General features: G+C 48.3%; 2 protein-coding genes across 2 annotated transcripts; both read left to right on the top strand.

Annotated features, from left to right (window-relative positions):
• Positions 1-4,361: 4,361 nt before the first annotated feature.
• Positions 4,362-13,370, top strand: MSRB2 (methionine sulfoxide reductase B2). The gene is made up of 5 exons (XM_030237124.2): positions 4,362-4,470; positions 5,472-5,578; positions 6,560-6,636; positions 10,575-10,722; positions 13,263-13,370. The coding sequence occupies exons 1-5, from the start codon at positions 4,362-4,364 to the stop codon at positions 13,368-13,370; spliced, it is 549 nt and encodes a 182-aa protein (XP_030092984.2).
• A 22,915-nt stretch (positions 13,371-36,285) lies between these two features.
• Positions 36,286-37,227, top strand: PTF1A (pancreas associated transcription factor 1a). The gene is made up of 2 exons (XM_030236371.1): positions 36,286-36,910; positions 37,025-37,227. Exons 1-2 carry the CDS (start codon positions 36,286-36,288, stop codon positions 37,225-37,227), a joined length of 828 nt encoding a protein of 275 aa, XP_030092231.1.
• The last annotated feature ends 23,721 nt before the right edge of the window (positions 37,228-60,948 follow it).

Raw genomic sequence — 60,948 nt, 5'->3', positions numbered from 1 at the left:
CTGGGAAAAAGGCAAACTCTCTTATCAGGGAAGTCACTCTAGGAGAAGAGGCATTTTCCTAATCAGAGTGTGAAGCATGCCATACTCTTAAATCATTTATATTTTACTTTTTATGATGCAATCATGAATTAGCTTTTTCTGTGTTTGTAATGAGAGACTAGAACAGATGGTCAGGGCTTAGTTCAGGGTGATAAATCCATTAAGATAACCTACAGAAAGTTGCTGCTGTGACAGTTGCTGCCAAATAAGTGTTCATTCAATTTTCTGTTCAGGCTTTGGGTACTGTGTGGAAGGACCATCTCAGTTCTTCACTACCTTGGGATAAAAGCAATAAGAAATCACACACAAATTTGTGGAATTGTATTATTACTGTCCACAATTATTATTGTATTATTACTGTCCACATGGCTCAAGGAACTGGATGGTATGATATTGGGGATGCACAGGGTAAGGCAGGGAAATAGCCTGGATTTGTTGCTTCCCAATAGCTTTCTCTGAAAATACACATATTCCATACCAGACCGCCTGTCTACTTTTAGCTGAACCAATAGTTCAATTGCAGAGTTGAGTTTTCTATCAAGGAGTGATTGCAAATTCCCATTTAACTTTGAATTCATGCCTTCACTTGTTATGCAAGGAGTTTCTCAAAGCATTTAGAATCCTAGTATAATTTATGTTGAACACGACCTGTGGAGGGCATTTGGTCTAATCCAACTCAAAGCATTTGTCACAGTGGACCAAACCCCTAGATCTCTTCCAACTGGAACTATTCTATTCTATTCTGTTCTCTTCAAATTCCACCCTTAGACTTCAACAGAAGGCTCCCACTTAAGCTAGCCCACAAATATGACCTCTTACTTTCCAAAAACAAAGGTTACAACAATCAGGTGTCCTACAGCTTATGATTAGCAAAAAGAGACATTAAATCATAAAGCAAACAAAGTGAGAAGTTGTGTGTTCATTATTACTGATGATGTCTTTGACCTGAATCACATCAGGCTGCTCCATAAATGAATCAGAAGAATCCATAGATTCTTCTGATTCTTCCATTAAGCAAAATCCATAGATCAGCTTCAGGGATCTGCATTTAGTCCAGAGGAAACCAGCAGTATCTTTCTCCAAGTTACTTTGACACTTCTGCTTCTAATAAAATTTGCCAAATTCCCTTTCCATGACTGGAATTCAGCACCAGAGCACTACCACATATCTTTAGATAGTGCTTCCATGTGGAAACAGTATCTCCATATACAAGGAGCTCATATTTTCATCATACCAAGTGGCTAGAGGCTGGCTGTGGAGTTGTATCTAGTCTATTAGAGGAGAGAGAAGACTGCTGAGGAAGGATGGGGAATTCCTGCAGTATCCCCTACAAAAGCATTGAGGGTTTCTGTGGAGGAAACAGAGCCCCCACTGATACAACCCACCACTGAAGACCCCTCATTCACTCCCCAGGCACCTGGGCACACAGCACCCTACATATGACAGGTCCAAGATAAATTGTTGCATGGTGAGCTCCCACATGTTTCAGTGGAACCATCCCGCAGGAGGGGACACACATTAGGTCTGACAAAGTGAGCAGAGGAAAACCAATTGCATACAAAATGAAACCACCACAATTTCTTTCAAATGTTTTCTTCCATACGTGATAATGTCAAGGGGCTTTATTAACAAAAGCTGCTTAAGCAGAGGTTTGAATTTGAACAGGGTTTTTTTGTTTTTCACTTCTGCACCTCGTTGTTGCCTGGCTGAGTGCTCAGTATCTGCCAGCACAGACATTACTTGTGGTGCTCTGCTTGTCCCCACAGCCACCAGTCCAGGCAGAGCCTGAGCTGGGAAATGGCTGGAGCCCGAATAAATATTAGCAGGATAGTCTGGGCTGTGACTGCTTCCCTCTTCCCTTCTGCTCTCGCCAACACATGTGATGCTGCTGCTGCCTCGGCACAGAGCCACACTACAGGAGGAGCTGAGGAGCTTCTCCCCATCCACACATGTCTAATGGGACACTGTTCTTTGCATGAGTGACCCTTCCCTGGATGCAGCTTGTGTACATGCTGGAGACAGGTGACATTTTAACAACAAAGCTGCTGAATTACATTTCATGGAGAATTTACTTGAAAATTTACATAATGTAGCTAGGGGAGATTTTTAAATGCTTCCTCTTGTGCATAAGGGAGAAAAAAAATAGGAGGAAAATTAAGTAACAGTTTAATTGGCTTTCAGAACACTCTATGGGGAGAAAGGCAGGCCGGATGTCTGCCTAGCTACACGGCTTGGTGTGTGCTGTAACCATGGGAGGCAACATTACAGGCATGACAGGACAATGATTTGGTTTTTCAGCACTGAAGATCTGAAAAATGAATTACCTCCAGCTGGGGGGTTGTTTTCCACTTGAGGAAGACCTGTCATGCTGGTTTGGATGACTGCAGGTCAAGCTTCTGTTGAAGGGGAAAATGGAGGATTTTCTCCTGCTCTGCCATGCACCACCTCAAATATGGATCACAGCTATAGGATCTGCCTCTTCCACCACCCCACTCATTTTAATCAAGGAGTGGCTTGCAATGAACTGGGTAACTGAGAGGGTGATGAGGCTTGGGCTGATGAGCCTGATGCCTTGCACTTCTTCTGCTCCCACTACCCCCCAGACCCCTACTTCCCTCCTCCAGAATCTGAGGAAAATGCTACACCAGCAGACCTGGTTGGTTCAGTTCCCACTGCTTCAAAACTGCTGCATTTTGGGATGGTACCAGTAACAGAGACCTGCAAGAAAGATACTGACAGTTCGTTTTTTATTTAATTTTGTCTTTAAAAAAAGCACCAGTTAAATCGATGTCAATTACATGAAAACATGCAAGTTTCAGGACTAACCACTTTCTCTCAGCTTCCTTCATTTCTCAGATAATTCAGGGAGAACTCTATTGATTATCTGTCGTCCTCAGGAGCAAACACAATCTGAGTGAGATTAAGACCAGGAATGTGAGGGAAATGCCTCTTTTCTACAGCTGAGCTAGAGACAGAGGCAGGGAGTGACACCATCACCTGCTACCACTTTCTTCTAGCCTTAAGACTTGCCAGAACTGGGGAAGTGTCAAATTGGGTCTCTCCTCACCAAAGGCTCCCTAACCTGTTCCACTTCCCTCCTAAACCATGGCTAAATGACTGATATAAGATGCCATAGGGGCAAGCTAGAAAGTGCATGGAAAGATCACAGGATCATCACTTGCCAAAATGGCTGAACATGGAAAAAAATTGTCCCTCTGCCTATAGCATGGATGCTGCCTTCTGCCAGCACCAAAGTGGGGTGGCAAAGCCCTCTCCTCCCTGCCAGCAGCACTACTTTCCTAACACCCTAAATCACAGTCCTGAAGACTCACAGGCATCACATCTCCATGGTTTTTGTCCAGGTACTCGGGCTTCACTCCACCATATCTTATAACAGAGGAGAAATCCATAAATCAGCTGTGTGCCCTGCTCCCCCCTGCCACTGCCGACAGTGAATGCACACGGAGGAGCCTCGCTGATCCCCGTGCTTTGCTGCAGTACTCTGTGGATCCGAGCAGAGGCAGTGATTGCAGCCGTGGTACTGATCAGATGCTGTGTTGGATGTACTCAGCTGCCATGTAACCCACTGTCTTGGGCATAAGGATGGTTCAATACAAACATGTATATACAGAACTGATCACAAATGACTATTTTTTAGCTTTGATTTTTGGGCTAGAATAATTAGACTAAAATAAATTTATTATTAGCTTTGTTTATTATTAGCATCATTATTAGCTTTGTTGTCCAATGTAAGCAAAACACTTCCCTCCCCATCCTTCTGAAGTGATGAACTAATTCCAAATCAGAAATGAAACTATGGGAAGAAAAGCAGACAGAAGCATTCAGGCTTAACCTAGAAAATTAGCTTGTGTTTAGTCTACCTTTTAAGGACGGGCACACAAACTAACACACGGGTACTATTACAGGTATATTTATAGGCCAAGCCAAGGCAGCTGTGACTGCAAATCACCACAGGAAACCCTCAGATGGCACAGCTCCTTTGCCATTCCTCGAGAGCAATGCCTGTAACACGCATCCAGGACAGCAAGAGCGCTTTTGAATGCAAGTACCAGACCTGTTCTCCTTAAAAACAACCTAGAATAGCTGCAAGCAAATATCTCAACAGGATTTTGTTACGTTTACGGCAGAGAGTGTTCATTTTTAAGCTGCTCTCGGTAAGAAGTGATTGAAATGTTTACCTGCAAATGCTGCATCGGCATTTAAGCGGGTGCTTTACTCATTGCTTTTATGAGGTCTGATTCTTTAGGTGGAACGCAGGGACTACACACAGCCGGAATCATTCCCGGTGCCGCCCCGCCGCTATGGCGGCTCGTCCGCTCGGGAGGATGCTCGGGAGCCGCCGCCTGCTCCTCCTGCTGCGCTCCCCGCTGCCGAGCGCCGGCCGCGCCCGCGCTGCGCACAGAGGCACAGGTACCCGCATGGGCAGGGGGAAAGGACCCCCTGCTCGCCGGCTTCTGGCCGGTTAGGAAGGGCTGCGTTAGCATGCTGTAGGTTTTTGTCTTGAACTGGCAGGCTAAGCTCTAGGTTTTTTGGTTAAACTATCATTTTCAAATGAATTTCCCCCTGCCCTCTCCCCCTCCCCCAGTCTCACCTCTACCTACGCCACTCAGTTTCTTCTCTCTACCTTACAAGAGATGAATTCAGGCAAGTGTTCACTCCTCAGGAGCTGATTGTTTATCAAGGATCCCGTGCTGATGGGACACAGGCTGGGAGGCAGTTCCCCACCTCAGACTTTTTGATTCGGAGAGTATTGAACTATTTTACTTCCTGTTTTTCAGCCAGTCTATTAATTCTTTGCCAAACCTGTACTACCACAAGTGTTCTTGGTGTGTACAGACTCACAGGACATGTTGCTGGAGGTTTGCACCATGATAGGCAATTTCTGCTCTGCTGTTGTGTGTCCCTCACTTAACTGTGGCCTCATTTCTCTTGGGCTGTAGGTGCTGCTTTCTTTCTTTCCAGTCCTCCTTCTTAGCACCACTTTTCACTGGGGCCTGTGGAAGTTGCCCATGTTCCACAGCCCAGAGAAGAACGTTAGTTCTGGTTTCAAAGGGTTTCCAAGAGGTTTGCCAAACCTTTTAGTGCTATCCAGGGATGAAGGAGGAGCACTGGCAGACCAGCAGTTATCCTGGACAGAGGGGTTTGCTGGGAGAGTGGATGGTACCTGGGGTCAGAGGTGCCCATTTCCTTTACAAGCCTTGCCAAGTGGTTTGCTGGAGCTGCTCTCTGGATGTAGAACACCAAACGGAAAGCAGATGCAAAGACCTGCACGTGTCCCTGCTCATGCCTCTGAGCTGCCCTCTGTGCTTTGTCTGTACCCATAGAAACTTTTGGAGAACTGAGATGATGATGGAAAGCATCAATGGAATGTAAGCTATCTAACTAAATTATCTCTCTATATCTAATTGAAGACACAGACCCCCTCACTAAACAAGCTGAAGCAGCTGCTGCTACAGACTGGGAAAAAAAATTGACTCCGGAGCAATTCTATGTTACACGAGAAAAAGGAACAGAACCGGTGAGCAAAAGTGCTGATGCTGCCCAAGGGTGAGCCATCTCCTCCACCGGCTGGGCACAGAAAAACCTGCCCTGGGGAGCTCTCACCACTCAGTTTCTTCACAGGATTTCCCCTGCCTTCCTGTGGATGAAAGTTAGACTCAACATACGGAACAGGGTGGATTTTGTTCTGACCCAGGCTGTTTTGCAGATGAAAAACATTCTGCATTCTTTTCATATTTTATGAGGGTTTTTTTCTGGGATACTTTCCTGCCAGATCAACTGTTTGTGTGGTGGGAGTAGAGGCCCGTCCAGAGGACAGGGAGATCCTCAGATATTTTTATCCTGTATGACCATTTTTCTCCTTTTTATGACCATATGTAGATTAGCCATGGAAATCTTAAACATAGTGCTCTCTTCAGGGGATGGGTTCTCCCTCAGGTGCCAGATCACCCACCCACATGTCTCCACGTTTCCTCCTTCTGGGAAGGAAGCCATGTAGCATTGTGGGTGGAGTGCTGGTTGTCCCTAGCCCAGAGAAAAGACTTTTGCACACATGGAGCATGTACCATGTGATCTGTGCCCAAATCCATATCTGTAAAATAAGGATCCCTGTACCAGACCATGCAGGAAGGAGGAGAGTCTCTTTGTAAAGCCCCTTTAATGTTGTGGCAGTCCAGAGCAGAGCCCTGGCCTTTGGGTTCCTGCACATTTCACCAGTTTCCTGGAGGTCATGACTCCATCCTTGGTACCTGGATGATTTATGCATCTGACTGGTCTCAAAGTTTGTGGAGGTAGGGGGTAGTCTTCACTACTAGCCCAAAGGCATCCTCCCCTTCATTTTTTCAGGCTGCTAATGTTTGTTCTTCAAAGCCCCCCTGCAAAGCCTTCTTTTTATGGTTTTTCTCCTGTTTTGAATCTGATTCCTACATGCTTCTTCCAGATGGTGAGCTTTTAAAGACCTACATTATTAAATTCTCTTTTTTCCTTTCTATTTGAAAAGCCATTCAGTGGGATCTACCTGAATAACACAGAATCAGGAATATACTGCTGTGTGTGCTGCAATGCCCCCCTCTTCAGGTAACATCCTCTGGATTTCACAGCATCTTTAACATGTACTGATTGTGGTAGGAAGGGCAATGTCTTTTCATGAATGGCATGGAAAGTGTTGGTCAGAATAACAATCCCTTGGTGCCCAAGTGTTGTGTGTAAGTCTTCCTGGATGCCTGTGGTGACACAGATCCATGGTATGCCTTTTCCTTGGGCTGATGAGGATTTACCCATGGCCAGCACACAGCTGTCAGGCTGTAGTCTGCCTGTTTCTCCTGACACACTTCCTTTTAGTTGATAATAATTCTCGGTTAAAAGGTCCTTAAGCCACAAGCTGCTGCAAAATACATGTATTTATGCATGAGTATCACTGTGTGTTTGCTCTGTTCTTGTACTCCTCCAAACTCATATTCTGCCACTCGTGCTGCTGGGCTGAAGAGGCCTTGGTCTACCTTTGTCTACTGTTGTGGTGTTCTCATTGCTGGGTCCCACACACTGCAGCTGAGACATTCTCTTCACCCCCCACTCCCTCCTTGTTCCCTAAATTAAATTCCACTATTCTTGCCTTTTTGGTTAGATCTACTTTTTAAAGCCTGGCTGCAACTGATTGCACAGTTAACCTCTGTGCTCTTTACAATACTATATGTTTTGCAACTTCATTAATGTCTAAGTAAAAGGAAATAGAGTGCCTTGGAGTAGGATGTGCAGAGTGTTCTGTTCTCTGTAAGTGAACCAGGAAAGACAGTTTCTCATATTTTTGGTCTAGAAAATAGCCCTTATTTACTCCCAACTGAGAAATGAATGAAATGTGGCTGACTTAAAGGATGAATCATGGATAAGAACTTCAAATGGGATGCTAAGGATCGAGAGATCTGAATAGAAAGAAAGGACGGGAAAATGTAATGGATGTATTGAAAATAAACTTAAACCAAGCAATTAAATTATAATTGTGTACAATTAGTTTTCCTTTGGCCAAGTGCAGAAAACTATTGTTATGCAAACATGCATTTGCTTTAATGTATTATCTTCCATAGAGGTTTGCTAATGAATACGTCTAAATGAATTAATTTCTGATGTTAGCTCGGCATTACAAAATGCACTGAAGAGAAATATAAAACCTAAAAACACTTCTGGAAAATTCAGATAAATTAGGGAAATTGTAAAGTACTAAGCTGTGGAAGAGTTCCTTCCATTCCTTCAGATTTTCCTTCAATTTTGGCCCCTTTTATATTAGACAATCGATATTGACAGGCCAACATGAAGAGAGACAAACACTGGAGGGAATTGCTTCTGTTGTTCAACTAGTAACAAAACAGCAATATAACCAAACAGTCAGGCTGCCCTCTGCACTATCCAGCTCTCAGAGAATATAAGCACTTTTCTTTGCAACACAAGATAATGCTAAGCCTCACAGACAAAAAAGGCCAAACTTTCAGGAAAAAAAAAAATCTTGTAGGAAAAAAGGAAACTACTAAATGTGAAAAATCACCTGAAAATATATTTTCCATGGAGATATTATGCTGTGGAGAACACAAGCAATGAAGGAGAGAAGTGGTATTGGATAAGAGTTTCATTCATCATATTTATTTTTTTCTAGTCCATTAAAAATGTTCTTGTGAATTTTTGTTTTTTTTAAATGCATTAGATCATTAGCTGCAGGTAAACATGAAGTATTTCTTTCTTTCTTTGAAACATGCATGTATACATTTAAATCAGAATTTAGTACCTTCTGCTACCAAATATACATTTGAAAGAGTTGGAAATACGTGGAACAAACCCCTAACCTTTATAGATAGCAAATTGTGGTGCTTTAATGAAATCTCAAACCTTCATCAAACCATAAACCTACAGCTGAGATTCATACAGCAAAAAGCACTTTTTAGAATTATCTGGATTCCATCCAGGACGACTGAAACAGGGATCAAAGTAAATGACATGTGCTGGAGGAATGGTGTGTCGAGGTCTAATCTAATGCATATGTTTAGGGAAAGTCCATTTATCCATAAATTAAGTGGTGAAATACTTCAAAGGACAAATATGATCTTGAACAGCAATATTTTTGGGTACTAAAATGTTTCTATTAGGGAATCTAAGTGACATTACTCTTAATAAAACCACACAGAGACCGTTTCTGTTGAGAGCTAGTTTAACAGCTCAAAAGATTGTTCCTTTAGCAGTGGAAAACATCTACAATAAACTTAAGTATTGTGAGTGGCATGTAAGGGACAGAGTCAGGGTCAGATGCAAAACCCACACAGTGTTAAAGACCTTCCTTGACTCTGTGGGTTTTCAAAGAGGATCTTTGTATCTGTGTGTGAATAAACTTAAGGATTCCTGTGTCAAAAAATAGATAATTTTGATAAAAAAGAAACAGAACTGATGTTTGTCAGGGAATCTCAGAAGTCATGTATGGCTATGTGTCCTCCAGGCCATTCTCAGGGACTCTGTGGCTGGTAGGGACAGTGTTCATGTGGTTTTGTGGCAGGGAAAGCAGGGAACCTTCTTGAGCCAGAAAGAAACAGGCCTGGAGCCCTGAGGACCTTGATGTACAAACACAGAATCTGCAAACTGCATTTGCTTCAGAGCAGGCTGCTCCTGTGCTGTGTCCTATTTCTCTCCAGTTTTGTGGAGAGGAGGGGAAGGAGAACATTTCTCATGGCTGTGTGTTGATGTAAATGACTAAGCAACAGCCCACACAAAAACTAGCCTTTGGTCATTCTGTGCTAGCAAATCCTCTTTTATTTCCACAGCTGCATTACTCAACGAGAGCCCTGTACAGATGATTATAAAAATGCTGACTCATGCACTGTTCTTTGGGTTGGATTTTTTAAGCTTTTTGTCCAGTTTGTTTGCCTTATCTTTCTAAAAGGCACTGAAATTAAGATTTTCAGATTTTTCTTCGCCGTGTGAACGACCCACCAAAATACACATGATGTATATTACATACTTGGTTTTAAATTCTGTCGTAATTAACCTTTCAATCCCCTCGATCAAGAGCTGCTAGTGGTGCTGATGTCTCCATCCACCACTAGATGCCAGTAAGCGCATTGGGTTTGCGAAACTGGGAAAAAAACCATGAGGAATCGTGAGGAAATGGTTGTGGCGAGTCTCCAGACCACTAATCTGAGAAGTACGTGAACCTATCTTAATTTGTTGTTCTAACTCACGCTAGGTCCCTCTTTGATAAGAGAAGGTTCATATTGTTGTTAAAGCTTGCACAATTTTAAACAAAAGGCATTATCTCATTCCTGTACCAAATCCCTAAAATGTCTTTTGATCATATTTGCCAACACACTCTGGGTTTTAATAGGCAACTAAACAGGGTTGGTCACCCTGGATGTTAACAGGAGGCACCCACAAGCTGACAATCTGTTGTAGTGTTTCTTATGGCTGCCATTATCTCTTGGGAAAAGCAGATCTTTGTGCTGTGAGGATTTGTCATTGGTTGATTGATGGTTTGAGCAAGGCTCTGTTTGATTTTCCAAACCAGCTTGATGGCTGACTGCAAGACAAAGCCTCTATCATCATCAGGCACGAGCCTGGTCTGGTGGGCCAGCCCAGCCTTTGTCTGCTCTTCATTTCTTCTTGCAAACTCTCTTCTCTGAGATTGCTGGATTGAGCCAGGGTTCAAACTGCAGCTCTGTAGGTATAATGGCTAAACATCATAGCACAATGTTAGTATAGCATAGCTGTCAGAAAAAAACCCTTTTCTAAGCTTTACAAAATACCAACCTGACACGGAAATAGAAACAGTGAGACAAAATCTCCTGTTGTGAGCTGATCGAGAATTCCCTTTGGAAAAGAGTTTCCAGCACAATTTGATGGCAATGAGAAAACTTCTACTGTGCCAAAAATTAATATTGGGACAACACAGGAATGAGGGAAGAAGCCAATGTTCTTTAATAGAAGCAGACTCTTTTGTAACATCTCTGTTACTAACTAACAAGAAGATCTGCTTTCCACTACAGCTCAGAGAAGAAGTACAATTCTGGAACTGGATGGCCATCTTTTTCTGAGGCTTATGGTACTTGTGGCAGAGATGAAACTAACACCAATATTGTGAGACGACCAGATAACTCACTGGGGTCAAGAAGAACTGAAGTTGTCTGCAAACAGGTATGTTTATTTTGGAGATGATACAAAAAGACACAAAACTTAGCAGATAAGTTTTCTTTGTACCCGTGAATGAATCTACCTAAATACAACAGTGAGAATTACAGTATCACTGGAGCCATTATTTCCAAGTCTGAGCTGAAGAAAAGTATGTGACTGGGGAAAGCAATTGTGTATGTATAGCCAAAGGCTGGAGCTTAGACAGAAAATGTACTCAAGGTGTGCTGCAAGGTGTGACAAGAGATGGTAGAAGAGACTCTGAGATAGGGTCCATGCATTTGGCCTATCACAGGGACAGTTCTTCCTCATTCAGCCTTGTTAAATATTTGCTGTAGATGTTCTTAAAATATTCAGAGATTGAGACACCAGCCCTTGAAGCCATTTGCAGCCATTACTATTTGCCCTGCAAGGTGGTAGCTGTGCCCTGCATCTCCACAGCTGTTTCTGGGGATTCTCTTGTTTCACAGGAGCTACCTTTCTATTTTTTCTAGCTATTTTGACTCTCTCAGTAATCTCTTTTCTAGACTAGAAAGTTCCAATTCCTTCAACTGTTCCTTTTTATGCAGTGCTTTTTAGTGTGCTCACCATCCTGTTGCTCTGTTTTGCATCCTTCCCAACTGACCCTTTTCCTTCTTGTAGTAGAGTGCAAGGTTGGACACAGCACTGCAGCTGGGCCCAGCCTGAACCAGGGGTTAGAGACTGTTCAGATGTGTTAGAAATGGTGTTCCTGTCCTTACACTTTTAACCTTTCCACAGACCATATTACACAGACACATATTTACTTTGGAACCTGCTGTAATACCCAGGTTCTTTTTCTAAGCAACTGCCCCCCTTAACCATTTCTTCAATATCCTGAATCTGTTTTTTACTTCTGTTAAGGTATATGCAATTGAATTTAATGAATTGCATCTTGGATTTGGGGGGTTTTTTTATGTCTCTGTGTGTCTGTTTTTGTAAACTGTTAAGACTGTTGATGCTGTACTTCAGTGTGCTTGCAGCAGGCTTAGGTACATCTGCAAATGTACCAAGAATTTGCTGCAGTCCATTATCTCAGAAGAGTTCACATTTGCAGCCACATGCAGCAAGCACCTTCAAGAACCCCAGCTGAAGACCTTTTAATTTTATAAAGTCACTGATAGCTATACTGTGTCTAATATTTTCATGTCAGTAATTTGAGTCTAATATTTTCATGTCAGTAATTTGAGAGGGGAATCCTCAGTGGATCTGTAAGAATGACCTACAGTGACTTATTAACTTGAAATTCTCATGACATATTGAGATGTTTAGATCCTCTCATTTATTTCCTATATTTTTTGGCATTCATACCTTTTGAATTTCTCTCCTGGGATCTGCTTGTCTGGGGGCAGATACTTGCCCACTGACAAGATGTGACTTGTCACTCCCCAGGACTCTCCCACTCACACAACTCAACAATGATTTAATCATGGAAGTTTCTTAGTCCAGGATAGCACAGTAATAATAGTGTTGGTCCATAATTCCAATGATAATAATGCAGTGACAATGGTTTCCTGTCACCGGCAGTGCTCCCCAGGGCTCAGTGCTGGCACCAGCCCTGTTTAATATCTCTATCAATGATCCACACCAGGGGATCCAGGGCACCCTCAGGCAGCCTGCAGAAACACCCAGCTGGCTGGGAGTGCTGAGCTGCTGGAGGGCAGGAAGGCTCTGCAGGGGGATCTGGACAGGCTGCATTGATGGGCAGAGCCCAGAGCTCTGAGCTCCAACAAGGCCGAGTGCCTGGGCCTGCTCCTGCCCTTGGCTCACAACAACCCCTGCAGCTGCAGGCTGGGGCAGAGTGGCTGGAAAGATGCCTGGAGGGAAAGGTGCTGGGGGTGCTGCTCAACAGCAGCTGAACATGAGCCAGAGAGTGCCCAGGTAGCCAAGAAGGCCAATGGCATCCTGGCCTGGATCAGCACCTGTATGGCCAGCAGGACCGGGGCACTGACCATAACCCTGTACTCGGCACTGGTGAGGCCACACCTTGAGTTCTGGGTCCAGTTCTGGGTCCCTCAATTCAGGAAGGGCATTGAGGTGCTGGAGTGTGTCCAGAGAAGGGCAATGGAGCTGGGGAAGGGCCTGGAGCACAAGTCTGATGAGGAGAATCTGAGGGAGCTGGGAATGTTTAGCCTGGAGAAGAGGAGGCTCAGGAGTGACCTTATCCCTCTCTGCAACTGTCTGAAAGGAGGGTGCAGCCAGTGGGGGTTGGGCTCTTCTCCCAGGCAGCTGGAGACAGGACAAGAGAACACGGCCTCAGGCTGTACCAGGGAGGTTCAGGCTGTACATCAGTGGGAATTTCTTCATGAAAAGGGTTGTTAAGCATTGGAATGGACTGCTGAGGGAGGTGGTGGAGACACCATGCCTGGTGACTTTCTTTGTTCAAGAAACCACTGGACCACTGGACATAGCAATTAGTGCCATGGTGGTGAGCAGTCAGAGATGGGCTCTATGAATCTTTCCCAACCTAATTGATTCTGCCATCTTGCAGCAAGACAATAATAAAATGGTACTTATTTCTGTTGTAGTGTGACGCCCATCTAGGCCACGTGTTTGATGATGGACCCACACCTTCTGGGCAGAGGTTCTGTATCAACAGCATTTCATTAAACTTCAAACCAGGCTCTGGTCAGTGAGGAGTGACTCTCTCTGGCTTGTAGAACATTCTTTCTCTGCTTGTACAGCATGCTTGTGGAAAACTCATGCTTGTAATATATAACTCAAATTTTAGTATTTATGCTGTAGTAGCTTTGTTTTCCAGCTGTTATCATTGTTGATAAAATACATATTTTTGTTTTAACTCTTTGTCAGTCTGTCTTTTCATGGTTAGTGTGGTGTGTTGTTCTCCTTATTGTATTTTTTAATTAAAAAAAAAAAATCTGTGCAAGAGTTCACATTTGCAGCTATCAACATTAGTTGTATTGAGGCTGCTGAAATGAGGTGCTCTCCTGAACCTGACTGCCTGTTCTGAGCAGAAGTTGTGGCACTCAGGAACACATGTACATGGCTGATCATGATAGACTTGTACTTCTATAAAATCATCATAGCCTTCTAAAGGGAAGCAAAAAATAAAATGAATCTTCAAATAAGGTCTGAGAGGGTTTTTTCCCCCTGATGTGAGAGACCCTTAGCTGAGCCAAGTGACTTTTCTGTGAACCCATGAAAGCACAAAGTCCTGAAGGAGGACCCAATTAAAACTATTTCAGGCAATGTAACCAGTGGAGACATGAAGTCCTTCTTCTTTTTAATCAGTTATTTTGATTCTGTATCCAATAGCAGAGTTGAAATAGGGTTTGCTCCAGAAACATCTCTTACAGCAATTATATGATAATAATGTAATGATATGTGTAATATTTGCAGACTACTGTTATCACTTATGTATTTCAGAATCCGAAAATAAAAATCAGTATGGAATTTACTGTATTTGTGGGAAATAAATTGGCATGAAAAAACCAGGCTTGGTAAAGAGTGGCTTTTGATGCCTTGTCTGTTCTTCCTTGCACAAGTTTGTAAATACTTCTGCATTCTCCCAAGCATTGTTATTACAGTTTGTCCTAAATGCAAAAGAAATCCTATGTCTGTTCAATTGAGCTTTCCTTCCTTCAGAATTTTTTCCAGGGAAAATAATCTCTGACTCAGAACATCAGCTTCACTAAACTGGCTGGGTTTAAATGCTTCCCTGCTGAGCGTTACTAGGCAACATCTCATTTGGCTTTACCTATAACAGCCTGTTTCCACTCTCCCCACTTTGGTTGCCTCAGTGATAAAAAGGGTGTGTTCATTTACTAGTGTAGTCTTAAAGCTGTTTGATGTCTTCAGAAAATGGACCTCTACTGCACTGAATTTATTTCTGCTCCTTCCATCTTGGGGCTCTGTGGTTTTTCGTTCTCCTCTGCTTTCTACAGGGGAACTCAACAATTCCCTGAAGCCGTAACTCTACAAATCCAAAAACATCATAGAAGCAATCATCACTACAGCCATCCTAAACCAGAATGGCACAAAGCCCACCAGAGGTGTGAGGCAGCATGAGTGAAGCCAACACTTGGTGCTACTGATTTTATGTAGTGTCTCAGCTGGTGACAGTCCCATTGCCATCAGAGGTGTCTGTTAACAGCACCAACATGCTGCTTGCTGTGCCTGAGCTGCCTCATGCTCTGCCTCTCGGGGTTGCCCTTGCATCACCCACTGTATTTTCTGTCTGCTCTGGCTAGGCTGTGCATGCCCAGCCTGCTCAGGTCTCTGCTCTCAAGGGTCTTCACAGGTTGTACAGAAATCACAGTCTTTGCACTATTTGAATTCACGTGCCTCCTTATCCTGATATAATTTCGTATGTTTCTTTGTCTTAAAATCCATTGCACAGCAACTGAAAAGGTTATTTGACCCATAAAGGCATTCTTTAGTCAGGCAGCCTTCTCTCCTCTCCTCGTGTTTCCTGACAGGAGAGGGTTCTCTCAGAAAAGGGGAAGGTTTTCCATGGTGTCCCTGTGTTCAGCCAAGTGCTAATGGAAGAAGCCAGCACCTGCCTTAGAGAAGTGACATTTGGCTGGGATACCAATGGAAATACCCCTCACTTCTGCAAGTGGCCTAAAGTAGAACTGGCAAAATACCTGTTTTTTCCTGCCCCTAGAGACTTCAGGTCTCACTGACACATTTTACAAATTAAAGTGCCATGCAAACGAAACAGACCATGAAGCTGACAAAACAAGTATCCACACAGACCTATGTGCAAACTGCACTCAGTTTAGTACCTTGGATGGATGGACATGGTTGGTGGAGATCAGCTCTTTGTAAACTGGCAAGTTAGTACCTTCTACTCACAGAGGGAGCTTGCCAGAGCAGAGAGCACATTTATTTCACACCTACAAAGATTATTGTATGCAACTGGATGTTTGGAGTTAGCAGCAGCTGGTGCCTCCTCACTCATGGAGCAGGATGACCTGAGGAAAGAGTCCTGGAAGGCCTCAGTTCAACTTGTGCAGTGTTACTGATACATAATGACATGAGCAGATCCATAGCTCCAAGAGCAGCACCTGACCTGCACTACACTGGTATGTCAGTGAGCAAACACAGCGAGGCCCCCACTGAGAGGGGAGTCAGACACTGAGATAAGCAGCCTTGTTCTGCTTCATGAGAAACAGGGGAAAAGGGGAAAATTTGAGCATGTGTGTAAAATTAGAGTAATGGTACATGGCCTTCCAGTGCAATGTAAACTGTTGGGCACTAGGGATTTCTGACCAAAAGCTCTTTGGGGCAGTGCACTTCATCATCTTCTGTGTCTATGGTGCCAGCCACACCAGAACAGATCCCAGCTAAAGGCCCAAAGTGTTTTAAGATCATGAAAAATAAAGACCAATAATAATGGGAGGCATTATCAAGGAGTATCATAGGCTACAAGAATTTCCTCATCTGTCTGCAATTACTTTGTTCCACCATAGTGAACAAAGAGCAGTTGCGTTTCCGAGTGGAATATGCTCTGCCAGGCAACTGCAAATTTATGTTCCATTCTTCATACCTGAGAAGTTTTTACCATGGTTATTTCATTAATTAGTTTCAATGGTGATACTTTTTGTCCCATTGTGGTTTCAAATAGCCTGTTTATAAATCCTAATTGAGGTTTCAATGTAATTCTTAAGAGATTTTTTACATATTAAATAAACTATTTAATTACTTTCTCAGTCTTTACAGCATCTCTACAAGGCAAGTAACTATTCCCTCTTTTGCTGAGGGAAAACTTGATGAGAAAAATTCATTAGCTTGCTCAAGACTTCAAATTAAATTGGCAGCCAAGCCAGAATTAGACTCTGCATGGCTCATGACAGCATCCGTATCTTCAGACCCTACTTTTTCGAAACTTGTCTTGGTAGTTGATTGTTTAGGGGGGAGAGCATGTCTATTGCCAAAAGAGAGGAAGTAAACTTCCTCTATTTTCCAGCTATGGTATTAAAACCAAATCTAAGCCAACACAGGCAACTTGGCTCATAAAGTGAAACTTGACCTCTTTCTCAGAGCAAATGTGATAAGGGCTTGGTTGGAAATTATAGAATAAAAAAGAGAGAAAATAGGACAGAAGGAGCAGGTTACTCTTATATTACTAGAAACTTCACTCAGAAGGAAATCAGAATGGGCAGAAATCATACTGCCCATTATTTTAGCCGTGTATCCACAGAACTGTAGTGATGCTCTTTTCTACTGCACCATACTGCAAATCATTTGGACTCTTTTTTATGCTTGTGGACAGCCTTGTCTGATTTTGGTCAGAAGAGGAAAAGAAGGGAGACTATTGTCAGTGCAAATATAGGATTTTTGCCACCCCTAAACACCCCCAGCATAAGGTGGCTCAGGAGATAGCCTGCACGAGAAGGAACTGGAAAAGTCTCAGCTAGAGAATTTCTTTTTTTCTGAGTATTTGGCTGGTACTCCTAAGCATGTTCATATTTTCTGGTCTTAAACCTTGGCCCTACTGCGTAAAAGAAATCAGTCCTGTGACATGACTCCACTGCCTCCTCTTTCATTCACTTTATGGAGTTTTGCACTGGGCAGTGAAGTGTTTTAAGCCTAACTCCAGGGCCTGCCCCACCTCCTCCATACCCAAGTGATGAGCTGATGGTAACACTGCGCTCACAGCATGTCATGTGCTGCTCAGCACCCGGCACCCTCATGCATTTCTTCCACAGCTCTTCACACACAAACGATGCCTCGCCCCAGCCCTTTGAGGTAGTGGTGAACCACACGTCATAGAATTGGAGGCTGAGGGACAGCTGTGAGAAGTGACTCGCCCACAGTCCCCTGGGGCAGGGCAGGGAAATCTGATTACAGAAAGGGTTCTCAAAAGCTCTCCAAGTGTGAGCCGCTGCCAAAATTCACAAAGGCAAAGCAGTTTAAAAGCAAAGCGCTTTATTGAAGAAGTGCCCAGATTTTTTCAAGACTAAAAGAATTTGTCTCAAGGCAGGTGTGTCCATGGGGACTGGTTTTAGTAGCACTGAGGAATTTGTGTGGAAGAGATTGGCAGCTTGCCATGGGGCAGAAGAAAGAGAAATGCATGCCCATTATTGCGCTCCCTTTTACTGTCTTCTCTTTTGTTGCGATGTTATTTTTTTCTCTTGTTCTGTGGTATCCTTCCTTGCTCCTCCTCCCTGGGCTCTGGCTTTCTTGACCCCACGCACCCTCACCTTGTGCCTGATCCCTCCTCGCTCCACATCACTTCTCTCCCCTTGGTGCCCGAAAAATGAGCGAGCACACGGTGCTGCAGCCCCGTCCGAGTCAGCAGCTCCCTGCCCCTGCCGGGGGTGACTGCGGGGATCCGGCTGGCAGCCCCCGGGGCTCCTATCCCCGCAGCCCCCGGGGATGGATCCCCTGCAGGCTCCGGGGCTCGGATCCCAGGCAGGCTCCGGGGCTCGGATCCCATGCCAGAGCAAACCTCGGCTGCGCTCATTCTGCTCGCCTGCTTTGCACACAGGGTTTGACAACATTTACAAGGTGACTTCCAGAAAAACTCATCAAGGGCTGAGGAGCTGCCACAGAAGTCAGGAGAAAGATGGTAAAAAAGTCACAAGGAATTCTTGCACAGCCTGCTTCATTCAGGAAACAAGGGCTGTGCTGCACTGTTGTACTACCGATGCATGAGATGTAGAAATGTGGACCACAACCGGGTCATCTTTGCTCAGGTGTCATTTGTGGAAGATCAAAAGATGGATCCAGACATCTTGTAATAGCAGGAAAAGGAACAGGAAAGAACAGCAACTGTTGCCCAACTTCTATGGGAGTGGCAAAGGCAGCACAGAGGAAAGTGCTGAAGTCAGGGACAACAAGAATTTGTGTTTTCCTTTTCAGAGGAGTCAGCACTGAAAGATGATGACACAGCTGGTGGATGTCAGCTGAAGAGCTGTCTGTGAGCTCTCAGAAATGGGAGAGCTGAGATCAATCCTCCCTGGTGTGAAAGTCTCTTGGGGATAGTTGTGACAGAGACATGGGATGCCTATGCATTTCCTGGGATTACTGAAGGAGAAAGCCTTGTGAAGGGCTAGGATATGAGCAGTGCTAGAAGCAGGTGTTCATGCTTGGGAAATTCAGGAGATTGAGCCCACTGTTAATCAGAATACCAGGTGCAAAATGAACCCGCATACGTTCACTGCCCTGGGAATGACCCTATCCCAATCCAGAAAATGTTCCCTCCCTATTTCAGGCTTTACATTTTACCTCTTAGTCCTGGGCCTCTCGGGAATGCACTTGGGTTCACGCTTGGATCCATTATGAACAAAGATTGTTAAAACTAGTCATGTACAATATATCTAGCTGGAGTTTCCTTAGGCCCCAGAGAAGGAAAAAAGGGGCCTCCATGACACTTCTCCTTGGCAATAGCTAAAATAGCCTCTGCCTCTGGGCTTAGTCTGTAAGAAGGGCATTTTCCAAAACTGGAAAATGTAACTTTCTATGACCTTGTAGCCTTCACTTAAGTTTTATGAATGAATCTCTATTAAAAGCGGGGGGTAAATGTTTTTCCTTTGTCCCTCTTTCAGTTTACAAATTTGTCTTCTCCTATAGCCAGCTGTTAAAAGATTGGTTCTGCCCCTGCTTTCACCTTTCCTGTTTTATCAGCTGAGACGTCAAACTGAGGGCCTGACCACTTGGTGTTAAAGATCCATGGCTTTTTTTGTAAGGCAATGGCCTGGCCAACTCTCTAAATGCTGCCTTGCCTTACAGTTTGAGTTAGCCTCTCATACCCTAAAACACGAGGCATCCTTGCCTTGAGCAATGAACAGCTTCTCTCTTCTAATTCAGGGATGACAGGAGTTAAGCAATAGGTGAAAGAAACTGCATTTCTGGTGTATGAGCTCTGCTGAGAGGCTTGATTCTTTTAGCTCTTGAAAATTGTTTGACTTCCACAGATGAAAAGGGCTGTAGAAATACTTATGATGGCTTATTATTTTGATCTTGTTGCTATTTTTATTTTTATTACCTCTGTGCCAATTTATCTTTTCTGCAAAATTTCACCTTTTTGCTCTACACCTGCCTCATGAATAGCCAGAAATTGCCAATTGATAAATGTTGGAGGAAGCAGATGAACTTCTCCAAAGAGGCAATAAAACTCCTCCGCTCCACCCATACCACAGTATTTAACAAAGTCCCCTAAGCACCTCTCCACAGATAACTACAGCTGATCAGAGGTGTACAGCTCTGCTTGGGGTGACTTCCCAGCCTGTGACAACCACTGCAAGGACCTATCCCTCTCTGCCATCAGAACCACTGCTCTGGATGGAGGAAGGCAAATAAAGCTATTTGATGGAACTATGGCAGGGTGAGGGGGGCAGCCTTTGCATGCTGGGGTGGTGTGATGCAGGCAGGATGATGAGACTGGGCTGCTCCACAGCAGAAGGACCTCACAGGGTGAGATGTGGTAGAGAGAGTAGATGGAAATATGAGGTGGAGGGTGTGGCATGAAGGAGGTGACATTCTGCCTGAGAAAGGTAACAGAGTAGAGTTTTGGGATCCTGCTCTATGGAGGTATGGCATATGGTTGGGTGGTTTTGGAGAGAGATGGACAATTACTACTGAAAATCACCTCAAATAAATCTAATATTCCAAAGGGTTTTGACAATTTTCCCTCAAAACACATTGTGACTCAAATGACTGCTCTGCAGTGACCTCTAGGGCACGTTTGCTTTCAAACCTGCTGCAACATTCAATCACCTCGGAAAAACAGCTTCCCCCAAAGATATTATATGGATCTACTTTCTCTTCTAAGAGGCTTGTGCCAGGCTGGAAGTCCTTCTTCACATAATGCCCTGCACAGGGCATGTAGAGAGGAGAGGCTTGTTATCTGCAGTTTGCTGGTGCATCAAAGGAAGTTGCAGATGGTCTGCATGAATCTGATCCAACACTCTTTGAAGTCAATGAAACCCCTTCCCTCGACCCCTCTTTCAGTTCTCTCAGCTCCTTATGCAAATCATAGTCTATTTTGTGTGTCTCTCCAACAAAACCAACGTGTTCCTCCCAAGCATATCCCTTTGTGGAACCTGATAGCAAACCTTTCAAAATTCTTGGTGTTCTCTTTTTCTCGTGAAGCGTGACTTGAAAGTAGATTGATGCTGTCCAAAGCAGGGGGGAAGAAGTAAGCCCCAACCCTACAAATCTGTTTAAGTACTAATTACAGACAGCTATTATCACTGACTGCAGCAGGACTGCTCACCTGGGTAACAGCCAGGAGGAATAGGCTTCAGAGAGGAACCTGATGAAAATCAGGCGCAGCACCAATGAATGCAGGCCACTTGATGCAGGAGGTTGTCAGGAAGCCAAACTGGAAAGTGCTGTCCAAGCCTAAAGTGAAATTTACTGCATACAAACAAACAAACAAACAGATGGATGGATGGATGAATGGAAGGACAGAGTGCAGAAGTCCTAGAAAACTCAGGAGGAAAATGTTGAAAAACTAGAACAAAATTCAAAGAGGAGGCTAAACCAAAAAATGGGCAGCCTTAATTGTGATGCCTGGGATACAATCCTAATGCTTTGTGCCTTGCAAGATAGTCCTCATGTATTCATTTGCCAACTGCACCCCCCCCGCCCCCCCCACCCCTTAACAATTAAAAATCTGGGATACGGATTAAAGCGATAGCAGGTGGCAATCTAATTACTATCAATCTTACATCTGAATCTCTCATTTGTCGTATAAGCCCAGCAACAGCTGGCTCTCAACCCCAGTTATCCTCGTGGCTGTTCCAGCAGGTTCAAAGAAGGTGTGGAGGGATGGTCCCTCATCTGCACGCTGCCAAGGAGCGAGGGGAGCAGGGGGTGTCCAGGTGCTGTGACGAGGCGGAGGGAGCCCCAGTTAAACCTTTTTCTCTTTCTCTTCCTTGGGGTCCCTCGCGGCGGGGCTCGGAGGCCGCTCCGAGTGCCAGCCCCGAACCAGGGCCGGCTGAAGGGCATCGCCCAGCCCGGGCTGCGGCCGCAGACGTGCAGCTCACGGGGCAGCAGCACAGCAAATGAAAGGCCATTCTCAGTGAGAGCTAGGGAGAAAGCAAATATCTCGTTTTCGGGGCTGTTTCAGTCGTATCGCGGTGCTTCAGGCGGCGGAGCCGTCCCAGCGCCGCTCCCGGCCCGCTCCGAGCGGCGTCACGAGGTGGCGGCAGAGCCCCGAGGCTCCCGCTCCTGGCCCGCTCTTCCCCCGGGGAATCTGGAGAGCTGGCCTGGAAAAAGGTGGAGTAAACTATCGTGTGGTGAGTTTTGAGAATGTCTGTGTTCACACTTAACTGAAACTTGGTCGATTTTTGCAGTCAGGTACATCATAGTTTCCTTCTGAACAGGTCACACTTCCACCCCGGAGTGTAATCCAGGCACAAATTTATATTCTTGAGAGCTCTGTGTGGTGTTTGTCTCTGGAATTAAAAGGTGGACGCTGGCAGCACCATCAGCATCTTTTCTGCCAGCATTTGGTGAGAGACAGTCACCTCTGAAATGAAGAGGGACAGATCTTGGGTAGGGAAGGAGAAGAGGGAGCAAAAGTCAGTGACTCCAGGTACAGGGCAGGGGAGAAAGGGAATGAGGTACCCACTGAAGTGAGTCAGAATAGAGAGGGGTTTCAGCAGGTAACTGGAGTGAGTGAAGGAAGAGACTGAGGTCCCCCTGTAGAGTCATAGAATGGTATGGGTTGGAAGGGATCCAATCCTCCTGTCATGGGCAGAAACACCTCTCTCCACACCGGGTCACTCTGCGCCCCAGTCAACCTTGTACACCTCAAGAGATGGCGCAACCACAACTTGTTTGGGCAACCTGTTGCAGTGCCTTAGTACCGTTACAGTAAATAATTTCTTCATAAAGTCTAGTTTAAACCTACGCTCAACTTAAAGCCATTCTCTCTTGTCCTAGCACTACATGCCATTTTAAATAGTCTCTCTCCATCTTTCATGTAGGCTCCCTTTAGGTACTGGAAGGTCACAATTAAATCAGTCTCTTTTCCAGTCTGAACAATCCCGATTTTCCTAGCCTTTCCTCACAGGTGCTCAATTCCTCCAATAAACTTCATGGCCTCCTCTGGACTTGCTCCAACAGGTCCATGTCCTTCCTCTGCTGGGGACCCCAGAGCTGGATGCAGCACTGCAAGTGGGGTCTCACCAAAGCAGAGCAGAGGGCAGAATCCCCTCCCTTTACCAGCTGCCCAGGCTGGTTTGATGCAGCCCAGTGTAGGTTTGGCTCTCTGGGCTGTGAGTGCACGTGGCTGGGTCATGTCCAGCCTCTCACCCATTAGCACCCCCAAGTCCCTCTGGGCAGGGCTGCTCTCACTCTGTCCATTCCCCAGCCTGTGTTGACACCATGGATAACAGCATCTCTGAGAACTCCTTAGTGTGTGTAACCTGGATGTGTCTTGTGGCTCAGCTATCATTGCTAACACGACCCTTAAAAGACATGGGGATATGTTTACCAGGTAAACTCCATTTGCATCTGATAACAGTTAAAAATCTGGCAATATTATAACCAAAAATACACCTTAAAATGTGTTATTGTTTCTTGGCTGCTATTCCTAAACAATTGCAGTCCCCAGGGATCCAAAATAAAGGGAGGCAGCATCTCTGCCCTCGAAAGAGAGGACAATCTGGTGTGTGAAACACCAGGCAGAAGCCCTGGGAATGCAGCTGAGCCGTGAAGCCCTATGGAGGATTTGCAATGAAGGCTGGCATGGCAGAAAGAGGGCACTGAATTCACACGCATTGCCCCAAGCCTTTGTGTGCCAGTGTGCAGGGCCAGCTCTCGCTGCCCAGTCCCACAGCCATAATTAAAGGATTCCCACTCACCATGAACAGGTGCAGCCCCACCCAAACAACAAGGCTGCAGACAAAAGATTACAAATAAGGCCTAAATCCCTCTACTGTACATTGCAGTGGTGAGGGGGGACAGGTGGCCTAGGGTAATTCAGGTTCAGTCCCCATGCTGTGGTGGGAAATTGCAGCAGCTCGTTTGGATTTGATAACTCCTTGCTGGCTCTGTTGATTGGGAAGCCGATGGAGGCATGGATTAAATCAAACAGCCTGTAAGATACTGGCAGTGGAACTTTTCCTGCAGGTTTCTGACAGCTTGCAAATAAAGGCACAGATGATGGAGAAGCTGTTTTCTCAAGCTATCCTTTTCTCACACATATTCTATGTAATTTATTCATTCATTCATTCATTAAGCTATAATTGATTATAATAACCTTGTACATCAGAGGAGCTGACTGTATGCATGCAGGGCATTTGCAGTGCTCACACACCTTTGGGACTTGCTGTGTCCAGAGGAGGTCTTGAGAGTTTTGGTAACAAAGTTGTTCAAAATATTAAATTAATATCAAATTAATATCTTATGTGATATTTACTGTTTTCCAAATTTATTGCATATGTCTGTTGCATATTGTTGAGTTAGGCATCTCCTGCCACCGGTGTCCTGTCTGTAGATTTGGAGGGAGGTGTTACCCAGCTCATGAAAATTACCAGTTTCACAGTCTGTACTACTTCATGCATCTGCCTTGGGTGCATGTGGCTCTGTTGCCACAAATCAGAGTGCCCTGCAAGCCTTCCTCTGGTTATCCTCACCTGAGAGTGAGTGAAAGGCTGTTCTCTGCATTTAGTAGGTAGGGCTGAGTTATGAAACCCTGGATTCCTCTGAATCCACAAAAATTCACCAGCTAAAACATAAGCAGTGCAAGTTCTCTTCATAGTTGTTAGTGACCTACGAGCATGGGAAGATGATCTAGAAATAATTTGAAGTAATTACCTTCCTGCATGGCATATCTCCAGTAGTGCTGAAAAATCAGCCAGACTAAGTATGGGCCAGACTGAGTGCAAGGTGCTTGAGTTCTTCAAAACTCTTGTTAGGCTTTTGAATCATCTGAATGGCAGAATGCCTTGAGAAACATGTAGCTGCCTAAATATTAGTCCTTTAACCTGCAGGTAAATTGTCTCAGTTCCTTCTGTTGCCAGTGAACCAAGAGTGGCATCTTCAATGGCCACCAGACTCCACCTTAAAAAATTTGCCTCCTGAGGGTGGTTTGTTGTACCCATCTTTTCCCCTTGACTATTAATGAACCCCTTATACTTAGGAGGGCAGTTACATTAACATAAATGTAGATGCCCAATCCTGTTCTAAATGTTCTCAGGTATCCCACAAGGATAGCCTGCATGGAAGTTCCAACTGAGCTCACAGAAAGGTGCAGGTCTCCTTTTGCTCCTGTGTCATATCTGCAAGCCCCAAGTTTTGGATACTATGTAGTACTTAACATAGTACTAGACCATGTATGTCACTGCTCTGTGTGTGGGACCGAATCCCTCTCCTAATTAGTGTCCAGCTCTTGACTGGATGAAGTTAATGAGGACTCACACCCTAAGTGACTTGCTTGAGGACGTTGATGCCAGAGGCATTTGTTTACAAGCCTAAAAAAGAGCAAAGAAGAGAGTCCTGGGAAGTATAAATCCATCAGTGTTACCATGATAATGAGAGTCAACTATTAATCAATTTGTAAGCATGAAAGTGATAAGAAGGCAGTAAACACATCAGCATGGATTAATCAAGAACATACCACTTCCAATTAATTCAGTGTTCTTATTTGAAGGACTTACTAGCCAACTGTGTAAAGGCATATATGTAATATATGTCAACTTTGTTAGTGTCCAAAGCCTTTACTCTTCTTATAAACAAAGCCATTTAATGAGATCTAAATAAAATAGAGATTGAAATGAGCTTCTAATGTTTGAATCATGTGAAAGTGTTCATCCACAGTTCACTGTCAAAGCTGGACGTGCCAAGTGGAGTCCTGCAGGTGTCTGTAGCACCTCCAATGTTTTCAACAATAAAGAGGCTACAGGGAAAGAGAGTGCTTAATTCAACTCCTGAGAGCACTGGCTGGGAGTGGTTGATTTGGAGAACAGGACTGGGACTCACATTGATCTTCACAGATTGGAGAGCTTGCCTGAAATCAATACACTGCACTGTAATAAGACAAATACAAAATGCAATCTTGGGAGAAAAGGCAGATCAAATGCATGATTTGTGAAATGAATAACTGATAAGGCAGCAGTAGTGCAGGAATGGATCAGCTGGCTGTTGTGAACTATGCACTATGCAAAATGGGAGATGCAAAAAAACAAATGTCATTTGAGGGTACACTAACAACAGTGCTTTGGTTAAAACATTGAGGTAATTATTCTGCTCTACTTGGCACTGGGGAGGCTTAGCATAAGTACAGCTTTGGACACTACACTTGAAGAAATGGTACAGGGAAATTAGCAACAAACACCATAGAAATGGTAATATGTTTTAGAAGTGCACACTTGAAGGGGTATGGATTTTCTTGGTCTCAGGAAAAGGTCATTCAGAAGAGACATGAAAACAATCTCTGTTGTGAGGAAGTTTTTCATAGAGTGAGATGAACAATGTTCTCCCACGCCTTCCGGAAGGCGAGCACTGGAGAAGAGCTAGCAGGCTGAGTAAAACAGTACTTTCAGTGTGTGGACAACTTCCAAAGGAAATGCAGCATCTCCTTGTGTACATGTTTTTTGTGTCCCTGACTTGGTTAATAATTTGCCACAAAGATAAAAGCCTCAGGGCTAAATGGATGCAGAGATGTGGTTTTGCAATGCCTAAATTGTAGGTGCTGGGCACACAGCCCCAAGGCTCCTGGTATATTGAGAGGCAGGTGATCAACAAAGAATGTGGGAGAGACCCAGTGGGCTCAGTAGGGAGCCAAAAAATGTCTAACTCTGGGCTGGACAAAAACATAACTGCATTGAGAAGTGGGGGTGGAGGGATCTGCAACAGAAATCCTTTCCTGGAACTGAACAACCATGACAGGTCAGCCATTCTTGTCAGAAGTCATCACAATAGTTTTAACATGATAATTCACCCAAGACTACTCAAAAAAACATCAGCAATGTAGAGTATTTCCTATGTAGTAGCTGATGGGAGATTCCTGAGCAATGTGGACTCTTAAGGTGCTTTTAAGTCTTTGGTTTTTCCTGCATCTCTAAGCCTTATCTCTTTCCAAGACAGGAATTGTAATTTCAAAACTCAGCTCTACTAAATAGTACCTAATACTTTTAATAAAATTATTTTAGTTTTAAAAGCCATTAGACAAGTTCATGGAAGGGAGAGAGAGGGAAATGTACAAGAACTCTTCGACACATGGATCTATGCCATGGACCAGGGTAGTAATCCCATTGCTCTTATGGACAAAACATAATTTTTTCAGGAAGAATTGTAGAACAAAAGAAGGATTATATACAATATTTGTCAGTCATAGAGCAAGAAAGGCATCCCAGTGGAAGGGGCTTGAATAATCATCAGAAGAAGCCTAGGACTGTGAGAATCAAAGTGTCAAAGAAGGAAAGAAATCCAGTGTTAAGAGGTCGCACTTCAGGCACGTGTGTGAAGAACATGTGCTATGGCTGTCTCTTGATAGTCCTTGCCAGGAAGAGGAGGAAAAAGGCCTTGGGTCACTAGCTAATGACGAAGTGGTCATGAGCCACGGAAGGAACATGGCCATGAAAAAGGTAAATGTAACCTTTGCTGTACAAAGTGAGGGATTTTGGCAGAAAGGCAAATGCTGACATCATTCTCCAAGGAGCTGTGAGAACTCTCCTGAACAGCTGTGTACCATTATGGTTCTGGCTATCCCAGAAGATCAACTTATATGGAGAAAAGTGCAGGGAAAAGTGATAAAGAAAGGAGGAGTCCAATCCTGAGCTTTCTTTGCTTGCCCTGCCAAAGTGAGAGCTGGGAAGGAACGTGTGTATATAAACCTAAGGGAAAATCCCACGGAGATTGAGATCTTTCATGGGAACCAACACCCACACCAGAACAGATGGGCATAAACCAGGGAGAAAGAATTCAAGGCAGGAGGATAGAAAAATTAATGAAGTCTATAACCAACAAAAAGAGTCAATGACTGGAAAGCTTCATTTCTATTTAATCTAGAGCTGGTTTTATTTATGGAAGAGATGATGTAACACAGGTGCTTAACAGAATGAAGAAGTGCTCTGTTACCCATTGGGATAAGACTCTTAGTTGTTGGAAATTGTCAGAAGTAAAAAATTGATGCCAAATCACAGCGCCTCCTGCCAGCTGGTGCGGGGGAGCCTTACTGCCCTTGCTATACCGTAAAGCAAGTCTCTAGCGCTCCACCAGCTGTCCTGCTCTGCTGCGTTTCAGCGAACCCTTTAGCACTTGTGGGGACAGACTTGTGTAGTGTTTCAAATGAGCAGTGCCTCAGAGCTGGGCTGTCGGGACCCGGTCTCAAGGAACCATTTCCCCTTCTCTTGAGTGGTTTTGTGTCTTGGAAGATAAGAGACTCCTTACCAAAGGAGTCTCCTTTTTACGTACTGCTTCCCTCCAGCGGCCCCGTTTATGCATTCCCCACGGGGGAATGGGAGGGACACCACACAGCCTGTACGGCATGGCATGAGCGGGAGGCACCGGGGAGAGTTTTACCGGGGGCTCTGGGCAGCCCGGGGAGGCAGCCCCTGCTCCTAGCCTGCCCACGCCTTCTGGGGCGGTCACGGCCCCTTAGAGGAGCCCGTTCCCTGCGGGGACCAGTTGGGTTTGTTGCAGTCTCATTCCGCTGCGCTGTACTAAAGGAGAGACTGCGCCGTCCCCGTCCTGCAAAACCGGCACCCGTCCGACATCCCCTACCCTGCACCGTGGCTGTATTTTCCTCCGGCTTCCCCGTGCCCCGGGCCGGGCAGGGCAGCCCCGGCTGGCCCCGCAGGCTGGGCACGGCCGCCCCGCCCGCACCTGAACAGCTCCCGCAGGAAGAACAGGGCAGCAGCCGCGACATCGCCGCCTCCGCAGCCGGCGGAGCCTCGAGCCCGGCCACCTCCGCTGACGTAAATGATATTAACTTTAAGCCCTTCTATTGACGGGTCAATTTAGAAGCTGATGAAACAGTAAATTGTTGGTGGAAACGTGGGCAGTTTTGTGCTTTGCCAAGCAGGTGCCTGGCGGTTTTCGTCTAGGATTGGTAAATTTACAAGACCGCAGTGAGCGTGCCCTTCCCGGGCTATTGTGAAATTCAGGGGCGAACAAAGGACACCTAAATATTCACACAGCCGCCTTTCAGCGTGTGGTATTGCTTCGCAATTTTAAAGCGCTGCGCTTTTTTGTTGTTGTTGTTTTGTCTAGGAAAAAAACTACCAACACTCCTCCCCCCCGAATTAGAAAGTACCTGTTTGCGTTTTAAAGAACATGGAAATCATCCGTGAGCAACCATATAATTTGATTTGCTAAGCAATCTGCGAGGCGATTGCACATCATTTATAATGTTCATTGAGCATTTTGCTTAATTGTGTCTCTTTTTGTAAAGGAAGCACAGCCCCCTCCCGGCTGCGGCCGGCACAAGTGGCCAGATTCCCATGGACCCGCAGACAACCGCCGGCCCCGAGCGGGGTTTTTCCCAAGAGGAGCCGTCCCCGTACGCACGTCTGGGGGGCGAGAAAAGGGCTCAGGTACGAGCTCGCTGTCTGAAACTCCTCTGCTCACAGCCCGCGGCTTCGGCAGGTGCTGCCCGTCCAGGCTGGCGGGTGCCCCACTCGCCTCTCGCCGGGGAGTTGCGTCCCGCGGGCGGAGAGCCCCGGGATCCACAGGTGCGGGACGGGCCCGGCGGCAGCGATGCCGGGAGGGGCTGATTCCCTTTGCCAGCCCCAGGCCCGGGAGACGAGCTGGGAGAGACCTAAAACTGGCACCAGAAGAGAAGGGAAGACCTTTCATGCCCAACCTCGCTGAGGTCCGCCCCATCCTGTTCCCCCGCACGTGCTTTGCCGTAGTCGGTCGCGCCTCCGCCCGCCGGGGAGCCTTTGCGCAAGAGGGCGCAGGCCGGGAGCCAGCGTTCAGCGGGAATGGGCGAACCCCCGCCTTTCAGGCCCCTGTAGGGAGCGGCAGGAGAAACCAAGCAGAGCTCTGTGGGAGCGCGGCTGGGGCTGCCCCTCCGCTCTCCGGCGGAGGGAAGCCGGCAGCCCGCCCGCCGCCCGCCCGCACCTTTTGCCTGCCGCGACCGCCCAGCCGCACCATATAATTTGATTTTCCCCCGTGCCCGCAGATCGATTGCAGCTCATTTGATACATTCAGCGGTTCCTCGGGACGGGGAGGGGGGAGAAGGGCGGGCCGAGGGAGCCGGCGGCACAAGTGTTGGGATTCCCATGGGCTGTGCCTGCTCTCCAGCTTGCCGCCCTGGCACCCCGGCCCGAGCGGCCGAAGGAGGGGGGTTTGCAGACACGGTGACCTCGGCGATCTCGGTTTGAAAGAGCCTGAAAGGCAGCCCGCTATGGTGCATTACCAGTCCCGCGCCCAGGTACCGGCTCGGAGGGGAGGGCGCACAGCCGGGCCGACCCCGGCTGCAGGTGCCGCCTCCTCCGTCGGGCGGGCGAGGGCCCGGGGCCGCCCCGCCGCCTTTGTGGGGCCGCCGTCCCGCCGCGCCGCGCTCGCCCCGGTAGCGGCTCCGAGGGGGGAGAGCTTTTCCCCGCCTTATTTATGGGCCTCACATGGTGGAGGGGGAAGGGGTGGGCTCGCCACGGCCTGCTCTGCTCCCTCCGCACCTCCCGGGCTCGTCCCTGCTCCGGTAAAGCCGCCCGGGTCCTGGGCACCTGCCTCCGGGGATGCTTGGGCTGCAAAGCCCGGGGATGCTGTGGGCTGGTGAGGTTCTGTTGGCCCGCGGGAAGCAAACGAGCTCCCGCAGACGTATCTGCAAAGTGTTTTGGGGTCGCCAGTACCTGGCAGCTCGGCTCTGCCTGGTGCCTGGCGTGCGGGACTCCTCGCCTCGTCTCCAAACCAGGGAAGTTGTGTAAAAGTCTATTACAATGAAAAACACCGTGCCCCAAGGTTGCTCTGAACAAAAACTGTGATTTCAATTATTCTTTCAGTGGTAAAAAAATTCCTAGAAGTTGATTAACAAAGTGTCAGTTTGTATCGTGAATTGCAGTAGGGGTTTTTTTCTCACTAAACCTTTAGTGGTAAAATCATTTGCACAGATACTGGGCAAACTTGGGTCGCGTCTTTTAAAATACTCTTGCTTCCTTTCTCAATCAAACATTGCAACTCTGAATAAGTGCAGCACGCCAAAGAATCCCAACAGGTGAGCTGTTGAGGAAAAAAATATCATATTCAGAATTTACTCCACTGAGACTTTATGGACTTCAGACTTCTTGTTTAACCAAACACTGACAGTGTGGGTATGAAGATTTGAGAATATTCGGTAGAGCCTGCATGGAGCTCTCCTGACTTGTCTTTCCATGCCTGTGGAATGACTCCCATGAAGAGTATTGGATCAACAATAGAAGTCAGGAAAATTATGCATGTAATATAGGAATAAGAGTTGGATGGGAAATCAAACGCACCTGAGCACTTTCTGGGGACCTGGGGTTTTGCCTCAGCTTCAGCTTACAGGATTCGTTATTCTGGAATATCACATGACTTTGGAGCTACTTCACAAGACTCAGGACTGAAAGGCAGTGTGCGGGGTGCGGATCTCGCTCCTCACCTGTGTCTCTCCTTCACCTCGGACTGCTGGCCCTTTAACGCCACCCATTATCCATTCTCCGTGTCCCAGCTGTTGGATGAAACGTGGCAGAAAGTAGAAGCCGGGGCACCTACGGGTTGGGGCGGCTCAGAGTCAGCAGGGGCCTCACGCAGCATCCCCGGGGGCTCTGGGTGCGCGGAAAGGAACAAGGACCAGTGCTGCCTCTTCTCACCCTGCGGCTCATCCCCGGCCGACGGGCTGAGGAGCAGCGCCCCGTGCCGTGTTCCTGCGTGGGTGCCCGAAGGGAGATGCTCACCGCCGTGCCCGCCGCTAAGACGGCCCGAACGTGGGCCTGCGAAGGTGCTCGGGGGAATGGGGGCAGACCCTCGGGGAGTGCAAAGTCTGCCAGGACCCGCACCCTCGGGCCCGGCCCGACGTGCTCAGCGCGGCATGTGCTGGGACAGTCAGTGAGCTGGGACTGGCAGCCTGTCGCGCTAAGGGCAGAGCATGGCAGGAGGCTGGGCACTTTACAAGTCCTACGGGGCGAGGGACTGCCCCTGCTTCCCGTCCCGGTTCCGAGAGACCTCGAGAGGAAACCTTTCTATCAGTGGGAAGCGATAGGTGGCGGCGGGCCAGGCGCGCTTCTTGCCCTAGAGAAGAAGAGCCTCGGTGATTTCTCAGTGGCGCTGGGCTCGATTCACTACGCGGGGGAGTGCACAGGGCCGAGCACCCCAGCAGTCAGAGCCGAGAGTGCTCTGGGTCGCTTCAATGCAAAGTTCATGCCCTCTCCTTATTCCCCCGGCGAGGGGCTTTGCGTGGTCCCGTGGAATATCGGGAGTGGGTGCTGGTAGGCCAGACTCCTCAGGCAGCCCTGCATGGCCCCATGTCCGGCCCTGTCTCTGGAGTTTTGGCGAGTCCCGACACCCGTGGCTGCCAGCTAGACTTGTCGTGTGCCATTGACTCTGAGGGAAAAGCGAAGTGCCTTTTGGCGTGCACCCAAAGGTGCCCAAAGGTGTTTTCGTTGCCCACCCCCATTCCCCCTCCCCCTTAACACTTGTTACTGCCCTCGGTGAATAGAAATAACGAAGTGTCAAGCGCTGTTCATCCATTTTCATTGCTGGAGAGCGGTGCAGGGAGGCGTCCTTGCCGAGACCAAAACGGGGCCAGGTGAGACATCCGTGCTGGACAAATATTGAAAGAAGGGAGTTTGCGACACAGGCGATGGTGGCCCAAGTGCGGTGCGGCGGCCCAGGTTCCGCTTGTACATGCTCCTTGTTTTTGAAGATTTCCTTTTGTAAAACCTTGGGCAACCCGAGAGGAACGTTCCCGCGCCTCAGGCGATTCCTTCGGAGACGTTACTCATCCCCCAAAGGCAAATGTACGAACTGGAATGGTTCGTCTCTAAAGCCATGACTGCCGCAGGGGTGAGGGCTGAGTTCGGCGCAGCGAGGGAACGGCTTCTGCCGGGTGTCGCATCGAGCGCTGAGGAGCCGGGGGGCGATGTTTCATTGCCTGCACACCCCAGCGCACAGGCAGAGCACTAGCCGTGCCTGTCGTGGGGTTCTCCCTGCATTGCCTTCCTCCCTGGGGCACTGCTCCCAAATTTTCCGTTAGGTCTGACCTGTTTCAAGACAAGCTCCGAGCTCCCAACAGTTTGGAAACAGTGGCTTCTCAAAATATCCCTCCGCTTCCCTTTGCAACTTGCTCCCTTCGCCGTCGGTTCTGACGGAGCTGCCTCTCAGGGACAGACAGACCGCACAGACTGACTTCCCAGGCTGCCTGTCTGAGTTTTGCGGCCCTGTGGTGTCGTGCCACCTCCCCAGGGTGGCATTTGCATCACCCCGGCTGCGCGGTACCAGCCTGCGCCAGAGCTGAGCAGGCACCGGCTGCCCTGGGGAAGGGGGAAAGACTGGCATGGTAAATGAACTGGGCTCCCCAGTCTCTCTTGGCATATGCTGCCCTTGGATCAATGGAAGAGAGATCCTCTTCTCCTCTTTCTTACCTCTTAAGACCTTCAGTAAGGCTGTCGGGAAGATGCTTCACCACGGCATTAACGAGAGATACCCTGACGCCTTGTCATGCTCTCGAGCAGAGGGACATACGTGGTCAAAACGCTGCCTTGGGAGAAGGCTGGTGACAGAGGTTTTGGGGAAAAGAGCCTTCTTGGGGGTGTTACTCCCCTTCAGGATCTGGAGGCACTTAGCCCGTCTGATCTGGGGGAAACTTTGCAAGGTGGGTGTATGTGGCTCTGCGTGTCTCGAACGGGAGCAGTGTTGTCAGGAGCCACTCGACATGGTTTGCTCATCGGCTTTCAAGTGTCCGTCTCCAGCCAGAATGGCAGGAGCAAGGAATCGCCACTCCATGGGTGATGACCCCTTGGGAGGGAGGGAACAGAGCCAGCTGCGTGGCCAGGAAATTCCCCCGAAATCACCTTGGTGTAGCTAGGGATTTGCTTTCTTCATTTTCCGTGTGTTTTGCGGTAGGTGTGACATAGATTTAAGAGGGATGTAAGGTTTATGTTAGATTTATACTTGTGCTTCTGGCTATGGTGCTCCACCCGTAGCGATCATTCCCTAGCTGCACTCAAGCCCATTTGCTTCTGAAAAATGAGATTCTTCTGCCTTGCGTGAGGCCAAGGTGGGGAAGGAGCAGGCTCCCGTTCAGGTGTGTCCCAGCGGGACAAGAGGGACCGGGAGCTGAGCCCCTGTTCCCCGGCTCTGCACAGGCCTGGAAGCCTGGGCTGCTGGAGGCGACCGGGCGGCTCGGGCACCGCACCTCGGCAGAGCAGCACAGCTGCAGGACCGGCTGTGGATAAGCTGGCCGCCCCTGGGGGCCGTGGGGCTGCTGGGGTGGCCGTGGACTCTCCCGGACTACTCGGCCTCTCCACCCCCACCAGCAGGCTCAAGTGCTGGCCACGACAGGTCCCTGGCGTCCCACCAGCGCCTCGCACCCAGCTACCGTGGGGTCGCGGAGCATTAAACCCAGCCAGCGCTGAGGAGGGCAAAGGAGGGACAGGGATGCTCGCAGTGTAAGGGGGCAGCGCGGCCACCCAGGGAGCCCCGGGGCGGGGAAAGGAAAACATCTCTGTGTCGGTGCGGAGCCGAAGCTGTGTTTGCTCTCCCAGGTGGGTCCTTCGGCTCAGCGGGACAGGGCTGTTCGGGAAGAGTGATCCGAGGGCGAGCGATGCCTCTGCCAAGCTACAGCTGGGAACGCCGAGGGGCCTCATGGCCGCCGTGCTCGGTGCCACTCGGAGCGGGCCCCACCAGGCCACCGGGCAGTGAGCTGGGCGGAAGCCAGCCGTGTGCCCCGGCCGCACGGAATGCCAGCAGCAGCTCTGACCAGTATGAACACCATCACAGCCCAGAAGACCGAGGGAAGAGATAATTGCCCGCACTCGACGCTAGGGAGACCGCATCTAAGACTTGCGGGCGTTTTTGGGACAGCCGGTGCAGAAAACAGGCGTGAGGGGCGAAGGGCTGGCGGGGCAGAGGAAGCTGGGGCAGCTGCCTGAGGCGGAAAGGCTCCCCTGGCGCGGGACTGGCTCAGCCTGGGACAGAGGCAGTGTCGGGGGCACCCCGCAGCGCTGCGGGGATGTGTATTCAGCAGCTTGGCTCTTGACAGAGGTGCGTAGTGAGAGATCGAGGGATGGCGGGCATCAATGGAAACAGGAGTCCGGACGCACTCAACCCAGTCTCCTCCGAGGTCCCTGGGGGGACGTGAACGGGGAATTGCACTGCCGTTGCATCTCCCTTGTAACGGGACACACTGAGAGAGTGTCCCGTTACAAGAGACACTGTCTGAGTTTCCCCTTTCCGGGACGGTGGGAGCTGTCCCACGGCCACGCGTGGGCGCGTTCCTGACTTCGCGCAGAGGTCTCCGCCTTCCCTTCTCGTTCTTTTCGCGTGGGACGTCTGCAGGCGGGACTTTCCAAGAAGTGGTTCTTGCAAAGCTCTTTGTTCCCTCCCGTGACTCACGCGTTTCTCTGCCCTTATCACGGCGATGTCAGCGGCTTTGAAGTCCAGTCATTTATTACCTTTCCGAAGCTGGCCCTGTCTTGCTCTGCTGATAGACCCGGGTACGTTTCCACGCGGAGTTTGATCTCTGCCCGCGCTGGTGGCGCACTGGAAAGTCACTTTCGATAAACCTCGACAGACTCTGCCGGACAAACTATTGCAGCGCTAATGACAGAGATAATCCTCTCCTAATCTGGCGGGTAATCCATTTCACTCTAGTGAGAATTTTTAAGGCTTTAATCAGTGAGAGTCTGTTAGGGAATTATTAACAGAGCCTCCGCCGAGCGAGCTCGTCCGGAGAGGAGCAATGGGAGTGGGAAAAGGGAGAACGCCACGGGGCCCGATGAGGTCAAAATCGATGCACGGCCGGGCGCGAGAGCTGACGTGATGTATTTTGATGTTGCGATAGAATTGCCTTCAATTCAAACGCCATGAAAAACCCGCGCCATCGATTCCCTCTATACCCGTTCTGACAGCGGCTCTGCTGGCAGCGGAGACTGGCACTCCCGGGGGAGCGGGAGAAGGGCAGGGATGACGCTTCCCGGTGCCGAGAGGGATGCTGTGTCAAAGCCAAGAGGCGCGCTTCTGTAGTGGCTCGTGAGGAGAGGTGCTGAGGTGTCCCGGGGCCCCTCGCCCGACGTGCGGGGCCCGCCGTTGCGAGCGGCCGCGGCGGTGCCGGGCGGTGCCGGGCGGGGGCTCCGTCGGGTCCCGCCCGGTGCGGGGCACCGCCCCTCGGCCGCGCGCGGGGTCCCCCCTGCGGGCAGCCCGGCCCCCCCGGCGCGCCCTGATTGGCTGGCGGCGGCGGCCGGCGGCACGCGCCTGGGGATGTCGTTATAAGACCCCTCGCGTGCCGGCCCGCGGCGCCAGCGGCTCCGGCCCCTCCCCGGAGAGCGGCGGCGAGGCCCGGCCTCCCGCCACACCGCGGCGGGCAGGGCAGGGCAGGGCGGGGGCGGCCCCGCCACCGCCACCGCCGGGGCGGCTCGGCCAGCGGGCCAGCGACAGCGGCTGCGGGCGCGTCCCGGCGGGGCTGCCCCCCTGCCCCGTCCCGTCCGCGCCGGGCCCGGGAGCAGCATGGAGACTGTGCTGCTGGAGCACTTCCCCGGGGGGCTGGACTCCTTCTCCTCTCCCCCCTACTTCGACGAGGAGGACTTTTTCTCCGAGCCGCCTCCGCGGGACGTGCTGGCAGCGGACGGGCTGCTGGAGCCGGACGTGGATTTCCTCAGCCGGCAGCTGCAGGAGTATTACCGCGACGGCGGCGACCCCGAGGGAGGCTACCGCTGCCCGGCGCCGGCCGCCGCCTTCCCGCCGTCTCCCGCCTCGCCCGGCTTCTCCTACGAATGCTGCGGAGCGGCGGGCGCGGCCTTACTGTCCCCCGGGGGGCGGCTCCAGGCGCTGGGCTCGGCCAAGCGGCGGCGGCGGGTGCGCTCCGAGGCGGAGCTGCAGCAGCTCCGTCAGGCCGCCAACGTGCGGGAGCGGCGGCGGATGCAGTCCATCAACGACGCCTTCGAGGGGCTGCGCTCTCACATCCCCACTCTGCCCTACGAGAAGCGCCTCTCCAAGGTGGACACGCTGCGCCTGGCCATCGGCTACATCAACTTCCTCAGCGAGCTGGTGCAGTCCGACCTGCCGCTGCGCAGCGCCAGCAGCGAGAGCCCCAGCCAGCCCAAGAAAATCATCATCTGCCACCGCGGCACAAGTAAGTGGCGGGCCGGCACGGTCCGGTACGGCCCGGCGCGGCCCGGCATCGCGCTCCGCAGGAATGCCGGCCCCAGCAATAACCCCTGCCTTCCTTTTCCCTCCTGCCCTCCAGGATCTCCCTCTCCGAGCGACCCCGACTACGGACTCCCCCCTCTGGCCGGTCACTCGCTGTCGTGGACTGATGAAAAGCAGCTCAAGGAACAAAACATCATCCGGACAGCCAAAGTGTGGACCCCCGAGGACCCGCGGAAGGTGAACAACAAACCCTCCGTCAACGACATAGAGAACGAGCCCCCCTTCGACTACGTGGCGTGAGGCGCCGCGCGGGTGGTCCCCGCCCTCGCCCGCTCTGTACATGCTGTATGTAGAGACCTCTATTGTAAATGTAATTTAAGATTCAGACTCTAAGGGCAATCAAATTTATTTATCTATTTATTATGGAGTAGTGATAATGAGGTAGAATCGTCTGTTTTGAATATATAATTTATATAATTTATCTTGATTTTTTTAAAGATATGCAATAGTTTTATTCCACCAGCACCTTTTTTTTTTCTTTTTTAATTTTAATGGGGGAAGTACGTCAGAACCTGTGAAAATAATTTATTGCCGCACGTGGGCTCTCCTTGTGTTTGATAATAATAAACCCGAATTGTACGTTGTGAAGCAGTATATTTGTGGGAAGCAGCTTCCGTGAGCCCCGCCACATCCCGAGGAAGCCTTGCAATGAACGCCTGGACCGGTCTCCAGGCGGGGTGAGCCCCAAGGCTCAGCGGCACCCTCAGCCCAGATGCTGGCCCCACTCTGCCCCATCGCCGGCTCGGGCTGCGTTTATAGCGCCGGGGGGGACGGGGACGGGCGGGGACAGGCTTTCGCCTTCTCTCCACCCCTTTTGACGTCCTCTCCTGAAGTGCTTCCAACTGATGTCTTTGTCTATCTAGAAGGTCCCCTCCTTTCAGTGTCTCAGCCCTGCTTGTGGTTTCCAGCTGGAAGACCCGAGTCCCCAAACACAAACCTTGCGAGGGTGTGTGTCCCCCGCCTTGTACCCCCGACCGCGCTGCCACGGGAATGGGCGCGCTGTCCAGAGCCGCACAAAGCTCTTCCTGAAAGTTGCCGGGGAGGGAAGGACGAGGCTGGGGGCCGGGCAGGCTTGGGGCTCTGCCTGCTACCCCGAGCCTTCCGCGGTTCTCCCACCGGCCGAGCCTTGGAAACCGCCCTCGCGCTCCTCGCCCTGGGGCCGCCGCTGGGGGCGGGGGAGGGGGGATAGGGGGATAGAGGCAAAGCCATCGTGCAACTGGTGGTAGAATCGCTCTGGTAGCCCCAGCTCAGCGTGCCCGGCTGCGGAAGGGACGGCTGGGCTGCACCTGCCCGGAGGCGAGGGGTGGGGGCTGCAGGGGCCGGTCGGGCCGGGCTCTGCAAGTGCTCCCCGCGGGAGCGGGGGGGCGGCCCCGGGCTGGGACGGGGGGCTCGGCCCGACGCCGCAGGTGCTGATTTTCCCGTGGCACCCGCGGCTCAGCCCCGACGGCTCAGCCCCCGGCAGAGTCCCAGATGCCCAGCCCGGCCCACGGCCGGAGCAGAGCTGTCCCCGCGCGGTGCCCAGGCGGATGGGAACGGCCCGGGTGAGCCAAGGTATAATTATAACTCATCATATACTGTACATTTCTCCTTCTCCTTTTTTTTTCCAAAACTGCCTCAAAGTGGGAGCAATATGTTGCATGCATGCTAATTGCATTAACCTAGTTAAACACATTTAGTTCCCTAGCGCGGATGGCATGGATCTATTCCAATAGCAATTAGAGGAGCTACTTACACACATAAACACGACGAGGCTGGGCCGGGGCGGGGGCTGGGGGGGGGGGGCTGGGGGTGGGTTACTGCCTATTTATTTCCTGACTTTTCGTGCGATTCTGGGCTGCGGCGGGGCTGACCGGCAGCAAGCCTCGCTCCGTCCGGCGGCAGGCGGGCGTTACCGATGTCATTGAACTTAAACGGGGCTCTTTGAGAGAAAAAGAGCCGACCTATAATTCGATCTTGTCCTGTATTAGGACCTCATTAAACACAGAAAGTCGCTTTTTCACAAATGCTTCCATCAGGCATGTAATCTCATTACACTCATTAGAAAGTCAAATGTTAGTCGGACTTCAGTTTAATTATAAGTTATGGAAGTGTTGTACCGTTTCCTTCTGTGTATAGCCTCGTTCGTCTCAATTGGCTTTGGTGATGCGATTCCCCCACAATTAAAACACTACAATCATTGTTATGTGGCACCTTTTCTTTGGCGTGCCACTTTTTTGTGATTCAATGCTTCAACACATCCTTTAGTATGGTGCAGATGAAGCGGAAGAGCCGGCCTTCGCATGTAAAGCACCAGGGTCTCTATCTTGTCACTCTCCCGTCTTGACTTGGCAAGTCCCTTTAAACGCAATCTTCAAAGAGACTGACAGCTCCTTTTGACTGACTCATCATCCATTCACCCCAGCGCCGCGCTCCTGCGACAAAATCCGCCGCACGGGGCAAGAGGGACCCGCCTGTGCAGGTCCCCCGGCCCAGAGGGACCCGGCGGCTCACGCAACGCCGCTCGCAGCTTTTGCGGCAGCTTTGGGGGGTTTGCTGGTGGGGAGCACAGCTCGGCGCAGTACGGACCAGCGTAGGGAAGGCGTGACTGACGGTCACACAACCCCAGTTCCCAGCCGCCTACCCCCTCCTCCCGCGGCCGTGAGCTGCACCCTCTAGCGCTGCCCGCCGAGGTCCCGTAGGCAGTGGCTCCCTGCCTCCCTGCCCCGCTCCCAAAGCCCCCGCTGTCCCCCTGAAACCCTGCACCGGCTCCCGTGGGGCCACCCTTCCGAGCCCGCACTGCCCCGACGGCGCCCCGGGGGGCGGGGGAGGCCCGTCCGGGCGCCGGGACAGTCCCGCCTCCCTCCGCCGCTCCCTGCAGCCCGGCGGGAGCTGGAAGGCAGGGTAGAAGAGAACAAAAGGGGCGGGGGGGGGGAATCTCCAGCCCCGCTTGGGGTAGGAAGGAGTGTTAGAGGCACTTGCAGGCATTTTGCTTCCCGCAGTCTCGCAGGAGGGAGGTGCGGATTCTGGGTGTGCGGGCTGATGCTGTTCTTCCGGAACCAGCATCACTCGGGATGCCCCAGGTGTAAAGACAACTTAATTACCGAAACCGACAATCCTCCATAAAAAAACCCCAAACCAGAACAAAACCCCTGAACTCCAACAACAACCACAAAAAAAACCCCAACCTGAAAAACCAAAGCAACAAACAAACCCCAAAAAACAACAAGACCCCCACCCAAAGGAAGGGAAGCATCAGACCGCTCGCCTGCACAGCCAGCAAAGGGATGGGAAGGCGTGCGTGACTTCTCGGCAGAGCTGTGCGCAGGCAGGGGCTGCCGTGGGCACTGTGAACCCGTCCCGCCGCGGTTCCCAGGGCCTCTCATCTGCCGGCAGTCGGGTGAGCGCCCTGCGAGGCGCGGGGCGTGAAGCCTCCCGAGCCCGGGATCTCATCCCTCTTTCATTCACGCATCTCTCGCTGGCACCGAGTACCAGCTGCGAGGTCGAAAAAACACCAGTTGAGTGTCCCCTGGTAAACCTCCCGCTTTCCAAAGCATCCCGCAGCCGGTGGGAATGGTCCTAAATAACTCCACAACAAACCGCGCTGCCGAGACCTGGAAGCGTGGGCGGGAGGCGATTCCCACGACGGGGCCGGGGTCTGGCCAACAGGTGCTCGGGTTTGGCGGAGGGCGCCGGGGGAGCCCGGGGAGGCAGAGCCTCCGCTGCCAGAAAGCAGCCTGCTCCGGCGCCTCCGGCTTTACATGGCGTGGAAGCCGCAAACAATCGCAATGATATCTTTATTGCTAGGTTCATGTCCTGGGCTATAACATATCAATCCCTGTCGTGGTTCTCTCGGATGCACCTGGTATTTCAAACTTGTTCTTTTTGTGCTTCTGGGTCCTGGACTGCAGCTGCCTAAAGCGAGCAAAGAGAGAGGCCCTTACAATGTGTCCAAGACGTGTTGGCATGGTTTGCTTGTCTTTAATGTACCATTAACTATTGTCTTTACACAATATGGGAACTGTAAAGCATGACATGTGTTATAATAAAACACATTTTCAACGATACACTTGGACTCGGCGCTGGGATGCAAGCAAACAAACAGGCCCAAATCTTGTTTTGTCTCCCTCGCTAAGCCTACTGGCAATTAAACTTAAGACCACTGCTTTCCCCTGATCAGCCAATTAAATTTTATGTCTCCTAATTTTTCACATAGAAAAAAAGTCTCGGTGCCGGCCCCTAAAGACATTGATTTTCTTGCTATCACCTGGCGCTCAGACCTTAGTTCCATTTATCAAGAAGGGAAACGTCAGGCGTTGCATAAAGTGACTCTGTTACCATAAGGCTCTCACCATCCTGCCCTATTGTTTTCCCTTGTTAATAACTCATTACCAGGATTTAACAAATCAACCATTACATATGTTTTGTGTCTCCATATTTTGATCCGTACGATTAAGCAGATGTTACGATTGAAAATTGAAAAGTCCAAGGCTACTCTCGTCTGAAAGAAAGAGGGCAGCCTCAAACAACGAGCTAACAATGAGATTCAGAAGATCTTCAGAAAAACATTTACGACCAATAAACAGACTCCAACCTGCTCCATTTCAACCATTGTGCGCCTTAGGGGAATAATTAGGTTGAATAGGAAGAGGTCCGCGGGGTTTTCAATGCCAAGCCCACAGGTGCGGGGTGGCACGATGAATGATCCGCCTGATTTTTGCCAGGCTCAAGGGCCCTTCTCCTGGCCGGGCGAGCAGATACGAAATATTGTCATTTCTTTTAATTCACAGCGTTACTCTCAGGGCGAACAAAGGGGCGGGGGATGAATGGCTCCGGCTGCAGGCGAGGCGCGCCCGGCCGCCGCTGGCCTCTCCGGAGACCGCCCGGCGGGGCCGAGCGCGCCGCCGCCGCCGCGCCCGGGGCCCGTCCCGGCTCGGGGGGGTGTCCGTGCCCCCCGCGCCGCCGCGCGCCTCCCGCGCCGCTCCCCTCGCGCCGCCGCCCCGGCCCCGCGCCGCCCCCGCGACCCGCGCCGCCGCGCGCCTCGCCGCGGGCCGGACCCCGCGCGGGCGCACGTGCGCCCCGCCGCTCCCCGCGCCGCCGCCGCGGCCGGGAGGGGGCGGGCAGGGCGGCCCCGGGCCGGGGGCGGCTCCCGGCCGCAGCCCCCGGTGCGGACCCGCCGCCGTCGGGGCTCCGGCGAGCGGCAGCGGGCGGCGGCAGCGGGGCTCTCCCGCCTGCCGGCCCGCGTTGCGCATGGAGGTCTCCAAGAGGGGGCCCGTCTGCCGGAAGCCCCCGCGGGCGAGGGCGGCGCCGCCCCTGTGCGGTGGCCGCACCGGGGGCGGCCCCGGGGGGGGCCCCGCGAGGAGCCGTCGCGTCGCGCCGCGGGGCCGCCTCTGGCGGCGGCCACGCCAGGAGGAGCGGGGCTCCCCCCGGGCGGCCCCTGGGGCGGAGGCGCCGGCTCCGAAGGCAGATCTCCACTTTGCGTCTGCGGGCGCAATACCCGACCGGGCGGCCGGGAGCCGGCACCCGGGGGACCCACGGGAGCTCCCACCCCCTGCCCACCCCGGTCCCCGCGTCCCCAACCTCCTCCTGCCGCCCCGGATCGGCGCGGACCCCGCTTTTTCCGTGCACCTGCTCTGCGCAACCTGGAACGCCGAGCGGCTTGGAGAAGGCAGGGCCGGCCTGGTCCCCCCGAGTCGGTCCCGTTCTGGCGCCCCGCAGGACAGCACCGGGGTGCCAAGAGGCTTTTCCCATCCCTGCCCGGCCCCGCCCGGACGGACCGTGGCCACCCCGGCCCCCTTGATCCTCGCCACCCCTCTATTTCCAGTTGGAACGGCGCGGCCCAAGCCTCCGGCCCCGCCGGGCGGAGGCTGTCCGCTCCCCAAGGACTGGCAACGCTGCGGGGTCGCATGGGCGGGAGCATCCACCGCCAGCGCCCCGCGCCCCGACGGGGCCGCGAGCCCTCTGCCGTGCCGGGGCGCCGTGAGGGGACCTGGCAGAGGGGACTCCTCGGCGGAGGAGCTCCGCACTTCCCGGTCGGATGAAGGCGGTTTCCCGTTCTGGGAAGTGCCTCCGCCGAGCTCCCCGACGGCTGCACAGGCCCCCAAGTTTACCGGGGGCCGGGACCGATTCAGAGCGTCCGCTCACCGCCCCAGCCTCCCGCGCTCCGGCCCCGGGCAGAACGATGGCCCGGGCAAGAGCTACGGCGCGGACCCGGGCGGACGGCTCCCCAGCGGACGGCGGGCGGGACGGCGCCGGTCGAGGTGGGGACATCCGACGGCTCCCACCCCCACTCGGGCGATACCACGGGGAGCTGCCCCTTGTCGCTGAAGCGAGAAGCTGCTCGAGGCGCTTTGGGGCGAGTGGGGAGACACCCTGTAGTCTTAACGTGCCTCGGAGAGCCTCTGCCGCGCCTGACCGCCGCCCGTGGGCTCGGAATGGCTGTTTTGGGAAATGGGGGAAAACACGGTGCCTTCGGGACGTGTCTGGACCGATCGTGCCCGCCGGCGTGGGGAGCACGGGGTCGGGGATGCGCGGAGCACTGTGGCCCCCCTCTCGGCGGAGCGCAGCCCGCGACACTGACCTTCCCGCGGGGGGGACCGGGACGCGCCTTTCACGGAATTAGCCGCACAGACGTCTCGCTATAACTTTTGTTCCCTGCCACCGCCCGGACACAGCGCACCCGCTCCGCAGCCAGCCCGTCCCGTCCCCGACGGCTCTCCCCGTGCCCTGCCCCGACAATGCGTGAAATGCATCACTGTCACCGGGCGCGGGTGACAGATGAGGCGAAGGCGCGGACCCCTCGCCAAGGTCAAGTTGAAGATGCCGGTGGCGGTGCGGTCGCCGCCGGCTGAAGCTGAACAAGGTCCTGGTGGGGGCCCTTTCCGAGGTTATATTTCTACCTCCCCCGTTTCTCCTTTGCCAGCCCCTTCTCCGGGGACCTGCGGGGCCGAGGCGCGGTCCGAGGGCCTGGGGTGCTGCTCGGTGCTGCGCGGGGGGGCTGGTAGAGCGGAATGCCGAAGCTCCGGGCCGTGAGGGTCCGGGCCCGGCCCAGCAGGGTCCTGCTGGGCTGGGCCAGGGCGCGGAGCTCCGGTTGCGGTCACAAGCGCGGTCACCGCCTTGAAATAAACTGCAAAACGCTTCGGGGTCAGTTTTACCCCGCGTTCAGCAAAAGTTTTCCAAACGGAGTCTGGTTAAACAAACACTTCGCCCTTCTCCCGGCTCCCTCTTTCCCTCGCCCTGTGATGATTGATATTTTTTATTCAGCCAACTTTTATTTACCTTGCAAAAATGTTGAGGACAAATGTGATAAATTACAGATATGCAAATTTCTTTGAATGGCGTTGTAAGTGTGTCTCGCTGGAGCTGAATAAGTCCTTGCAAGTCGGTCTGCGCGCACTCAGGACCCCAGGGAGCTGATCAAAGCACCCTTTCTCTTTCATCCCCAGTATTCTCCTCCAAACTATTTCGATACAATATGTTTCCATGATGCACTTAATGTGCTAGGGACACAGAACTCATTACAACCTAGCTAGTTCTGCCGACCCCTTTGTTCAGAGGCATAAAGTTTAAAAAAAAAGGAGGGGTGGAGGGGGGGCAAGCGCTGCTAGTTGCCAGCTTTCTGAAATGTTAAAGCATGCGTCATTTTTCACCAGGTCTCGTCTTGATATCCTCAAAAGACAAACTATGAAACCGGCCTCAGCCCTTTCTGGCATTAATTACGCTGCTGTCCAGCCGATCTGTTTTTCCTATTATATGCATTTCTCAGCAGGGATTTTTTTTTTTTTTTTTGCAAGACTAATGCAGCTGCAAGTCGAAGTATGAATACGTTGTATCGGAATAGAAAAAAAAATAAGCGGAAAGGCTGAAAAAGATGTCAAAGTCAATGCTGATGTTTTCTTGTTTGCCCCATGTTTGAGACTTTGGAAAAGAGTTTTGAATCGCCCTGGTATGTTAACTGTTTTTGCCTCGAATTATAAATTTCTTAGAAGGGAAAAATCTCAGCTGGAGACCGCTGAAAGCAGGTTACTTGTTTATTGAATGCCGATACGCCTAACGAATAATTTTTCGCCGGAGAAACGCTTCAAAGATTTGGAGAAATCACTGAAAATTAGAATTCCCGAGTTCAGGGCGATCCATTTCAAACCCATGGCGAGGTGGCGGCTGTTTGGGGAAATGACTCCAGGGGGATGACAGTAAGAAATAAACTCTATTTCAGCGGATGGCGCGTTTGTTTACGGGGTTGATTGGTTGACGGAAATGGCTGGCAGCCAGTTCTGGGAAAGATTCCAGACCTGACTCCGATTAACCCTCTCTGGTGAAACTCTGCTGGAAACCAACTCACCAGCAATTGCCATTAATCTACTTACTAATTAAGCCAATTCATTTCTAAAGGAGAAAAATTCCTTTCTTTGGCCAAACTGATGGGAGGAAATTTGAAAGAAGCGCCAAACTGTGTAACTGTAATTCAGCCAAGGACTGCTAAAACAAGGTGTTGATATATAGCTGGAGATTTAAAACAAGTTTCTAGGGCAACAATCCTTTGGAGACGGTGGTATATAGTGCATAGTAGATGAAGCTCGAATAATGGTGGACTGCAGTGTGCAATTGTACGGACATTGGTTGGAACCAGGACTGCTTTTCCCAATTAAGCCGCTCGAGGCTTTTACTCCTAGTAATTTATCTGTCCCGTTTTAACGTTTCAGCCTTGGGTGACAGCTACAAAGAACATCTGTGCCGGACCCAGTCAACGTGGTCATAGAATCATAGAAAATACTGCATTGGAAGGGACACACAAAGGTCATAGAAGTCCAACTTCTGCCTCTGAACAGGGCAACCCCAAAAATCACATCATGTGCCTGAGACCATTGTCCAAACCCTTCTTGAACTCTGGCAGGCTTAGTGCCGTAACCACTTCCTTGGTTGCGGAATTTGACGCGCAGCTTTTGCGTGGCGAAGACATTCCATGTCCCCTGGTCCCGGGGTCCGGATCAGCCCAAGAGGACAGAGGGACGCACTGTGCCCTCGCAGGGCTCTGTGCGAGCGGGGACCTGCCAGGGCTGCTCACTGCAGCCTGGCGTCCCGGCGGCGCCGCTCCAAGGCTCTCCGTGGTGCTGAGGTACCACCTTTAGGCGAGCAGTGTTTAGCTCCGTCTGGGCGGGGGAAGAGGAGTCCCAGGGTGACCCGGCCGCTGGCCGAGGCCGCGGTGAGCCGGCCTGGAGGGAGGGGTGCCCTTTTCAGAGCAAGCCGCCACCCCCTGCGCTGCTGGCAGCAGAGCACCTGCAAGGTGAGCAGTAGAGGTCATGAGGGAGAGCTTCACCCTTCGACCCGGCACCTGCAGGAGAAGGAGCAGCCCTCGGCTCCCTGCGGTGTTTGTTGGCCCTGCATCCCTGCCCGCCCCCGCCCTCGGGGCCTGGCTCCAGCACACTCGAGGGCACCCGCCGTCCCGGGCAGAACCGGAGCCCCTTCACCCTTCGCTTTTGCCTCTGAAACAGCCGTGTCCCCCCGCTATTCTCTCCCCCGCACCTTTCTCTGTCCCGCACCGCTCGCAGAGCAGCCCCGCCACCGTCCCCCGCGTGGTCCCTTCTGTGCCCGCGGTGACCAGCAGCGCTGACATTCCCCAGGCAGTGCTGGGGCTGTGGGCGCTGTGACAGGCACGGAGCGGGGAAGGGAAGGTGCCCAGCCCCAGGCACGGCGCTCCTCCAGAGCCGCGCTCCCGCGCCCCAGCCACCGGACTGGGCGCATTAAGGGCGCAGCCCCCGGGAGGTACGGCCTTGAGAGGAGGAACATTGAAGGAAGGATATTTTTAAATCAGTGCAACCGATCCTTCGTTTTCCCTTGCTGTTGTGCTTCGTTTGCTTTGGTTTTGTTTCTTTTCAGGTGCGGGCAATCGCAAGATGAACAAATTAAGCGCTCGGCGGAGCCGTCTCCGGACAAGGCGGCGGTGGTCAAAGCGCTCGGCGGGAGGTAGGAGGATGCTGAGCCCTGGACATGAGCCTCCCAGAAAGCAGCAGCCTGGTGTCATTACGCTAAAATGACAGGATCTCATGAAATACGCGGTACCACCAAGTGATGACAGCAAAACTATGGACGCAAGCTGGAGAGGAATGGGGAAACATTTCCTCCAGCAGCTGATGGCAAAACTTAGCAGGTGCTGTAGGTAGTGCGCTGTGTCTTCGTATCTCAAGCAAACACTCAACTTTTTCATTTAAGTCTCTCTCTGAGATCATAAAAAATAGGATGCAGTATCCTAAAAAGACTAATGACATTTCACAGGTAATGCAATTTAGAAAGAAACACTTCCACGTTTTCTTTTCCAACAATGTGCATTTTTGTAAACTGCTATAAATTGCAATTCAAAAGCCCTGATCTCGCCATCCCCAATCATTTTTTATACCGATCAAATGAATGCAGATACTCCCATTTGGGAGGGGCGACATGACATTTCACTTGGCAGTTCTAAACAGGTCACAGACCTTTCACAGACCCTAAGGCAGTGGGAGGGAGCTCTTTACGAAACCGTGTAACCAAATCAAACCAATGGTTACCCCTTTTCAATACCATTGGAATGGTTTGCACAATGCTATTCACATAGCAGCAGAGAAACTGAAAGGATGGTCATCCAATGGAAATTTCTTTTCTTTTGTTTAAACTTGTGGAGCTCCAAAAAAAAAAAAATTACTTTTACAAACAATTACTTTTTGTATGACAAAAAGCTAAACGCTTCTACGTACGTGTACACCAGGGCCTTCAGTGCGCCTGGATGTTTATACAGATATAGTCACACATCTGTGTGTGGGGATGTACATTTATTGGAGATGTTGCTTTGTTTGAAGCCATAGGCACAAAGACACAACATGGCTGCCCTGGAGATGACCTATTGCTTTCAAGTTGCTTGAACACATCAGAATTTCTATTGTTGAGGTTGATTAATTGAAACTGATAAGTTACCATGAATAAAGATTGTTTTTCTGTTTAATGTGGTGGGCCTGATTTGGTAAATGCTTCATTCATGTAGCCTTGCAGTGCAGCATATGGGCAAGATTCATTCAGTATCGCAAACATATACAATTTATTATGCCTGTATGGTCACAACCAAAAGGCCTTTCTATTTTAATGACAAAGTTTGAATGAAAAATTCCATTTAAAGAGTCACTAACATTAAGTGCGGCTTTGTAATTTATTCCTGTTGCCGGCTGCCGGGGAATCGAGCCCTTGGAAAAGCGAAGGCTCAGCGGGCAGGGCCGGCTCCGGGGCCAAGCAGCCGCTGCTCGCCGCCCCACGCGTGTGGAGGACGCTCCTGGTGTGGCACGCTGCCGATGGACTCAGCGCCGTCGTGTCGCGGCACCGGCGCCGCGCTGCGCTGGACGGGGCGGACGAGGGATCCGCCAGGGCCTCCAGCGCCGCCTTTCCAGGCACAGCCGCCCGCGGGCCTGCCAGTGTCTCTGCCCGAAGCAGGAGGCGCCGGTGCCCACCCAGCCCTGCCCACGCCGCCGGAGGGGCCGCGGTGCCCTCCCCGCGCCCCGCCTGCGCTCGGGGTCCCGAACGGCGGCACGGCACGGGCGGAGGCTCAGCGGGGCTCTCCGCATCCCCACGGAGCTCACCCCGGTCCCGGGGCGGCAGGAGGGCGGCGGGATGCCCGTGGGTGATCCCCCGGGTGTCCTCCCCGGCCGTGGGTGCCACCGCGGAGGCGGTGACTTGGAAAGGGCGCGGGAGAGACAAAAGGCTCGGTCTCCAGCAGATAGGCTGGCCCAGGGCGTTGAGTTGACACTCAGGAATGAAGCTAGAGCCCCACTGTAGCCGCTTTGCTTCAAGGCTTTACACCCTAACCTCTCTCCTTCCACGTCTCTTGCTGGCTAACCATTGGTTTAAAAGTTTTCAACACAGACGATTCTCAGCCTTGACCTCACTTCTGCTTAAAAAGCCGATGTTGTTTTCTGTATGATTCATTCCCAAGTGTAACAGGTCAAAACAGCAACAAAGCCTCACCCAGCGAGGGAAAAAAGATCAAACTTGAAATGAAGATGCGAGGAAGACATGTCAGGAGCTACTGTGTGGTGCAAATCACTACATTACAGTCCACGTGTAGGGGCTTTGGTCCTGTTCCTGTGTGTTTGAGGGGATTTATAAAGCAACATTTCACAAAATCAGCATGTTTGTCAGACAAAGTAGAGGTTCTGCAATATCACAAATAAGCAATTAATGATGGGGGTGAAATTTATGAAAAATCCCCTGAAAGAGCCCTTTCAAGCATTTTTTTAAAAATATGACCTCTTAACCTCCTCCTTCTCGATTGACAGAGTAATTTGAAACAGAAACAATGTAATCTATCAAAATAAGTTGTGTTACTTCTGTAAATCAGATATTTATGTTTGAGCTTTCTCCTACTGACAAGCTGTAAAGGCCCACTGTTATTCCAAGGCTTTATCTCTGAGATTCTTGTCTTTTCTGCTCATTAAGAGTCTGTCTATAGATTACAAAGTCAATAGATGCAAACACCGGACTGTGAGAAAACTCTCCCTGAGTACATAAAAATCAACAGCACTGGATGCTATACAATGGAAAGCATAGATGTTTGTAGGTGTTCAGGTTTATCAGCTTTAAACAAGGAAGAGAGTAAATATTGTGGCAAAATTTCACCTTCCAGTGTTGCACACTTCCTTCTGCCATTCCTAAAGGTGGATCTCTCTGCAGCATCATTTCAAAATGGCAGATGTAAGTTTAAATGAAAGATAGTTTACAACCGTTTTGAGTTTTCTACTCATAGCTGCAGTGCTGATTATGAATCCAGCTAGTGGGTGGTGGGCCTGGAAGGGATGCCTTTACAGCTACTTTTATGGATTATCCTGTGAAGGCATGATGGGATCTACTGGAGCTCTTTCACATCACTAAAAGACTGAAGGATCCTGGGCCCTGAACAGGCTCCTTCAGCTCTTGAGAGGTGCTTTGAGGGACAGATTTTCAGTATTTCCTACACTATTGCATCCAAGTTACTATACACACATTTTTAAAAAATGCTACAATGTGTGCATTCTCAGTATTCCTTTGTGCTCTCGGGTTAAAACGAGACTAAAGTAAAAAATATCCACAGACAAAACTCTCAGCTTCAACCCAAGCCACATGAAGGGGAGATTATTTATGAGGAAGCTGAAGCACAGAGTCCAGTGGATTTTGCCAAGCTATTAATAAAGCAATATTACTGTCAATAACACTCTTTTAAATATCTACAAGTAGTGCTTGGGGCCACCCTTAAAAGCTGGCGAAACCCCGAAGTGATTTCCCGAGCTGCCCGTGGGTACCAGCAGGTCTGCAGCGTGCACCGCTGGAGAGGAGTCGGCTGCCGCCCGGCCCGGGGACTGCGGTGCCGCCCGCGGCGGGGGCGGGAGCGGCTCCGCGGGGCTGAGCGGCTGCAGTGCGGGGCGGCGGCTGGAAGCGGGGGTGAAGGTGGGTCGCAGCCCACCAGTGTCTTCTTCCCCGTGCTGCCAATGGTTCTCATCATACCTTTGCGACAACTCAGCGTTTCGTGTTGTAAGGAGCGATGAAGTTTCAGAGCAAGGTGCAATCAAACTTCCCGTTTGCCCAGCAGCAGGGTAGACCTGGCGTCTTCCCTGATATGAAGTGAACTTTGGGGCGGGAGAGAGGTAGGGAACTTTAGGATGGTTTGATGCTTTACAGTTGGCACCCCATTTATTCCTGCTGAATTAACTTTTCCTGCCCATACTCTTGCACCACCCACTCAGGTGTGTGGTGTTTTCCCACTTCTCGTGCCACACGGAGCAGTAACTCCTCTGAGCCCTGAGAGAGCCCCCTTCAAGCAGAGCTTTACACCTGGGTACGTGTGCCCAGCAAGGCTGGACTTACAGCTTATACTTGTAACTGCTTTACAAAAGCAGCAAAGAATTTAGAAAGTTCTATTTGAAAAAAAAAGAGAAAAGTCTATAGATAAGGTGGGGGCAGGTGTACAAGCTGGAACCTAAGATAAAGGGGTTTAATATGTTTCTTCAGCATTTATAAAATATTTTGTTTTGCATGATGTTAACCTAGCGTTTGATTTTCTCCTTTACCTTTAAAAGGTTTAAGGTACTATATACTAAATTTTAAATAAAAATATATTTATATGGAAATAAAGAACCTATATTGAAGCTCATGTAGTCCTAATTATCTTTACTATAAATCCTATTGTATTTTTAAACTTCTATGTGGAGGTAGACAATTGGGGGAAGTGATGCACCACTTGAATCCTAAATTCAGGAACTTCAAGAATAGATAAAAGAAACAGTTCACTTCCTAAAATGTACTTGATTTATATTAGCATACATTCCTAAGCCTCTGTTTTTTCATGTCTTTGCCTACGTAATTATTTATTTCATTAAACATCAGCAAACTTATTCACAGAAAAAACCCTATGCACTAAAACATTGTTATTTTCTTGCTTTAACAATAATTTCTCAAGCTGAAAACAATTCTAAGCAATTAACATACCTGAGATTTACTGCAATTAATTCTACCTTGGTATGCAGAATTCTCTGTATTTATCCATGGGATTTATCTGAATACAACCAAGAGATGATTTCACTGGTGCTTTGACACGGAGCACCAAAACTGTTCTCACTTCCACACTGTTTGTGAGTGTCACCAAAGTGATGCATTTCACCCTTTTAAAAAGGAAATTCACATTTTTTCACTAAGTGAAAACTTCTGAACTGATGTCAATAATACTTCCATAAGTTGACAGTTCACAATAAAATCAATCAAGAATATTTTAAATAGGAATCATACAATATTTTAAATAGGAATCATACACCAGAAGCATTCATTTATGTTTGCATCAGTTATGAGGGCTTTGGTATCTTGAAAAGAAATTCTAGCTGGTCATTCTTGACTAAAAACTGATAAGTTTAAAATCAAGTACTTTTGTACCATTCCTTTCTGAAACTGGGCTAGCAGTGTTCTAATACATTTCTTTGGAAAGCTGGACCATGAAATTTTCAATTTGGAACTTTTCAGAGTTTTCATCTCTGAACATTTGATCAGATGATATGAAGCAAATTCCTTCTATTATTGAAAGAGTAAATCCTTGCCTGTTTTTGGACCACCTACAGTGCTTAGTAGTTTAAAAATCTTATTTCAATGACCTCTGTTTTCTGTCTGATATTTATTTATCACTGCTGTTTTTTTATGGTAGGTTGTCTCTCTGTTACTATAGGTACACAAACTCATGAATTCATACTGGAAGTGTTGGGAAGCCTTTTCCTCATCCTCAGCTCACACTTATCACAGACAGCTCCTGATAACTTGCTTCTGTTGGTGTGTTCTTATGCATACATTCATCTGATGTGTGACTCCTAAAACTCTCCAGAGAAAGCTCCTGCAGTCAGTACTGAATAAGGATTCTGGGACTGTGCTCACATGTCAAGACTTCAGCATTTACAGAGGTGGAAATGAGAGATTTTGCAAAGAAACCCCTTTGAGCACTTGCATTCTGCCCATATTCTATATACTGTGATAACTGAATGTTCAAAATCTTTACAGAAAGCCTGTGGCAATAGTCCCATGAGAGAGGACAGGCAAAGTATTTGGCAAATACTTTAACTTGGAAAGAGGTGAGAAAGAGGGCCATTTCTTCTTTAAAATTTGTTCATTTTCTCAGTATTTTTTGTTCATTTCACCATTCATGATGAGAGGGTGTAGGGATACCAAAGAGAAAATCCATATGCCCCGATAGATTGGATGTTTTCTAATAATTTACTTGGATAAAGAAGCAGGGATGAGTTTGGCTACTAAAGAATATTCAACACAGTTCATCAGCAGTCAAGAAGAGACCTTGCAGGGCAAAGGAGTAATTGAAAATATTAAGGATTCCTTCAGAATATTCCATATGGTCTTTGACGGGAAACTGTGGGGCAGACATCAGCCAGTGGGACAGGTCTCTAACCAGAATGATGTTACATAGCACTGGTAATTAGATCAATTATTTCTGTATAACTTCAATTATGCATGCAGACATTGCACTCTCCAGCCTAATCAACTATTCATGAGGATGCTATCAAGCCTTGTGCAGAAGCCAAAACACAACTACACAGTGGAGGAGTCTTGTTGAGTCACAGTTTTCCATATACTCCTTCAGATAGCTGAAATAATGAATTTATTGTAAATGCTTTTCAATAATATTAAGGTGTCAAGGTTAGGCTTGCTCTAAAGGAAATTAATAATTAATTTATTTTTAAGAACATTCTCTAGTTAAGGGAATATTTTCCTTTCAGTTAAACTGATAATGCAGTGAATGTTCTTGTTTGGCTGATACTTTCTTTTTCTTTCCAAAGTTCTGAAATTAAAATATATTGCAACTATGTACCAGACAAACTGATTTTGCTATGAAAGCAACTGCTAAAGTATTTCAGAAATAGGAATATTCCCACATATTTTCCTTTATGCTCCACATTGCCCCAGGGAAGGTAGCAACAATTTTTTCAAGTCGTCAGAAAAACATGACATCCTTGTTGCTGAAAGTTTACTTTCTTTTTAACACAATCTAGCTGATAGACTTTCAGTATCTAAAACACCCCAAAACAAACAAAATACAAAACACAAACACAAAAGTTTTTCCTAATTCAGCTAATATTCAGTAAGAGTGATAGGTCTAAAGAAATAAACCAAGTTCTTAGTACAGTTTTGTAATCTGGAACAAGCTTCTATCTTGCTAAAACACGGTGGAGAACATTTTCCATATATTTTTGATCATAGTGAAATGCAGTTACATTTAAGTTTCTCTGTGCTTTTTTTAGAGACCTACAACTTCATTCTTTCCTTGAGACTTTAGTAAGCAAGACTCTGAAGAATGCTAAATGACATTTGGCACCTAGGTACAGGATGGAATCACACATTGCACTGGGAAAACCAAAGAATCATAGGCTGTGTTATGCCTGGCTTTTTTCTGTTCATCATCTGTGAAAAATTCAGGTGGAAATTGCTGTAGACATGGTAGTAGAAAGAAGGCAATGGCCAGTCAAGAACCAATCCAGGTCAGTATTAATAGATGAGCAGCTTGCTAAATGTATTAGAGGTTTGAGAAGGGAGCAAAAGAAGGAAGACAGTTCAGAAGTCCTGCCATAGGGATGAGAGAACAAATGATGCAACATTTGGCTCAAATTCCCAGAACCATTAGCAATGACCATGACGTGTTAGTAAAAGTGCCTGACTGGACTAGTTGGTGCTTAGAAGCATTTGCAAGGCTTAGGAATTTGTTAGACAGTCGTTGTAGAGTGAAGGAAGCCTGTGTGAAACCTCCAGTCACTGAAGCAATCAGACTTTCATTTGGGTATCATAAACCTCATTCACAATACACATCCCACAAATACACATCCCAAGCATCCATTCTGAGCTAGCCAAAATAAAGTATTCTCTGGGAGGCTGCCTCCAAACCTTCGGATCATGTGACTTAAAGAACAGAATTTTGCCTCTGAGACAACTGTTCTTCAACTCAAAATGTGGGATCAAAGAACTCTTTTGCTTCCTTCCCAAAATCTCTTCACTTGGATTTTGGGTCAGATAAAACAGCCACTGACAGCACAAATACCACCAAATGTGATGGGCTCAGGTCCTTTTGAATGCAATCATCTCTGTTCTTTAAAAAAAAAACTATACCCATGCTGTTTTTGCACTCCAACATTGTATGATTGTGACATGCTAAGCAATGAGAAATACTTAAACTTCAGAGTATGTTACTATGCATCAAAATTTTCAGATTCACTGTCTTCAAACACTCAATTTGTGTTGCATTTGGAAGTCCAAGAAATTAATCTTTGTCTTAATTTTTTTTCTGCTCTTCTGTAGTCTGGATATTCTGTGGTTCTATGGCTAGAAGAGAAATATTTTTTATCAAGGTTGATTAGAAACGATTGTTGACTACATAACAAAAAAAAGTCAAGTTATAGTTAAGTTTATCTGAAACTCAGCAAAAACGTAAAATTAAAACTGCTCTTAAAGAAAGAATAAAACACTTTAAAATATAGAAATGAGACTTATATAAACAATTCTCCTGCTTAGCTTAGTAATTTATGTAACTTAGTAACTTTATTGAGTGCTTAAAGAAAACCTCCAGAGAAATATTTGTACTACAAGCATTTAAGCCAAACTTAATTCCTGAGGGACTTTTCTAGACCCTGACTCATTAAATTATGAGAACTGGAATTATTTCATATATGCCTTTTTTCCAGGCTAGAACATGAAGAATTTCATATTGGTCTGCATATTTCCATACATATATGTAATTTCAGATGAATATATATAGAAAAGTGCATTTCTGTATAAATATCTGAATCTATATATGTAGTTATTTAATCTATATCTTTATCTGTGTCTATATAATTTATATTTACTTATATTTATTTCTGACTGACAATTTGCTATAAGGCACATTTCTATCATCTTGCTTAAGAACCCAGATTTATTCAATAATTTAAAGCAGGTCATGCACTCACAGTGAATCAGACTTCTGATAGAAACAGACACACCAGTGCACCATGTAGTCTATTAAGAGCCATAATTTTAAGCACTTCAGCAACTAATAGTTCTTTCAAATAATTTAACTTTTCTTTAAAAATTCCTAAGATATTTTCATGTTCTCTTCTGGGAGAAGCATCTGAAAATCAATGAAACTATTGCTATTTTCAGAGACTTGTTTAGAGAATTAAAAATAGATACTTCAGGGTGCTTTTCACTGAAAATTTTCCTCTTTTCACTTTATCTGAATTGATGGTTAAAATGGAAAACTCATTATTTTTGTAACCTTGGTTGCTTTTCTGTAATTACCTACAGCATCCTGAACAATATCTTAATCTTCACTAGCCCTTACTTCAGTGTCATTCTTTTTCCACCTGAAAATTTTCTGGCTTTATATTGGCCCCCGGATCCCCATCACCTTCTGTCATAATGATGTCTTAAGCTTTAGCTTTTATATTTTTCAGATTCTGTACTGCATTAGGATATAACTCTGAACTTCATCTAAAGTGTTAGCAAGTTCTCTCCACAGTTTAGTTAGACAAAACAATGTGGGACAATAGGGACTTGTGCTGACCCATGGCCACCCAAAGGATTGGCTGAAGAACTTTCTGGACTCTAGAGCATTTCAGCCAAATCCCAAAGGGCTCAGTCATTATGGACTCCCCTGCCCTGTTCCTGAGAGTGAGCCGACTGTGCCAATCCTGCAACCAGATGAGAATTTATCCTCCTATATTTAACATCCCTGGAAAAAAACCAGGCCCTAATGTCAATCTGGCCGGCTGTTCTGTGCCCACCTGCAAACCAGAAAGGCAGATGGCTTTTAGGGGTGGCTCTCCCTGCTGGGCCAGGACTCCAAGTGTGAGCAGCCAGCAGAGAGAGTCCCTGAGAGAGTCCCTGAGAGTCCCTTTGCCCTGCCCTGCCAAAGCTCCCGGCGCTGGTGTCCCTGCCCTGTGCCAGGGCAGCCTGAGTCGGAGCTCAGGAGCCGCTGACAGAGTTCCTGGGTGGAACCCACCCGCCTGGGCCCTGCTCCTCAGCCCAGGAACACCATGGTCCTTTGGAGTGGCTCCAGGAGGACTCTGGAGATCCCCAGAGGGCTGGAGCACCTCTCCTGCAATGACAGAATGAGAGAGGGGGAATTGTCCAGCTTGGAGAGGAGAAGGCCCTGGCCTTCTTCACTGGGGCCTTTCCAGGACATCGAGGGGGCTTTTATAAAAGTGGGAGATTTGCACAGGCAGATATGGGAAAAGGAAGGAATGGTTTTAAACTGAAAGAGAGGAGATTAAGATTAAATATTTGGAAGAAACTCTCCTCAGGAAGCCGTGAGGCACTGGATCAGGTTGGCAGAGACCCTGTGGCTGTCTGCTCCCTGGAGTGTTCAAGGCCAGGCTGGGCCGGTCTTTGGGCAGCCACATTCCCATCCCCAACAGGGTGGCTGGAACTAGATGAGCCCTAAAGTCCCTTGCAAGCCAAACCATTTCATGATCCTATGATTCATTCATATGCTGCAGTAGGATGTCTTGCTTACCCAGCCAAGGCCCAATTTCTGTGCTATTTGTACACACAAAATATGCACACAATATTTTACCACATACGGCTGAGCATACCCAGCTTTAACAATCTGCCTCTATTGGACTAAGTGTTTTATAACTCCCATTGCCATGTGGCATGAGCAAGCTTCTGTATCTTGAGGCATTGAAAAGGTTTCTCTTGATAGAAATGAAAAATTAAATAAAATAAACCAATTGCCTTGTCTTTACTGACTATCTCACTGAGAGATGCACAGTTAAGTGCTTAGCAATGGGTGCTGCAGATATTTTTCAAGAAACATGTCACTCTTAACCATATGCAGGGGGAAAAGATTTTCATATCAAAGTAACATACATTAGCTGGGTGTCATTCTTAAGAATGACAATATATCATTAAAACCAGACTGAAATAAATTTCCCAAAATATCTGTAATATTCCCAAAAGTAACTGTAATGAAATGGACATTTGATTGATATTCTCTTCAGAGCTGTAAATATAAGATACTCCTAAATATAGATGGAGCATCTCAGTTCTGGGTAGACTCCACCTATCTCATATGGGAAGTGACTCTGGTCAAAAGGTCTGGAGCTGAATTTCTCTTCATGAAAGAAATCAACCAGTCTATTAATTATTACCACTGCTCTGCCCAATTAATATTTACATTCCTCCAAATTTTGAAAATGAGAAACTTACCTAATTTCACCATTAGTGAGTGTGAGATTTGGCTTTTCCACTTCCTCACTTCATTCACTAATCTTTGTCTCTTCCCAGACATATTTTCTACAGACTCCTGCAGATTTCATGTGCATATAATTTCTCTAGGGTATCAGGTACCAAGTCTTAATTTCTGTTCATTCTACAGCGACTCCTGGCAAAGAGTTTCTTAAGAATTTATGCTAAGGATGCAGTAATAATAATAATAATAATGAATACCTGTTATGTTTGTGAATATGGAATTTCTTTTGCTATATAAATATATACTACATTTCCTAGGGAAAAAATAGATACAGCATAACAGAGCAAGAATTAAAAAATACACTCCAGTTTTAATCTGATCCCAGACTACTAAAATGACTGTGATAGAAACAAATAAAAATATAGGAAAAATAAAATACCAGAATAAACCAGAAAAATACAAACAGATGTGTTCATTGTTTGCATTTCTTGAACATATATATAAATATATCAACGGCATGAATAAATAATTGCACACAAGTACCAAAAACACTGTGATACAGAAGAAGATTAAGGCATTGCAACCAATACTCTCCAGTGGAACACTAAAATAGCCAGTTACAAAACAAAAGTATGCTTTTGGTCTCTTTACAGGTCTCAGTTAAAATAACTAAGCAAGTGCTATTGATCAGCAGAATTAAAACAAATAATCAGTGAGTGTTCAGCAACCCACGGGACATATGTACATTAAAATGCCATTATTATACTACATTACATATCTGAGCACAGTAACAGACCTTATGCAGTGGAAAAATCGGTGAGGAGTAGAACACAGAGTTTGAATTTCAAATACCATCCCTTTTCTGTCTGCAAATTTATTACAACTTTAACCACAGAGTGCTGATATTTTATCTAATCTATGAAAATTACTGCCTAATTTCTCAAGGCCCAGTTCATGAGTTAATTTGAACAGCTGTAAAATCTTTCCTTTTTCTTTTCAAAGAAAAGCATTAGACTGCAGAAACAGGTCTTTTTAATGAAGGGAAGCAAAACCCCCTCAAAAATACAAAAACTTTTGTATCAGGAGATAAGAATTGATCTTAAATATTAATACATAGTTTGGATTATCTGGCATGTTTTTTCTTGAATTCATGAGGGAAGAGGGATAAGTGGCAATGAAATAAAGTCTCTTCCACCTCAAAGTCACCTCAGAGTTCAGCTCCAGATCAGTAATAAAAAAAGCTCTGACTGATGGTTGTATTTGGTCCTATATGTGATACATATGCAGACTTTAAAATAAAAACCCCTGTTACAAAACCAGAAGTTCCTGGGCATTTTAGCTACAAATAGTAAATTAAGAAAGATATAAAAGAGAAATTAAATTGATTTCATTGTTATAAAAAATGAAAGAGAACAGGTATTAGAAGTATTAACTAAAAATTTACACTTAGTGTTCTCTAGATATTTTCAGGCAGTTACTTCATCAGGCCACATAGTTTTTGCTGATTCCATAAAGAGACATAGAAGATATTCTGGCCACAAGAGGGCTCACATATTTTATAGATTTTTGGGTTTTTTTTAAATGAGTGCAACAAAATTATAACAATATACAGGCTAAATTCAGGGGAATATCCACTGATAGTGATGTTGTCAGGAAAAAATAATTTTCCTGGTTCTTTAACAAACTATTGAAAAAAAGTGAAGGAAAAATAAGGATGTCCCTATAGTCTTTTTATAAGTCTATTTATTGTCTTTTCCTCAAAATTATTCTATTTCTATTACATTATACATTACCTATGTATAAAATGACACATTTATCTCTTCATTAACAAAACTTTTAGTGGCCTGTGTTAAAAAATATCCTCCACCTATTCAGGTAAGAGAGTGTACACTCAAGCAGAGCAGACAAGAATAATAGGACTTCATTTTTCTAAAGAGACTTGCATTATTACACTGATAACATTTTCATTATACAATCAACAACCTAGTGTGTTCTCACCATTTTCAGATAAGATGACTTGGGGCCAATTTCAATGAACACTGAACTTACTGAGAAGCTATGCATTGTCCTTAGAGATATTGGATCAAGCTAAATAAGCCTGAAGTACAGTACAGAGATTGCTGGGCAATGGCTGTGTCTTCATTGCAGTTCACCATCTGTAGGACAGGAATCACTGCATTGCCACACCTTTGATTTGTGTTGGGGAGAAAAAAAAATAAGGGAAAAGAACTGCCTGCAAGACAGCAGAAAATGCAGTTGGTGAGAAATATTGTTCAGTAGAGACCAGTATCAGTACAGATGAATTTGAAGTAAACTTGAATTTCTGGAAAAAAAAAAAAATGGAAAGAATGAAATGTGCTGATTACATGATTAAATAGATTTTTCAGGACTCCATAAATCTGAATTTAACATTTGTCTGAATCATCCCTAGAACAGCGGCAAAGACACCACCAAGAACATACTGAATTAACTGATTTGGTATTTACTCAGGGTCTCCTATTCTGCCATTCCTGACACCACTCATGTGTAAACTACTTCTGGTTGTAAACCCTACAACTTCCACATCTTGTCCCAGAGCTTTCAGACTCTAGTTCCTGGGTTCATGGTAGGGGCCCTGGAAGCTCTGCCAGCCCTTGTTAGAACAGAGGCTCCTGAGCCTTTCCACTCGGTTTCTGTGCTGTGGAGCTCTGTCTTAGTAAGTCCTGTGCTTTTCACAGACAATAAAGATGCTGCATGCACTCCATAAGACATACACCACAAAAATGCTCTGCTGCAGGGAGGAAAGCAGAGCCCTGAGATATGACACTGATGAGTACCAGTGGCCTCCAGAGTGGACTGGTGGAGTGGAACGTAGGGAGTGAAGATGAAGATTTTGGAGAGGCTGGATAGAGCAGAGAAGTGGCTGAGTAAAAAAGATGCAAATATGAGAACAGTGGTCATATGAAAAACAAAAGAAAGCACTGAGATTCTGGGGCAGAGAATGTGCAAGGACAGAAAATGATGTATGAAAATGAAGTATGGAACAAGGGAGATGAAAAAGAATTCTATGAAAGAGAAGCATTAGAAGAGAAGACAAACAAATAGGGTAAAAAAAGCATAATAGGATTAAAAGCTCATTCAAGACTGATATAAGAAAGACATAAAAAAGATGCAGTTTACCAGCACACAAAACCTTGTTTTTAAGAACTCTGAGTACTATTAGCACAGTCTACAAAATTACCTCTCTTATCATTGTTACAAGCAGTTTAACAGATTACTGTTCAGTTCATTAATATTTAATCCCA

This window comes from Serinus canaria, chromosome 2, assembly GCF_022539315.1.
Source record: "Serinus canaria isolate serCan28SL12 chromosome 2, serCan2020, whole genome shotgun sequence".
Classification (NCBI taxonomy): Eukaryota; Metazoa; Chordata; class Aves; order Passeriformes; family Fringillidae; genus Serinus; species Serinus canaria.
Note: the sequence above shows the minus strand (reverse complement) of the source record. Positions and strands in the feature narration are given on the sequence as shown.

Bases quoted from the DNA above. Each gene is read 5' to 3' on its own strand.
- MSRB2 (XM_030237124.2), top strand. From the start codon at position 4,362: ATGGCGGCTCGTCCGCTCGGGAGGATGCTCGGGAGCCGCCGCCTGCTC. The intron at 4,471-5,471 runs GTACCCGCATGG...ATCTAATTGAAG, and splicing joins CGCTGCGCACAGAGGCACAG to ACACAGACCCCCTCACTAAA. The intron at 10,723-13,262 runs GTATGTTTATTT...TTTCTGTTGTAG, and splicing joins CTGAAGTTGTCTGCAAACAG to TGTGACGCCCATCTAGGCCA.
- PTF1A (XM_030236371.1), top strand. From the start codon at position 36,286: ATGGAGACTGTGCTGCTGGAGCACTTCCCCGGGGGGCTGGACTCCTTC. The intron at 36,911-37,024 runs GTAAGTGGCGGG...CCTGCCCTCCAG, and splicing joins CATCTGCCACCGCGGCACAA to GATCTCCCTCTCCGAGCGAC.